The sequence below is a fragment of the Muntiacus reevesi genome, chromosome 1 (assembly GCF_963930625.1).
Source record: "Muntiacus reevesi chromosome 1, mMunRee1.1, whole genome shotgun sequence".
NCBI lineage: Eukaryota > Metazoa > Chordata > Mammalia > Artiodactyla > Cervidae > Muntiacus > Muntiacus reevesi.
In genome coordinates, this window is record NC_089249.1 from 115,518,500 (window position 1) to 115,590,588 (window position 72,089).

At 39.7% G+C, this 72,089-nt stretch overlaps 1 protein-coding gene and 1 pseudogene across 2 annotated transcripts; both read left to right on the forward strand.

Annotated features, from left to right (window-relative positions):
- The first annotated feature begins 9,897 nt into the window (after positions 1-9,897).
- On the forward strand, positions 9,898-27,456 carry LOC136149301 (guanylate-binding protein 6-like; annotated as a pseudogene).
- Positions 27,457-31,877: 4,421 nt separating this feature from the next.
- LOC136149288 (guanylate-binding protein 2-like) lies at positions 31,878-53,706 on the forward strand. Of its 2 annotated transcripts, none has more exons than XM_065909448.1 (11): positions 31,878-32,076; positions 37,624-37,832; positions 38,465-38,592; positions 39,515-39,624; positions 43,988-44,184; positions 44,528-44,770; positions 47,564-47,844; positions 49,260-49,472; positions 51,530-51,632; positions 52,128-52,321; positions 53,147-53,706. In XM_065909448.1, the coding sequence occupies exons 2-11, from the start codon at positions 37,643-37,645 to the stop codon at positions 53,249-53,251; spliced, it is 1,764 nt and encodes a 587-aa protein (XP_065765520.1). In that variant the 5' UTR covers positions 31,878-32,076; positions 37,624-37,642; the 3' UTR covers positions 53,252-53,706. The 2 variants fall into 2 exon arrangements, with proteins under 2 accessions (XP_065765520.1, XP_065765528.1); XM_065909456.1 differs by having other exon boundaries at positions 37,629-37,832.
- The last annotated feature ends 18,383 nt before the right edge of the window (positions 53,707-72,089 follow it).

The following is a 72,089-nucleotide window of genomic DNA, read 5'->3' on the forward strand; positions in this document are numbered from 1 at the left end:
CTTGCTGAGATTTATGTCGGAGAGTGTTTTGCCTATGTTCTCCTCTAGGAGTTTTATAGTTTCTGGTCTTACATTTAGATCTTTAATCCATTTTGAGTTTATTTTTGTGTATGGTGTTAGAAAGTGTTCTAGTTTCATTCTTTTACAAGTGGTTGACCAGTTTTCCCAGCACCACTTGTTAAAGAGGTTGTCTTTTTTCCATTGTATATCCTTGCCTCCTTTGTTAAAGATGAGGTGTCCATAGGTTCGTGGATTTATCTCTGGGCTTTCTATTCTGTTCCATTGATCTATATTTCTGTCTTTGTGCCAGTACCATACTGTCTTGATGACTGTGGCTTTGTAGTAGAGTTTGAAGTCAGGCAGGTTGATTCCTCCAGTTCCATTCTTCTTTCTCAAGATTACTTTGGCTATTCGTGGTTTTCTATATTTCCATACAAATTGTGAAATTATTTGTTCTAGTTCTGTGAAAAATACCGTTGGTAGCTTGATAGGGATTGCATTGAATCTATAGATTGCTTTGGGTAGAATAGCCATTTTGACAATATTGATTCTTCCAATCCATGAACACGGTGTGTTTCTCCATCTGTTTGTGTCCTCTTTGATTTCTTTCATCAGTGTTTTATAGTTTTCTATGTACAGGTCTTTTGTTTCTTTAGGTAGGTAAACGCCTAAGTATTTTATTCTTTTTGTTGCAATGGTGAATGGTATTGTTTCCTTAATTTCTCTTTCTGTTTTTTCATTGTTAGTATATAGGAATGCAAGGGATTTCTGTGTGTTAATTTTATATCCTACAACTTTACTATATTCATTGATTAGCTCTAGTAATTTTCTGGAAGAGTCTTTAGGGTTTTCTATGTACAGGATCATGTCATCTGCAAACAGCGAGAGTTTCACTTCTTCTTTTCCTATCTGGATTCCTTTTACTTCTTTTTCTGCTCTGATTGCTGTGGCCAAAACTTCCAACACTATGTTGAATAGTAGTGGTGAGAGTGGGCACCCTTGTCTTGTTCCTGATTTCAGGGGAAATGCTTTCAATTTTTCACCATTGAGGGTGATGCTTGCTGTGGGTTTGTCATATATAGCTTTTATTATGTTGAGGTATGTTCCTTCTATTCCTGCTTTCTGGAGAGTTTTAATCATAAATGAGTGTTGAATTTTGTCAAAGGCTTTCTCTGCATCTATTGGGATAATCATATGGTTTTTATCTTTCAATTTGTTAATGTGGTGTATTACGTTGATTGACTTGCGGATATTAAAGAATCCTTGCATTCCTGGGATAAAGCCCACTTGGTCATGGTGTATGATTTTTTTAATATGTTGTTGGATTCTGTTTGCTAGAATTTTGTTAAGGATTTTTGCATCTATGTTCATCAGTGATATTGGCCTGTAGTTTTCTTTTTTTGTGGCATCTTTGTCTGGTTTTGGAATTAGGGTGATGGTGGCCTCATAGAATGAGTTTGGAAGTTTACCTTCTTCTGCAATTTTTTGGAAGAGTTTGAGTAAGATAGGTGTTAGCTCTTCTCTAAATTTTTGGTAGAATTCAGCTGTGAAGCCATCTGGTCCTGGGCTCTTGTTTCCTGGAAGATTTTTGATTACAGTTTCGATTTCCTTGCTTGTGATGGGTCTGTTAAGATCTTCTATTTCTTCCTGGTTCAGTTTTGGAAAGTTATACTTTTCTAAGAATTTGTCATTTCATCCAAGTTGTCCATTTTATTGGCATAGAGCTGCTGGTAGTAGTCTCTTATGATCCTTTGTATTTCAGTGTTGTCTGTTGTGATCTCACCCTTTTCATTTCTTATTTTGTTAATTTGGTTCCTCTCTCTTTGTTTCTTAATGGGTCTTGCTAATGGTTTGTCAATTTTGTTTATTTTTTCAAAAAACCAGATTTTAGCTTTGTTGATTTTTGCTATGGTCTCTTTAGTTTCTTTTGCATTTATTTCTGCCCTAATTTTTAAGATTTCTTTTCTTCTGCTGACCCTGGGGTTCTTCATTTCTTCCTTCTCTAGTTGCTTTAGGTGTAAAGTTAGGTTATTTATTTGGCTTTTTTCTTGTTTCTTGAGGTAAGCCTGTAATGCTATGAACCTTCCCCTTAGCACTGCTTTTACAGTGTCCCATAAGTTTTGGGTTGTTGTGTTTTCATTTTCATTCATTTCTATATATATTTTGATTTCTTTTTTGATTTCTTCTATGATTTGTTGGTTATTCAGAAGCGTGTTATTTAGCCTCCATATGTTTGAATTTTTAACAATTTTTTTCCTGTAATTGAGATCTAATCTTACTGCACTGTGGTCAGAAAAGATGACTGGAATGATTTCAACTTTTCTGAATTTTCCAAGACCAGATTTATTGCCCAGGATGTGATCTATTCTGGAGAAGGTTCCATGTGCACTTGAGAAAAAGGTGAAATTGATTGTTTTGGGGTGAAATGTCCTATAGATATCAATTAGGCCTAACTGGTCCATTGTATCATTTAAGGTTTGTGTTTCCTTGTTGATTTTCTGTTTAGTTGATCTATCCATAGTAGTGAGTGGGGTATTAAAGTCTCCCACTATTATTGTTTTACTATTAATTTCCTCTTTCATACTCATTAGCATTTGCCATACATATTGCGGTGCTCCTATGTTGGGTGCATATATATTTATAATTGTTATATCCTCTTCTTGGATTGATCATTTGATTATTATGTAGTGTCCTTCCTTGTCTCTTTTCACATCCTTTATTTGAAAGTCTATTTTATCTGATATGAGTATTGCGACTCCTGCTTTCTTTTGATCTCCATTTGCGTGAAATATTTTTTTCCAGCCCTTTACTTTTAGTCTCTATGTGTCTCTGGTTTTGAGGTGGGTCTCTTGTAGACAGCATATATAGGGCTCTTGTTTTTGTATCCATTCAGCCAATCTTTGTCTTTTGGTTGGGGCATTCAACCTATTTACATTTAAGGTAATTATTGATAGGTGTGGTCGCGTTGCCATTTACTTTGTTGTTTCGGGGTTCACATTTATACAACCTTTCTGCATTTCCTGTCTAGAGAAGACACTTTAGCATTTTTTGAAGAGCTGGTTTGGTGGTGCTGAATTCTCTCAGCTTTTGCTTGTCTGTAAAGCTTTTGAATTCTCCTTCATATCTGAATGAGATCCTTCCTTGGTACAGTAATCTAGGTTGTAGATTATTCTCTTTCATTACTTTCATTATGTCCTGCCATTCCCTTCTGGCCTGGAGGGTTTCTATTGATAGATCAGCTGTTATTTTTATGGGAATCCCCTTGTGTGTTATCTGTTGTTTCTCCCTTGCTGCTTTTAGTATTTGTTCTTTGTGTTTGATCTTTGTTAATTTGATTAATATGTGTCTTGGGGTGTTTTGCCTTGGGTTTATCCTGTTTGGGACTCTCTGGGTTTCTTGGACTTGGGTGGCTATTTCCTTCTCCATTTTAGGGAAGTTTTCAGCTGTTATCTCCTCGAGTATTTTCTCATGCCCTTTCTTTTTGTCTTCTTCTTCTGGGACTCCTATGATTCAAATGTTGGGGCGTTTCACATTGTCCCAGAGGTCCCTGAGGTTGTCCTCATTTCTTTTGATCCTTTTTTCTTTTTTCCTCTCTGTTTCATTTATTTCCACCATTCTATCTTCTACCTCACTTATCCTATCTTCTGTCTCCGTTATTCTACTCTTGGTTCCCTCCAGAGTGTTTTTGATCTCATTCATTGCATTATTCACTTTTACTTGACTCTCTTTTATTTCTTCTAGGTCTTTATTAAACATTTCTTGCATCTTTTCAATCTTTGTCTCCAGGCTATTTATCTGTAACTCCATTTTGTCTTCAAGATTTTGGATCATTTTTATTATCATTATTCTAAATTCTTTTCAGAGAGATTCCCTATCTCCTCCTCTTTTGTTTGACTTGGTGGGCACTTGTCATGTTCCTTTACCTGTTGGGTATTTCTCTGCCTTTTCATCTTGTTTAGATTGCTGTGTCTGGAATGGGCTTTCTGTATTCTGGAGGTCTGTGGTTCCTTTTTATTGTGGAGTTTTTACCCGGTGGGTGGGGTTGGACGGTTGGCTTGTCAAGGTTTCCTGGTTAGGGAAGCTTGTGTCAGGGTTCTGGTGCGTGGAACTTGATTTCTTCTCTTTGAAGAGCAATGGAGTGCCCAGTAATGAGTTTTGAGACGGGTCTATGTGTTAGGTGTGACTTTGGGCAGTCTGTATGTTGACTTTCAGGGCTATGTTCCTGCATTGCTGGGGAATTTGCATGGTATGTCTTGCTCTATAACTTGTTGGCTCTTGGGTGGTGGTTGGTTTCAGTGTAGGTATGGAGGCTTTTGGACAGTCTCTTATTACTTAAAGTTCCATGTAGTCAGGAGTTTTCTGGTGTTTTCAGGTTTTGGGCTTAAATCTCCTGCCTCTGGATTTCAGTTTTATTGTTCCTGTAGTCTCAGGACTTCTCCAACTATACAGCACTGGTAATAAAACTTCTAGGTTACTGGCGAAAAGATTCTCCCCCGTTAGGGAATCCCAGAGAGGTTCACAGAGTTACATGAAGAAGAGGACAGGGAGGAGGAAAATAGAGATGAGCAGGAGGCGAAAAAGGGGGACTCAAGAGGAGAGAGACAGATCTATGCAGTCGTCTCTTCCTAGAGTGTTCTCCGTAGCCAAGACACCCACAAAGATTCACAGAATTGGATTGGGAAGAGAAGGGGAAAGGAGGAAATAGAGGTGTTCTGAGGTAGAAAACAGAGAGTCAAGATTGGGAGAGAATAATCAACACACTCCTGAATAAAAATGGAAACTGAATATTGGATTCTTAAATGTTCACAGTTTATATCATATACTGAAGAACAAAAATTAAAAATCTAGAGTAGAGGTTAGACTCTTAAAAATATATTAAAAACAAAAACAAAAACACCCCCCCCAAAAATTTTAGAAATATATATGAGGTTTGGTTTAAAAAAAGGACTTCTCTTCCTTTTTTCCGTTTCCTCTTTGTAAGGTTATAGTGTATTGAAAATGAATAATTAAGGAACAGTAGAGGAGTACTAGAGGACTTTAAAAGAAATAAGAGAAAAAGAAAAATAGAAAATAGAAGAGAAGAAGGAAAAAAAAAAAGAAGAAGAGAAAAAAAAAAGAGGAAAAAATAATTTTCCCTAACTAAAAAAATCGTAAGAATTTATAAAAATGAAAGTTAAGGAGTAATGGGGGAGTAATAGGGAATTTTAAAGGAAAATAAAAGAGAAAAAATAAAAAAGAAGAAGTAAAATTTAAAAAAATCTTTTTTTTTTTCTTTCCCTTACTTAAAAAAAAAAAAAAATTAAAAATATATCTAGGAATTTCTCTGGAGCTGATCCGGTCAGTGTGGGTTTGGCTCAGTTTCAGATAGCTCCCCGTTCCAGCTTACACGTCTTGATATCTACAAGCCCCTTGCGGTGTGGTCAGTGTTTCCTACAGGGATTTTAATCTGTTGCACCAGTTCCTTCTGAAGCGGTTCCCTTTGTTTATTTGGCTTCTGTTTGCCTGTCTCTTCAGGGCCTCATTTCCGCCCTGACTTAGGCGGGCGGAGGTGGACTCTTATTCAGGTAGCTAGTTCCGACGAGCTGCAGGGTGGGGCTGGCGCTGAGGGGCGGGGCCGGCGCTGCTCAGGCTCTGGCTGCTCTATATGGAGCACGCACTGCGCGCGGTTCCAGCCCTCGGGTGTTCCGCCAAAGGTCGGAACAGAAAGCTGCGCCTGCTCCCTGTGCCCTCCCTGTCAGAGCGGTCCAGGCAGCCAGGGGTTTGACGCTTGACAGGCGCACTCTCCCCGGGTGTGAGCGCCCACTCCCTTCCGCGGTCCCAGTCTCAGATTCCTCCGGCGCCAGTCCGGTGCGTGCGCCTTCTGCCCTCCGCGTCCCCAGCTCCAGTCCCTGCCCGCAATGGTCGGGTGCCTGTGCCCTGTGTCTCGCCGCGACCCTCCCGGCGGATGTCGACCATCCAGAATTTCGGTCCCTTTGTTCTGCGAACGGCCGGCAGTGTATTCGGGCCAGTTAATTTTCTCTCTCTTTTGCTCTCCCACAGTTCAAGCTGGGAACTCACAGAAGCTCCCTCCGATTGTCTTCAGGGCACTCAGGCCCGGACCCTACCCCAAGTAATGCCGCCCGCTCCTCTCCGTTCAGCCCCCACTTGCTGGTGGCGGATGCAGGTGTCTGGGGTACTTTTCTGCTGGGAGTTGCTTTTAGGCTCCTAATCTGTGGGCTTCATTTATTGTTTCTCTCCCAGTCAGGTTGCCCTCCGAGATTCAAACACTTCCCCCAGGCCCGCCAGTGCGAGGGTTTCCCGGTGTCTGGGAACGTCCTCTATTAAGACCCTTCCCGGGACGGATCTCCGTCCTTAGCTCTTTTGTCTCACTTTTTATCTTTTATATTTTGTCCTACCTCCTTTCGAAGACAATGGGCTGCTTTTCTGGGCGCCTGATGACGTCAGCTAGCGATCAGAAGTTGTTTTGTGAAGTTTGCTCTGTGTTCAGTTATTCTTTTGATGAATATCTAGGAGAGAAAGTGGTCTCCCCGTCCTACTCCTCCGCCATCTTGGCTCCTCCTCCCAAAAATTGTAATCTTGAAGGACGGAGAATACAAACGCAGGGTTTTGAAAATATATTTGAAAATGAGAGATCAACAACTTAAAATAATTACATATACATATAGCCTTTCATTGGAGAAGGCAATGGCAACCCACTCCAGTACTCTTGCCTGGAAAATCCCATGGACAGAGGAGCCTGGTAGGCTGCAGTCTGTGGGGTCGCTAAGAGTCGGGCATGCCTGAGCGACTTCACTTTCACTTTTCACTTTCATACATTGGAGAAGGAAATGGCAACCCACTCCAGTGTTCTTGCCTGGAGAATCCCAGGGAAGGGGGAGCCTAGTGGGGTCACACAGAGTCAGACACGACTGAAGCGAGTTAGCAGCAGCATAGCCTTTAATTGAAAAAAGAAACTTCCTGGTAACTGCAAATCAAAAATCTATAATAGATGTACACACATAACTCAAGGAATCTAATCACAACATTATAGTTAGTCATCAAATCATAAAAGAAGAGAGCAAAAGATGAAGAAAGAGGAAAAGAAGAGCTACAAAAACGTTTCCAAAACAAGTTACCAAGTGTCCATAAGAACATACATATTGATCATTGTCTTGAGTGTACATATCCAAAATGCTCCAACCAAAAGATATAGAGTGGCCGAATGGATACAAAAACAAGACCTGTGTATATGCTGCCTCCAAGAGGCTCACTTCAGATCTATGGACACATACAGTTTGAAAGTGAGCAGATGGAAAAAGATATTTCAGGCTAATAGTAATAAAATGAAAGCTAGAATAGCACCCTTCCCAAGGCCTCTTCCAGCCAGGTAGGTCCTTTGCCCTGGGCCACATCCAATTGTCAGGGTCTTTCCCAGCTGCAGGGGTCCCCAGGCCTGAGCTGTACCTCCTGTGTGCCCACTCCGACCAAGGCTGAGCACCATCACCTTCCAAGGCTTCCTCCAGCTGCACCAGCCCTTATGGGGTACCTGTGGAAACCTGCATCACTGACAGCCTGCATAAGCACATGTGATCAGAAGCAGCTCCAGGAGTAAACACTGGTGAGAAGAGCACACACAGAGGTGGGCTGACACAACAGGGCCAGAGAGCTGCCTAGAGGCCTTGGCGGCCTGCCTGGGAGGCAGAGATATGCTGTAGCTCACCATGGGGGCAAGGACCCTGAGAGAGGAGGCACCAGGGAATTTTTTTATTTTTATTTTTTAAATATTTTATATTATTATTAATATTGTTTTAGTTTTTTGTCTTATTTTTTACTTTTTCTTTACCTTTTTAAATTGTTTATTTAATTGGAGGCTAATTACTTTACAATATTCTAGTGGTTTTTGCCATACATTGACATGAATCAGCCATGGGTGTACATGTGTTCCCTAATCTGACTCTCCTTCCCACCTCCCTCCCCATCCCATCCCTCAGGGTCATCCCAGTGCACCAGTCCTGACCATCCTGTCTCATGCATGGAACCTGGACTGGTGATCTATTTCACATATGATAATATACATGTTTCAATGCTATTCTCTCAAATCATCCCAACCTCGCCCTCTCCCACAGAGTCCAAAAGACCGTTCTATACATCTGTGTCTCTTTTGCTCTCTTGCATATAGGGTCATTATTATCATCTTTCTAAGTTCCATATATATGTGTTAGTATACTATTGTATTGGTGTTTTTCTTTCTGACTTGTATTTATCTTGCCATTGTGGGCTTCCCTAGTAGCTCAGCTGGTAAAGAATCTGCCTGCAATGCAAGAGCCCCAGTTCGATCCCCGGGTTGGGAAGGTCTCCTGAAGAAGATACAGGCTACCCACTCCAGGTTTCTTGGGCTTCCCTGGTGGCTCAGATGTAAAGAATCCACCTGCAATGCAGGAGACCTGGGTTCAGTCCCCGGGTTGGGGAGATTCCCTGGAGAAGGGAACAGCTTCCCTCTCCAGTATACTTGCCTGGAAAATGCTATGGACAGAGAAGTCTGGCAGGTTACAGTCCTTGGGGTCACAAAGAGTTGGACATGACTGAGAGACTTTCACTCACTTTCACTTCCTTCTTTTTTTTTTTTTTTACTATTGTGGATTTCCTTTCTTTGAATACTGCTGTTTCATTTTTATTGCTATTTTTTTCTAATGTAGGTTTTTATTTTTTTTTAATTTTAGCTTAGCATTTATTATTTGTTATTACTCTTTTCTTTACTATTACTGTCTTTTGCTTTTTGCTTTTTTCCATTCAGTCTGGCTTGCAGAAGCTTGACTCTCAAGCTAAGTGTTGGGCTTGAGCTCTTGCAGTATGAGTGCTGAGTCCAATCCACTGGATTAACAGAGAATTTCAGGTCCCAAAGTATATTAATTGGTGTGAGGTCTCCTGGACATCTTCATCTTGGCACCAAGACCAATAGACGAAAAGATATAGCATATTAAGTGTTGTAAGAATCAATATTGGTCAAATGATTGTGCTACTCAAGACAATACACAGATCCAATACAATCCCTATCAAGTTACCAAAGGTATTTTTCACAGAAATAGAACTAAAACATCTTAAAATTGGGAAAGAGATGCAAAATTAGTAAACGGAGATCTATTGTACTCAATACACTAAATATGAGCCATCAGAAAGAGAAGGAAACAATTCCATTTACGATTCCATCAAAGACAGTAAACAAGAGTAATCTTACCTAAGGAGGCAAAAGATATGTACTCTGAAAACTCTAAGACATTGATCAAGGAAATGAGAGATGACACCAACAAATGGAGAGATATACCATGTTTATGGATTGGAAGAATCGGTATCATAAAAAGGGCCATGATAACCAAGACAATCTACAGAGTAGTGCCATCCCTATCCAAACACCAGTAGCATTTTTCACAGACCTAGAACAAAAAGTTTTTCATTCTGTATGAAAACACAAAAGACCTCCAAAAGCCAATTGGGGAGGAAGACAGGGTGGGATTGTGAACTTGTGTGAAGAAAAGGATGCGTTGCTCACTCCTCATCTGGTATTCGTACCTCAAAGTAGAAAACAAAAAGAAAGAAAAAAGATCTAACAACTAACCTCTCCAAGAAAGGTCATGTGGTTTAGACTTGATTTCCTCTCTTTTTATCAACCCAGTCCATAACAGGATGGGTGTAACATCCTGCTCCATTTTCAGCTTCTAAAAAGAAGCATTTTTCCTGGAACCAAACACAGGAGAGGCTCCAGAAACAAGCAAAGAAAGCTGAGAAGTTGTTCCCTGGCTGCAGAATACACACAAAGCAAATACACTCCTAAAATTTACTTATAAACACATTTTGGTTGACTAGGAAGAGCAATAAATCCCCCAGCACAGAGCCCACCTTCAGGAAGGGAGGCAAGGGGCCATGGAAGGAGCAAAGGATGAGCAACCTGCAAGGAGCTTTCCTCCTGCAACTCAGCATCTCAGTTTGGACCTGAGGCAGCTGGGAGGCAACAGCCTGTGCACCGTGTCCTGGATGCATGCTCCTCCTCCAGCATCCATCCAAGAGTGCAGAAAGGAGCCCACCATGGAATTAGGAGGTGTGCATCCTAACTCTTCTGAGGAAAAGGGACTGAAGTCTTTCCTAGGGCTGCACGACCCAACACCGACCTCTTTGCAGAGGCACTGGCTGAGGTCGCTTCCCCCTGCCCCTATCTCCCAGACTCTGACTGCATCCTGACTCTTCCTTGCTGAGCATTGGAAAAAACACAGAGAGAAAAGAAGGCCCTTAACATATAGACTACTTATATCTTAAAACACATAGACAGGATTATTTTTGTATTAAAAATATTTAATATTCCATGAGGGAAGAATGGGAGGAAGGGATAGTTAAGAAGTTTGAGACCAACATGTACTCACTGCAATATTTAAAATGGCTAACCAATGAGGTCCTACTGTATAGCACATGGAACTCTCCTCAATGCTATGAGGCAGCATAGATTGGAGAGAAGTTTGTGGGAGAATGGATACATGTATATGTATGACAGAGTTCCTTTGTTGTCCACCTGAAACTATCACAACATTGTTAATCAGTTGTATTCCAATATAAAATAAAATGTTTTAAAAAACATTTAGCATCGCAAATACTACCCAACTCTATTATACAGAATGATTCAATTTCCTTCTCACTAATCAACTGTAAATAATAAGTTAAGGTCTAATTGTGTTGGTTTATCATCCACCATTTTTAATACCTTGCCTAATCAGTTCCTGCCTCAGAATAACTTGTGGTATTAGCTGAAAATACAATTGCTGTACTTTTAACTATCACTTTAGATAATTTTCCTGAATAATAACCTTTGAAAAACATTGGACACCTTCTACCATCTAATAACACTATTTCATTCTACTTGGGTAGTTTTGAAGTTTCTGGTTTAGGTACCTCAGTGTACTTTGAATGAAAAAAAAATTGTAAACACTAGAGCTCCTATACAAAGCTTTATCAGTATTTATCAGTATTTATGAGAAAGAGAATCTACAATTCTTCTTGTTTATAGCTGCTCACCTTAAAAAGGCAGTTATTTTTCAAGTAAAAGTGAGTTTATTCAGGAATAGCAAAGGAAGTCTCATTCCAGAATAGCAAGCTATAGAAAAGCTGTGGGCAAATCTAACAAAGAAAGAACATTATTTGATGGAGAAAAGGAAGGAGTTGGGAAAGATTATTTTCAAAACAAGACCATTGGTAAAAAATCAGAGTTCACGGTGATGACTCGTCCTCATTGCCTGAGTTGCTGGGGAGTCAATTCTTCTAGGGGATGAGATGTACATCTTTTTCTGTTGGGGGACTGTCACTGATGACTTCCTTGTTGAAGATTTTTCCCTTGGGGTCTGTAATGACAGTTCTTCTTATAACTGACCTCCAAACGTATTATATGAGAGCTCTTCTTTCTGGCCAGCTGACTCAATATGAGTGGCATCCTTTTATTAATTCTCACATGAACAAAGAAATAAAAGATCATTTTATTCTTCCAACTCTGACCCCAATCCGCTCTGGATTTAAAAAAAAAAAAAAAAAGATAAATTTTATAGAGAATTTATGTTAAAAAAAATTCATGCATTTTTTTTTTTTTTGACTAAAGGATTTTTAGATACCTTACAATTCTTGGCAATTTGCAGCTTACATAAAGCACTGATACATTATAATACATTGTCTAACTTGTTCACTTGAGACAGTACATTAATGAAGGAAAAGGTTTTTTTTTAATTTCAGAGAGTCTATATATTATCAACTTTAAAGTAATGAATCAGGTAGGAATTATTGTTTTTCCTACAACATTGATAAGAAAATGGTGGTTTATGGAGTTAAGTTCATTTTCAGGGTCTCAACAGAAAATAAGTGACATGAGCCCTCAGGTTTGAACTCTGGAAGCTCAACCCCAAAACCTGTACTTGGACTTTGCCGGGCAGCTCTGAGTGCCTCCAGCCTGAATCTTCCCCCATCACTGTCCTCCCTCTCAGCTGTTACCACTGGATCTCCCCAGGCTGCTCATCTTCCTCTTGGGCTGTGTCCTCCCACTTGCTTGTAATTAGAGAGGGAAATGTTACTGTTTCAGGCCAAAGCCTCCACTTTCATTCAGAAATGACCCTCCCTGTCTTCAGAGACACTCAATTGTAAAGCAATACTTATATAGAATTTGCTAGGCACTAGCAAAGTTTTAAGAGTATTGTATAGAGAATGAACTTATGTATGCCAGCAGGGAAGGATATGGGGGAGAGATATTTAGGGAGTTTGGGAAGGACATATACACACTGCTGCATTTAAAATGGTTAACCAAGAAGGACCTACTGTATAGCACACAGAACTGTGCTCAGCGTTATGTGGCAGCCTGGATGGGAGGGGACTTTGGGGGAGAATGGATACATGTATATATATGGCAGAGTGCCTTTGCTGTCTGTCTGAAACTATCACAACATTGTTAACAGCTTAAAAAAAGAGAGAGAGAGAGACAGACAGAGAGAGAGTATTGTAAACATCATGAGATATTTAACCCATCTAATGACTCCAATGACAGATGGATCTTTACTCTTCATGTCACCATTTTACAGAAGAAAAACCTGAGGTCCACAGAAATTAATCTTCCCAGTCATCACACGGCTACTTAAGTATGATAACATGTGGTGGTCTTGTCTTCAGTGTTGTCTTTCAGGAAATGAATTAAGGTCTCTGACTGCTGTCTGTCTTTTAAGATCATGAAACACTCAATCACGTTGATGAAAAAATTTATAGGAGAGCTTGGCCCAGAAGGGAGACTCTGACATATCTAGGTAGACCTTAGAATATAGGTTGCTTGCCTCTCTTCCCTCTCAGTTCAAAAAATAAAAGTTTTGTAATTTCAGATAATAAAAGACTTTTTACATGTATAGCTTTGTTAGGTACTTTATATTGCTATGGTCCTGTTACGTTTGAAAGAAAATGGCTATCTTTATCTCAATTTCTTTCTCTCACAGTCACTTCTCCTCCAGCCTGTTCCTGCTCCCACCGATTCCCTGCATCTGTTCTCACTGAGAACACTGATCACATTCATTTTTGCTATATCAGCAAGTTCTTGCTATATCCCAAGTTCTTCCCATACATTTACTCTATGTAAATTCAACCCCCAATATACTAAACACCATTCCCTGCTCACTTCTTTCTTAGCATTTATCATTCTCTGATAAACATATATGTATTTAGTTTTTTCATGTTCTATATTTTCTGTCTCCTCCACTAGAAGAGAGCTCCACAAGGCAGGGATTTGTCTCCATTTTGTTCACTGTTTGCTTCTGAGCGTCTGGGACAGTGTCCAGCACAAGGTAGGTTCTCAATAAATATTTGTGCAATTACTGAGTGACCAAATAATTCAGGAACTCCAGAAATGGTGGCTGGACACTCCTCATCCCCTTCATGTCCCTTCTGCCCCTAATATCCCTCAAAAGCTTGTGTTCTCAAGGCTCCATCATCAGAGCTTTGTGTTCTCATTCTATTCACTGCATGCCTCCCATGGACAGGTTGCTTTAGGGTTCATTAAGGATCGATGAGGTAATATATATAATTTACCTGTACAGGCCTTAGTACACTAGGCTGAATACTTATCTTTCAGAAACATACAAAGAATAGAGAATTGATGTTCAGTTTCCACAAGCAGAAGGCTGATGTGGACCGTGAGAGATGACTTCTGGATCTTGTGTTTTACTGAGTTGTTCCTCTGTGTTACAGTTTCCAGTGGCATCTGGATCCATTGTAATAGATCCCTTCTGTTTGGTGGAAAACTAGAAAAGTCAACTGTCAGTAAATCCCAGTAAGGAGAGATAAGAAAGCGTTCCTCAGTGATCAATGCAAAGAAATAGAGGAAAACAACAGAATGGGAAAGACAAGAGATCGTTTCAAGAAAATTAAAGATACCAAGGGAATATTTCATGCAAAGATGGGTTTGATAAAGGACAGAAAGGGTATGGACCTAACAGAAGCAGAAGACATTAAGAAGAGGTGGCAAGAATACACAGAACTGTACAAAAAATATCTTCACGAACCAGATAATCACGATGGTGTGGTCATTCACCTAGAGCCAGATGTCCTGGAATGCAAAGTCAAGTGGGCCTTAGGAAGCATCACTACGAAGAAAGCTAGTGGATGTGATGGAATTCCAGTTGAGCTATTTCAAATTCTAAAAGATGATACTATGAAAGTGCTGCACTCAATATGTCAGCAAATTTGGAAAACTGAGCAGTGGCCACAGGACTGGAAAAGGTCACTTTTCATTCCAATCCCAAAAGAAAGGCAATCTCAAAGAATGCTCAAACTACTGCACAATTGCACTCATATCACAACCTAATAAAGTAATGCTCAATATTCTCCAAGCCAGTCTTCAGCAATACCTGAACCGTGAACTTCCAGATGTTCAAGCTGCTCTTAGAAAGAGCAGAGGAACCAGAGATCAAATTGCTAACACTGCTGGGTGATCAAAAAGCAAGAGAGTTCCAGAAAAACATGTATGTCTGCTTTATTGACTATGCCAAAGCCTTTGACTGTGTGGATCACAATAAACTGTGGAAAATTCTGAAAGAGATGGGAACACCATAACACCTGATCTGCCTCTTGAGAAACCTGTATGCAGGTCAGGAAGCAACAGTTAGAACTGGACATGAAACAACACACTAGTTCCAAATAGGAAAAGGAGTATGTCAAGACTGTATATTGTTACCCTGCTTATCTAACTCATATGCAGAGTACATCATGAGAAACGCTGGGCTGGAAGAAGCACAAGCTGGAATCAAGATTGCTGGGAGAAATATCAATAACCTCAGATATGCAGATGACACCACCATTATGGCAGAAGGTGAAGAAGAACTAAAAAGCCTCTTGATGACAGTGAGAGAGGAGAGTGAAATAGTTGGCTTAAAACTTAACCTTCAGAAAACTAAGATCATGTCATCTGGTCCCATCACTTCATGGAAAATAGATGGGGAGACAGTGGAAACAGTGTCAGACTTTATTTTACTGGGCTCCAAAATCACTGCAGATGGTGATTGCAGCCATGAAATTAAAAGATGCTTACTCCTTGGAAGGAAAGATATGACTAACCTAGATAGCATATTAAAAAGCAGAAACATTACTTTGCCAACAAAGGTTCATCCAGTCAAGGCTATGTTTTTTGCAGTGGTCATGTAGGATGTGAGAGTTGGACTGTGAAGAGAGCTAAGCACCAAAGAATTGATGATTTTGATCTGTGGTGTTGGAGAAGACTCTTGAGAGTCCCTTGGACTGCAAGGAGATCCAACCAGTCCATCCTGAAGGAAATCAGTCCTGGGTGTTCATTGGAAGGATTGATGTTGAAGCTGAAACTCCAAAATTTTGGCCACCTCATGTGAAGAGTTGACTCATTGGAAAAGACCCTGATGCTGAAAGGGATTGGGGGCAGGAGGAGAAGAGGGCGACAGAAGATGAGATGGCTGGATGTCATCATCGACTCGATGAACATGAGCTTGATTAAACTCCAGGAATTGGTGATGGACAGGGAGGCCTGGCATACTGGGATTCATGGGGTCACAAATAGTCAACACGACTGAGTGACTGAACTATATTTAACTGGTCTGAATCCCAGTCACTGGGCTAAAGGTTTACTGAGCATGGTCCCGCCTACTAGAAAAAGAACCAGTTTTCCTCCTCAGTCAGTCTCTCCCATCAGGAAGCTTCCATAAGCCCCTTGTTCTTCTCCATCAGCAGACAGACAGAATGAAAACCACAGTCACAGAAAACTAACCAATCTGATCACATGGACCACAGCCTTGGCTAACCAATGACTATGAGCCATGCCTTGTAGGGTGACCCAAGACAGACAGGTCACGGTGGAGACTTCTGAAAAAACGTGGTGCCCTGGAGAAGGGAATGGCAAACCGCTTCAGTATTCTTGCTTTGAAAATCCCATGAACAGTATGAAAAGGCAAAAAGATAGGACACTGAAAGATGAACTCCCCAGGTCTGTAGGTACCCAATATGGTAATGGAGATCAGTGGAGAAATAACTCCAGAAAGAATGAAGGGACAGAGTCAAAGCAAAAACAACACCCAGTTGTGGATGTGACTGTTGATGGCTGTATAGTCTGATGCTGTAAAGAGCAATATTGCATAGGAACCTGGAACACTAGGTCCATCAGTCAAGTTAAATTGGAAGTGGTAAAGATTGAATTGGAGATGGCAAGACTGATTATCAATGTTTTAGGAATCAGTGAACTAAAATGGACTGGAATGGGTGAATAACTAAGATGACCATTATATCTACTAGTGTGGACAAGAATCCTTTAGAACAAATGGAGTAGCCCTCATAGTCGTGGAAGGAGTCTGAAATGCAGTACTTGGATGCAATCTCAAAAATGACAGAATGATCTCTGTTCGTTTCCAAGGCAAATCATCCATAACACGGTAATCCAAGTCTATACCCTGACAAGTAATGTTGAAGAAGCTTAAGTTGAATGGTTCTATGAAGACCTACAAGAACTTCTAAAACTAACTCCCCACTAACAATGAGAAAACAGAAAGAGAAATTAAGGAAACAATTCCATTCACCATTGCAATGAAAAGAATATAATACTTAGGAATAAATCTACCTAAAGAAACAAAAGGCCTATATATAGAAAACTATAAAGCTGATGAAAGAAATGAAAGACGACACAAATAGATGGAGAAATATACCATGTTCATGGATTGGAAGAATTAATATAGTGAAAATGAGTATACTACCCAAAGCAATCTATAGATTCAATGCACTCCCTATAAAACTATCAACGGTATTTATCAGAGAACTAAAACAAATAATTTCAGAATTTGTATGGAAACACAAAAAATTTCAAAAAGCCAAAGCAATCTTGAGAGAGAAGAAAGGGACCGGAGGAAGCAACCTGCCTGACTTCAGTCTCTACTAAAAAGCCACAGCCATCAAGACAGTGTGGTACAGGCACAAAGGCAGAAATATAGATAAATGGAAGAAAATAGAAAGCCAGAGATAAATCCATGTAACTATGGACACCTTATCTTTGACAAATGAGGCAAGAATATATCATGGAGAAAAGACAATCTCTTTAACAAGTGGTGCTGGGAAAACTGGTTGACCACTTGTAAAAGAATGAAACTAGGACACTTTCTAACCCCATATGCAAAAATAAACTCAAAATGGATTAAAGACCTAAATGTAAGACCAGAAACTATAAAACTCCTAGAGGAGAACATAGGTAAAACACTCTCCGACATAAACCACAGTAAGATCCTCTATGACACACCTCCAAGAATATTGGAAATAAAAGCAAAAGTAAACAAATCGTACCTAATTAAAATTAAAAGCTTCTGCACAACAAAGGAAACTATAAGCAAGGTGAAAAGACAGCCTTCAGAATGGGAGAAAATAATAGCAAATGAAGCAACGGATACAAGATTAATCTAAAAAATATACAAGCAACTCCTGCAGCTCAATTCCAGAAAAATAAAAGACCCAATCAAAAAGTGGGCCAAAGAACTAAACAGACATTTCTCCAAAGAAGACATACACTCTTTTACAAGTGGTTGACCAGTTTTACCAGCACCACTTGTTAAAGAGATTGTCTTGTTTCCATTGTATATCCTTGCCTCCTTTGTCAAAGATAAGGTGTTCATAGGTTCGTGGATTTATCTCTGGGCTTTCTATTCTGTTCCATTGATCTATATTTCTGTCTTTGTGCCAGTACCATACTGTCTTGATGACTGTGGCTTTGTAGTAGAGTCTGAAGTCAGGCAGGTTGATTCCTCCAGTTCCATTCTTCTTTCTCAAGATTACTTTGGCTATTCGAGGTTTTTTGTATTTCCATACAAATTGTGAAATTATTTGTTCTAGTTCTGTGAAAAATACCGTTGGTAACTTGATAGGGATTGCATTGAATCTATAGAACACTTTCTAACACCATACACAAAAATAAACTCAAAATGGATTAAAGATCTAAATGTAAGACCAGAAGCTATAAAATTCCTAGGGGAGAAGATAGGCAAAACACTCTCTGGCATGAATCACAGCAAGATCTTCTATGACCCACCTCCCAGAATATTGGAAATAAAAGCAAAAATAAACAAATGGGACCTAATGAAAATTAAATGCTTCTGCACAACAAAGGAAACTATAAGTAAGGTGAAAAGACAGCCCTCAGACTGGGAGAAAATAATAGCAAATGAGGAAATAGACAAAGGATTAATCTCAAAAATATACAAGCAACTCCTGAAGCTCAATTCCAGAAAAATAAATGACCCAATCAAAAAATGGGCCAAAGAACTAAACAGACATTTCTCCAAAGAAGACATACAGATGGCTAACAAACACATGAAAAGATGCTCATCATCACTCATTATCAGAGAAATGCAAATCAAAACCACAATGAGGTACCATTACATGCCAGTCAGGATGGCTGCTATCAAAAAGTCTACAAGCAATAAATGCTGGAGAGGGTGTGGAGAAAAGGGAACCTTCTTACACTGTTGGTGGGAATGCAAACTAGTACAGCCACAATGGAAAACAGTGTGGAGATTTCTTAAAAAACTGGAAATACAACTACCATATGACCCAGCAATACCACTTCTTTGCATACACACTGAGGAATCCAGATCTGAAAGAGACACGTGCACCCCAATGTTCATCGCAGCACTGTTTATAATAGCCAGGACATGGAAGCAGCCTAGATGCCCATCAGCAGATGAATGGATAAGGAAGCTGTGGTACATATACACCATGGAATATTACTCAGCCATTAGAAAGAATTCATTTGAATCAGTTCTAATGAGATGGATGAAACTGGAGCCCATTATACAGAGTGAAGTAAGCCAGAAAGATAAAGAACATTACAGTATACTAACGCATATATACGGAATTTAGAAAGATGGTAACGATGGCCCTATATGCAGGGCAGAAGAAGAGATGCAGAAGTACAGAACAGACTTTTGAACTCTGTGGGAGAAGGTGAGAGTGGGATGTTTCGAAAGGACAGTATGTATATTATCTGTGGTGAAACAGACCACCAGCTCAGGTGGGATGCATGAGTCAAGTGCTCAGGCCTGGTGGGCTGGGAAGACCCAGAGGAATCGGGTGGAGAGGGAGGTGGGATGGGGGACCGGGATGGGGAATACGTGTAACTCTATGGCTGATTCATATCAATGTATGACAAAACCCACTGAAAAAGAAAAAAAAAAAACCTTAAGAAAAAAAAAAAAAAAAGAAGACATACAGATGGCTAACAAACACATGAAAAGACGCTCCACATCACTCATTATCAGAGAAATGCAAATCAAAACCACAATGAGGTACCATTACATTTCAGTCAGAATGGCTGCTATCCAAAAGTCTACAAGTAATAAATGCTGGAAGGGTGTGGAGAAAAGGGAACACTCTTACACTGTCCGTGGGAATGGGAACTAATACAGTCACTATGCAGAACAGTGTGGGGATTCCTTTAAAAAACTGGCCATAGAACTGCTATATGACCCAGCAATCCCACTTCTGGGCATACACACTGAGGAAACCAGAATGGAACGAGACACGTGTACCCCAATGTTCATCGCAGCACTGTTTATAACAGCCAGGACATGGAAACAACCTAGATGTCCATCAGTAGACAAATGGATAAGAAAGCTGTGGTACATATACACAATGGAATATTACTCAGCCATTAAAAAGAATACATTTGAATCAGTTCTAATGAGGTGGATGAAACTGGAGGGTATTATGCAGAGTGAATTAAGTCAGAAAGAAAAACACCAATACAGTATACTAATGCATATATATGGAATTTAGAAAGAAGGTAACGATAACCCTCTATGCGAGACAGCAAAAGAGACATAGATGTATTGAACAGTCTTTTGGACTCTGTAGGAGAAGGGGAGGGTGGGATGATATGGGAGAATGACATTGAAACATGTAAATTATCATATATGAAAAGAATCACCAGGTTAGTTTTGATGCATGCTACAGGATGTTCGGGGATGGTGCACTGGGATGACCAAGAGGGATGGGATGGGGAGGGAGGTGGGAGGGGGGTTCAGGATGGGGAACACATGAAACCCCATAGCAGATTGAACTCAATGTATGGCAAAACCAATACCACATTGAAAAGTAAAATAAATAAGTTAATTTAAAAAAACCTAACACCAAGATAAAGGTCCTTTTCATTATAGGGACTGGCATGCAAAAGTAGGAAGTCAAGAGATACCTGGAGTAACAGGCATGTTTGGCCTTGGAGTACAGAATGAAGTGGGGCAAAGGCTAAATAGAGTTTTGCCAAGAGAATGCACTGGTCATAGCAAACACCCTCTTCCGACAACACAAGAGGAGACTGTTCATGTGTAGACATGGACATCACCAAATGGTCAACACCAAAATCAGATCAATTATATTCTTTGCAGCCAAAGGTGGAGAAGCTCTATATAGTCAGCAACAGCAAGACTGGGAGCTGACTGTGGCTCAGATCATGAACTCCTTATTACCAAATTCAGACTTCAATTGAAGAAAGTAGGGAAAACCATAGACCATTCAGTTATGACCTAAATCAAATCCCTTACAATAATACAGTGAAATTGACAAATAAATTCAAGGGATTAGATCTGATAGAGAGAGTGCCTGAATAACTATGATGGAGCTTCATGACATTGTACAGGAGGCAGTGATCAAGACCATCTCCATGGGAAAAAAAAAAAATGCAAAAAGGCAAAATGAACAAAGAGCTGAGAAAAGAAAAGATGCGAAAGGTAAAGGAGAAAAGGAAAGATATACCCATCTGAATGCAGAGAATAGCAAGGAGAGATAAGAAAGCATTCCTCAGTGATCAATGCAAAGAAATAGAAGAAAACAACAGAATGGGAAAGACTAGAGATCTCTTCAAGAAAACTAGAGATATCAAGGGAAATTTTCACACAAAGATGGACTCAATAAAGGAAAGAAATGGTATGGACCTAACAGAAGGAGAAGATATTAAGAAGAGGTGGCAAGAATACACAGAAGAACTATACAAAAAATAACCACGATGGTGTGGTCACTCCCCTAGAGTCAGATGTCCTGGAATGCAAAGTCAAGTTGACCTTAGGAAGCACCACTATGAACAAAGCTAGTGGAGGTGATGGAATTTCAGTTGAGCTGTTTCAAATCCAAAAAGATGATGTTGCAAAAGTGCTGCACTCAAGATGCCAGCAAATTTGGAAAACTGAGCAGTGGCCACAGGACTGGAAAAAGTCAATTTTCATTCCAATCCCAAAGAAAGGCAATGTCAAAGGATGCTCAAAACTGCCGCACAATTGCACTCATTCACACCCTAATAAAGTAATGCTCAAAATTCTCCAGTCAAGCTTCAATAATACATGAACCATGAACTTCCAGATGTTCAAGTTGGATTTTGCAAAGGCAGAGGAACCAGAGATCAAATTGTCAACATCCACTGGATCATTGAAAAAGCAAGAGGGTGACAGAAAATCTATTTCTGCTTTATTGACTATGCCAAAGCCTTTGACTCTGTGCATCATGACAAACTGGAAAATTCTGAAAGAGATGGGAACACCAGACCACCTGACCTGCCTCTTGAGAAATTTGTATGCAGGTCAGGAGCAACAGTTAGCACTGGACAGGGAACAACAGACTGGTTGCAAATGGGGAAAGGAGTATGTCAAGGCTGTATATTGTCACCCTGCTTATTTAACTTATGCAGAGTACATCTTGAGAAACACTGGGCTAGATGAAGCACTAGCTGGAATCATGATTGCCGGGAGAAATATCAGTAACCTCGGATATGCAGATGACACCACCCTTATGGCAGAAAGCAAAGAAGAACTAAAAAGCCTCTTGATGAAAGTGAAAGAGAAGAGTAAAAAAGTTGGCTTAAAACTCAACATTCAGAAAACTAAGATCATGGCATCTAGTCCCATCACTTCATGACAAATAGATTGGGAAACAGTGACAGATTTGATCTCTGGGGGCTCTGAAGTCACTGCAGATGGTGACTGCAGCCATGAAATTGAAAGACCTTTACTCCTTGGAAGAAAAATTGTCAACAACCTAGACAGCATATTAAAAAGCAGAGACATTACTTTGCCAACAAAGGTCTGTCTAATCAAAGCTATGGTTTTCCAGTGGTCATGTATGGATGTGAGAGGTGGACTATAAAGAAAGCTGAGCACAGAAAGATTGATGCTTTTGAACTCTGGTGTTGGAGAAGACTCTTGAGAGTCCCTTGGACTGCAAGGAGACCAACCAGTCCATCCCAAAGGAAATCATTCTTGAATATTCATTGGAAGGACTGATGCTGAAGCTGAAACTCCAGTTATTTGGCCACCTGATGTGAAGAATTGAGTCATTTGAAAAGACGCTGATGCTGGGAAAGATTGAAGGCAGGAGGAGAAGGGGATGAGATGAGGATGGCATCACCAACTCAATGGACATGAGTTTGAGTAAACTACGGGAGTTCAGGATGGATAGGAAGGCCTGACATGCTGCAGTCCATGGGGTATCAAAGAGTTGGACATGACTGAGTGACTGAGCTGAACCCCAGTCATATCACAGAAAGAACAAAAACCAAACAAACTAAACTTGTGCCCAGTTAGATGGACTATCAAGACAGGTCACTGATCTCTGTCCTTGTGATGACTTCTTTATCGGTTCTTTACCTCAAATACCTGACAGTGATGAACTCTAGTAACACCTTGTCTTTTCTCCTTGGTGAAACTGGGAGCTCAGGTTGCTCTGTATTAATCAGCAAGAAGTCAAATGCCATCAAGATGTAGAGGGGTACAGATCATCTCAGGTGTTATACCCACACTAAGCAGAACACACAGGACATGGCAGCTGATTGGCCTGAGCCATGCTGAACCATGCTCCCCTAGGTATTTGATCATATCCATTTCTATTCTCAGTTGAATGGAGCATTGCCTATGGCAGACAGTCAAAATCTTGGAGTATGGATAAGATACATTGCCTGCAGCTTCTTCAACATATACCTCACATCCTCTCCCACTGTGGGTTTAAACCTTTAGAAAGAGGGGAAAGCAATTCTCACAGGTCTTGTTGAATTTCCTGCTGTTACATGCCCACCTCAGTCAATGAACAAAGAATTCATCCTTTTTTCAAGAGAAGAACAGAAATGAGGAAAATACAGAGAGGAAGGGGAGGAAAAATATCTGACAACAGCTGATGTATAGTCCAGGTGGGAGAAGTACACAGATAATTCACTTAAAGGGTAACTTAAAGGCGGGGTGCAGGGGAGGGACAAGTTCAAGGGCACAAGCAGAGGGATTCAATGAAGGATATGGAGCAGTCAGAAGGTGGCAGGAACAAGGACCAGATAGCTTTTATAATTCGTGTAGAGTGAAAAGGCAAGCAATGTGTCAATTCCAGAATTATCAAAGATCAGAGATAATGGATGATGCTGAATGAAACATGCGACCAAGGTAGAGGATCAGAGACACTGGGGCACTGTGGTTGATGAGGGTGGAAGCAAGGGGAACAGGAGCCTGACGTCTAGTCTCCTGCTAGTGCTTCTCACTGGTAAATATCCATCAGAAAGGATGGAGAATATGGGGGATCTTCAGTGTCAGATAAATATAGAAAGTTTAATGCAGTTTGCATTATTTCTAGAATGTGACACAGTTAGAGCCACTAATGGTAGGAGGTGAATAGGGGAAGCAAAGTGTTCCTTGAGAAGGTTCTGAACATGTATAGAGGTTGGATTTTCTGTCCTTGTTAAAATGGAAGTATCTTCCTCCCAGGCAGGCATTCATCTGCACACAAGTTCACCCAAAGCAACCCCTGGGCAGCCTGGACTATTGCTCTTACTCTTACTGGGTGTTGCATTCTTGTCTTTCTGTGCAGTTTTCCCTCTGGGCTCCACAGTCATCTGAAACCAAGGGCATCTGGATATTGTGTGTGTACCATCCCTCCAAGGAGAACCACATCCTGGTCCTTCTGAACACTGAGGGTCTGGGCAATGTGGAGAAGGTAACACAGGGACTTTTCTTTACTCTTGAGACTCCACTTACATTTCAATTTCACACCTCGATTTGATTTTAATGAGATGTTCCTATAAACTGCAAATGCTATTATGAATGATGAGGCCAAATTCTCTTTCCTTGAACTAATTCTTTGATAAAATATATACTTTAGTTGATAAGAATAAACTTTATTATTTTTAACACTGGGGTGAAATATACAGTGAAAGTCTCTCAGTCCTGTCCAACTCTTTGCAACCCCATGGACTATACTGTCCATGGAATTCTCTAGGCCAGAATAATGGAGTGTGTAGCTTTTCCCTTCTCCAGGGGATCTTCCCAACCCAGAGATCCAACCCAGGCCTCCTGAATTTCAGGCAGATTCTTTACCAGCTGATCCACACTGGAAGCCCAAGAATACTGAAGTGGGTAGCCTGTCCCTTTTCCAGAGGATCTTCCTGACCCAGAAATCGAACCGGGGTCTCCTACATTGCAGGTGGATTCTTTAGCAACTGAGCTATCAGGGGAGAAGTTAATAAATATTTATTGGACATTTGAATTCTGGGGATGAAGTGTAACAGATATCTCAGTGAGTTAAAGACCCAGAGCAGAGTTGGGGAGACAAATCTTCAATGTTCTCAGTACAGGGAACCAAGAGGAAAAGAATGTGAGAATCTATCCCAGTTACTCAGGCTCCTGAAAACTTCCTTATGAAAGCTATAACCCATTCAATCAATGGGATCTAGTCTTTGAAGTATGTGGAGTTAATGAGTTGATGGTGGTGTAGGTAGGAACCATCAACATAGGATTTCTCTGAATAATGTATTTTTCAAATCTCCAGAAAAGTTTCAGCTATCCCAGGAACATTTTAGGTTCTGAAGATGAAATCTTCACTGACTTATCTAGAAGCATGAGCTACTTTAACCAAGAACTTTGTAAATGGGATGATTTTAGAAACTTTGTCTTTACAGTGTTAGTTTTAATCAAACATTTCTATTTATAGCAATCTGCATCTATATAAGAAAATAGTAGCATTGAATCTTTGGCCTTCATCATTGTAGAAAAGAGCTGGTACATAAATTCAGAAATTCTAAATTTAAAAATCCAGATTTAATGTATTCAATAATCACATTAGTGTCAACCCATGTTGTTCTACGGATTCATAATAGACTGTAATTTTCATGACCCTCTTTTTTTTTATCTAACTGCATTTTTCAAAGAACCAAAGCACACTGAACTGCACACTGATAGCAGAACTACTTGCTGCTCATATTGGTATCAAGTATCTTGACAGTATGTATGCTGATGATTTAGTAGCTAAGTTGTGTCCAACTCTTGCAACCACATGGACTGTAGCCTTTCAGGCTCCTCTGTCCATGGGATTCTCCAGGCAAGAATACTGGAGTGAGTTGATATTTCTTTCTCCAGGGGAATCTCCCCAACCCAGGAAACAAAACTGGGTCTCCTGAATTGCAGATTCTTTACAGACTGAGCTACGAGGGAAGCCCTGAGAGCACGCGCGCGTGCGTGTGTGTGTGTGTGTATAGTGTGTGTGTGCATATATATATATACATATATATATATATATTCAATTCCAAAGTTACTAATGACTTGCCCTGAATTTTCTTTTCAGCCTCATCATCTACTACCATACAGGTAATCACTACTTCAGTCAAATAAAATAACGATGTAATACCTTTACATGACCACACTTTCTGGCAATTATGATTGGCTTCTGTGGGTCCTTCCACCTGCATGATTTCTATAACTCCAGAAATCCATCTTCTGTCAATTGTTTAAATTCCAGCTCTTTATTTCTTAAAGCCATCATATTACAGTCAGACACAAGCACTACTGCTCTGAATGCACAGAGTATTTTTTCTGGTTTGGGCATTTGGGTTTTCCTGGTATCTCAGACAGTAAAGAATCTGATGCAATGCAGGAGACCAGGTTCAATCCCTGAGTCCAGAAGATTTCCTGGAGAAGAGAATGGTTACCCATTCCAGTATTCTTGCCTGGAGAATTCCATGGACAGAGAAGCCTCCCAGGCTACAGTCCATGGGGTAGCATAGAGTAGAACATGACTAAGCAACTAACACTTACTTGCTTACCTTTGCCATTTATAATATAACATTTGATTCCATGTCTGGCAGCTTATCATCTTGGATGCATGTAATTGTCTCCAATAAGATTATGTTCCCAGGTATACCTGCACTTCTTCAATGCCCTCTCTCTAAGGCAAGGAGTATAATATGAAAGTTTATATCTAAGCAAGCAAACCAGTGTCTCCTGTTAGATTGACAGTTAGTAGCTGATTAATTTAACTGAATATCATTTGTGTTCTTAATATACACCATGATATATTAGGAAAACTTTGGAAAGGCAATCAACACCCACTTACTGTCCCACAACTTCTATGTTCCAGGCACTGTACTAAACATTTTAAGCACACATAGGGAGAAGGCAATGGCACCCCACTCCAGTACTCTTGTCTGGAGAGCCCCATGAATGGAGTAGCCTGGTGGGTTGCAGTCCATGGGGTTGCTACAAGTCGGACATGACTGAGTGACTTCAACTTCACTTTTCACTCTCATGCATTGGAGGAGGAAATGGCAACCCAGTCCAGTATTCTTGCCTGGAGAATCCCAAGGATGGGGGAGGCTGGTGGCTGCCATCTATGGGGTCACACAGAGTCGGACACTCCTGAAGCGACATAGCAGCAGCAGCAGTAGCAGGGCATCATTCACTTCTGTTAGGAGCTGATCACAGTCAAGTGCTTAGAGGGGTCAATATCTTCACCAGAAAGGTTTGCATTTTCATTGTCTTGAAAATTTGTTGTTGGTCTCACTACTGAGTTACAGTACAGCCGTCATAGTAAATGAACAACTGAATGAGAGCATAAGGAGCAGCATCCTTACGCTGTAATGTACTCTCTAGGGGGCTCCAAGAATGACTCGAGGATCTTTGTCCTGGCCGTGCTCCTGAGCAGCAGCTTTGTCTACAACAGGATGAACACCATCAACCACCAGGCCCTGGAACAGCTGCAGTATACTTAGAAGTGAAAGAGTATATTCCATTGAATTCCTAAGAATAGCAACTGACAATGTGTCTTCTTTTCCATGACTCTATTCTATTGGCAGATGAGATAGTAAAATGGGGCAAAAGGGAATATTCATAAAACTTGTTTTGGGGTGAGATCTGGAGAATGTGTTGGAGAGTGCTATTTATTCCTTACCTAAGATCCCAGCTATGTGACTGAATTAACAGAGCTGATCAGAACCAAATCATCTCCCAGCTTCGAAGAAGTAGAGGACTCAACTGAATTTGTGAGTTTCTTTCCAGACTTAATCTGGACTGTGCAGGATTTCATGCTGGAGCTGGAATTAGACCGGAATCCCATCAGTGAATATGAGGATCCGGAGAATGCCTTGAAGTTGATTCCAGGTATCAACTTGCAGGGGCAAGGTGGTAGAAAGCTCAGTAGGAAGTGGGATCAAGAGCCCTGATATTCAGCACTTGATGTCAATCTTGATTTGGGGCTGGATTGAGGCCATGCTAACGGTGCTTGGTGAATGAAATGTAGGTGTGGCTCCATCATTGCTGTTACTTGGAAACCCCAGTGACCAGAGCGTAGGCTCACAGAGAAAGCTTAGAATCCAATATATAGAAATGGGTACCAAGAAAAAGAAAGGTTGACATATTTGTATTATATATTGAGTGCTTCTCCTCTCCTGTTTGAGTAAGATAATCTATCACATTGGAAATTGGTAAATACAGAATCATAAGGTAAACAAAAGGGCTAATTTTTGACAAAAATTATCTTCACGAATCAGATAATCATGATGGTGTGATCACTCACCTAGAGCCAGACATCCTGGCATGTGAAGTAAAGTGGGCCTTAGAAAGCATCACTGCGAACAAAGCTAGTGGAGGTTATGGAATTCCAGTTGAGCTACTTCAAATCCTAAAAGATGATGCTGTGAAAGTGCTGCACTCACTACACCAACAAATTTGGAAAACTGAGCAGTGGCCACAGGACTGGAAAAGGTTAGTTTCATGCTAATCTCAAAGAAAGGCAATCCCAAAGAATGCTCAAACTACCATACAATTGCACTCATCTCACACGCTAGTAAAGTAATGCTCAAAATTCTCCAAGCCAGACTTCAGCAATACGTGAACCGTGAACTTCCAGATGTTCAAGCTGGTTTTTAGAAAAGGCAGACGAACCAGAGATCAAATTGCCAACCTCCGCTGCATTATCAAAAAAGCAGGAGGGTGACAGAAAAACATCTATGTCTGCTTTATTGACTATGCCAAAGACTTCGACTGTGTGGATCACAATAAACTGGAAAATTCTGAAAGATGGGAACACCAGACCACCTGGCCTGCCTCTTGAGAAACATGTATACAGGTAAGGAAGCAACAATTAGAACTGAACATGGAACAACAGACTGGTTCCAAATAGGAAAATGAATACCTCAAGACTGTATATTGTCACCCTGCTTATTTAACTTATATGCAGAGTACATCATGAGAAACGCTGGGCTGGAAAAAGCACAAGCTGGAATCAAGATTGCTGGGAGAAATATCAATAACCTCAGATATGCAGATGACACCACCCTTATGGCAGAAACCAAAGAAGAACTAAAAAGCCTCTTGATAAAAGTGAAAGAGGAGACTGAAAAAGTTGGCTTAAAGCTCAACATTCAGAAAACTAAGATCATGGCATCTGGTCGTATCACTTCATGGAAAATAGAGGTGGAAACAGTGGCTGACTTTCTTTTTGGGGGCTCCAAAATCACTGCAGATGGTGATTGCAGCCGTGACATTAAAAGACACTTACTCCTTGGAAGGAAAGTTATGACCAACATAGATAGCATATTAAAAAGCAGAGACACTACTTTGCCAACAAAAGTCCATCTAGTCAAGACTATAATTTTTCCAGTGGTCATGTATGGATGTGACAGTTGGACTATGAAGAATGCTGAGTGCCAAAACATTGACGCTTTTGAACTGTGGTGTTGGAGAAGCCTCTTGAGAGTCCCTTGGACTGCAAGGAGATCCAACCAGTCCATCCTAAAGGAGATCAGTCCTGGGTGTTCATTGGAAGGACTGATGCTGAAGCTGAAACTCCAATACTTTGGCCACCTCATGCGAAGAGTTGACTCAATTGAAAAGACCCTGATGCTGGGAGGGATTGGGGGCAGGAGAAGAAGGGGATGACAGAGGATGAGATGGCTGGATGGCATCACTGACTCGATAGACATGAATTTGTGTGAACTCCGGGAGTTGGTGATGGACAGGGAAGACTGGCATGCTGTGATTCATGGTGTCGCAAAGAGTCAGGCACAATTGAGGGAATCAACTGAACTGAACTGATCCTCAAATACTTGAAACTATTCTTCCATATTATTTTCTAGAGGCTATTGTTTTCCCTTTTAAATTGAATTCTACAATCTTTCTGGAATAACTTTTTGTGTATGGTATGACATGGAAGTCTTTTTCTTATTTTTCTTTGTGGATATTCATTGGCCTAGGACCATTCATTTAAAAATCGTCATTTCTGCCAGTTTTAAATGCTTACTGGCAGTGCTCAAGCTGTCATTTGAGGCATAAGTCTGAGGTAATATTTTAAATGAGCATCAACCATAGCTTTAGCATTACAATTTGCTCTGTCCACACTTGCTCTTCTTATTCCCGCTGATTCTAATCTTTGCCATTTAGTAGTTTATTATTTAACTCTCTATTCAACTAAATAGGAGGTAATTTTTCAGGTGAAGATTAGTTTTATTCATTTTTATATTATATTGCTATTTATTTGTATATATTGCTAGATGGAAATTCGGAGACGTAGAATGGAATGAAGAGCAAAGAAAGGAATTCCACTGAATTCTATTAAGTTTTATTGAATATCTATTGAATATCCATAGAACATTGTACCCAACATATGAAGGGTATATTTTAAAGTACACAAGAATATTTAGGCTGACTTATTTCTTACCTTCTGACTCTTTTTCCTCATTAACTATGGGGATAATGAGTACCCCATATATAAATCATTGTTATGAGACTTAAGCTATACATTAATAGAAAGAGCATTGGCTTCAAAATCAGACACATCTAGATGGCTCCAAATTCAGGTCCAAATTTATGTTTACTAGTCTAGGACTTCTGACAATTCACAGTCTCTGAGAGTCTCAATTTTATCATCTGTAAAATGGGGACAAATCTATTACTTTGCTTATATTTCTACATTTACTCTTTCTAATACTAATACCAAATGCATGGAAAAAAGGTTGGTGCATAGTATGGATTTGATTACATTTAGGTGCCACTGTTTTTCAGTCATTGGTTGTTATATCAAAAGTGTTTGTGCATCATCTGTGTGCTGAGAACTTTGCTAGGTACTTCTAAAGACAGAGAAGAAAAATTGCTCTTCCCAGGTGCCTACAATCAGATTAACAAGTGGGACCTTGGTAGCATGAAAAGGGTAATGAAACCACTCAAAGAATTGAACTCAAACTCAGGAAATGGGTTGAACATCGATATAAGTTTATATGAATCAACAAAGAGCAGTATACAGAAACATCAGTTACTTGAAGGAGAAAAAGGATTATGTGAGAAGTAAATTATAGAACCCTTCCTCCCTCCCTCCTTTCCTCCCTCTGCTCTTTTCTATTCCTGGTAAAGCCCTAACAGAAGAACAAGAGATTTCTCAAACTTACTTGGCCATGAAATATTTTTATCAAGGAGCATTCCAGAGGCTCACTCTTCAGTAGAATGACCTTTGGGGAATCCTGGCTTAGACGTCCTGATGTAGAGCACAGAGGCCTTGAAACAGCTGGAAGGCCACGAAATGAATAAGTCAAAGCCCCAAGGAAGTCCTCAATCAAAAGGGCCCGAGGGAAAGAAAGTGAAAGTGAAAGTCACTCAGTTGTGTCTGACTCTTCATGACCCCATGGACTATAGTCCATGGACTTCTCCAGGCCAGAATACTGGAGTGGATAGCTTTTCACTTCTCTAGGGGATCTTCCCAACCCTGGGATCAAATCCAGGTCTCCTGCATTGCAGGCAGATTCTTTACCAGCTGAGCCACCAGGGAAGCCCCAAAGAGCACACGGACTACAAACTCAAGCTGCCTAATTATTATATGTAATAGGCAATAATATGTGAAGAGTTTGGCCTGGGAAGCAATTGATAAATAAGAAACATTATTATTGTTGTTGTTCACTTAGCAACAGAGAAGTATTAACTGAGGTGGTTGATAGCATGGGTTCTGGAGAAAGACTTTTGGGGTTCAATCATACTTACTACCTTGTGATTTTAACACATTATAAATCTCTCTAATATTGTGGTAAAAGTAAATAATATTGTGGTATTAGACTAAGAGGGGATAATGTATGTAAAGAAGTTGTCACTGGGTGTGAATCAAGTGTGCAAAAAATGGAATCTAACCTCATTTTTTATTACTTATTAAGCACTAAGCACCAGTACTAGGGTCAGGTATGGAGAATTAAAAAGTGTATGACACAATCATTCCCCCAGAGAACTTACAGTCCTAACTCACTGAACACAAGTAACCAGCTACATTGTGACTGAATCTAATTGGACCTAGAAAATTGTTATATTAGGTTTTCTCATCCTAATACTTTTCAAACTGTCTCCAAACAAGAAATAAACAGCATTATTTTAATTGACCCAATGGATCCTTCTCTCATTTTTCTTTTCAGCAGTCTCCAAAATGTTTTCTAATTATAAAATGTGAAGATTCCAGTTGAGAAATCATGTCACGTTCTCTCACTAGCACAATTCTTGCAGTCCCTTTGTAGCCTTAGATTCTACTTTCAGTTTCAGGGCTGTCTATTTCTTTGCAGACGTTGCCCAACAGTTTTGCTTTCTTATCATCGGGTGTCTGAGGAAAATCTGGGAAGTGCCAGGAGATTGGAGGGATAAAAATAAAGCCCAAATTGCCAGTGAGAAAGAAAAGTGAAACCAGCACAGCTAAACTCAGAAGAAAAACGAAGGGGACAAGCTCTTCTAATCTTCCAGCTGAGGCAGCTTTCTGCTCACCTCTACAGAATCTCTCCACTGGGTAAGACTGAGGCTGAGTGGGAAGAGATTTACGGGAGGCAGCACACTTTCTCTAAAGCAATCATACCTAAACAGGCTGCGCAGAGCCTGATCTGTCATGAGTTCAGATGAAAGTCTGATATTGGGCGGCAGGGTGTCCTCTAAGTGCCCACTGCTGAGCTCTGTGGTGAATTAGGTTCCAGCAGAGGCAGAGTCTAAACTGAGAGCTGGGGATGCTTCAAGATTCTGTCTTGATACTTTATTAAAGTGTCTTTCTCTTTGATAAAGCCCACTAACTAAAGCTCAGAGTTCACTTCTGTCTTTATTGCAAACTTTCCACGTGCTAGAACTTGGGGTCTACAAAAAAAGGCTACAGGTTATTGTTATTTGGGAGCTTACAAAATCTTTGTGCAGCCACTTTATCTGGTCAGTAACTGATTGATTCTCATTTTATAAAAGTGCTATGTCTCATGTTAAAAACCAGACAATCTTCTTGCCACCAGTCCTGGTGGGCCACTGTTGTTAAGAGGAAATGAGTACAGTACTATCATAGAAAAAAAAAAAGAAAGCTTTTTTTAAGTCATACCTAGAGAAATGGGAGAATCCCAGGGACTGGGGAGCCTGGTTGGCTGCCGTGTATGGGGTCGCACAGAGTCGGACATTACTGAAGTGACTTAGCAGCAGCAGCAGCAGCAGAGAAATGGGAAGCCAGATAGGTGGCAAGACTGGCATCATATAAGATTCCAGTCTTCTGCCAGAAGTCAGAAGTAATCAACTATAATAGAAGCAATCATGCTTTCTTATAGGATAAGAATAAAAACCAGCATCCCTTAGTCTGTCTTTTTTGATATCTCAAAAAGTTAATAAAAGTTTTATCATGATCACTTTCAGTTACAGGGATTGAGACATTGAAGTTAACAAGGTAAGTAGGGCATTACTAAAAGAAAAATTCAACTTCTCTTAATGCTATAAAATTATCAAATCATCAGTTCAATTCAGTTCAGTTACTCAGTTGTGTCCGACTCTTTGCAACCCCATGAATTGAAGCATGCCAGGCCTCCCTGTCCATCACCAACTCCCGGAGTTTACTCAAACTCATGCCCATCGAGTCGGTGATGCCATCCAGCCATCTCATCCTCTATTGTCCCCTTCTCCTCCTGCCCCCAATCCCTCCCAGCATCAGGGTCTTTTCCAATGAGTCAACTCTTCGCATGAGGTGGCCAAAGTATAGGAGTTTCAGCTTCAGCATCAGTCCTTCCAGTGAAAACCCAGGACTTATCTCCTTTAGGATGGACTGGTTGAATCTCTTTGCAGTCCAAGGACTCTCAAGAGTCTTCTCCAACACCACCGTTCAAAGCATCAAATCATCAAGTCCTGGTTAAAGAGGTCATGACTAAAATCATGCAAATATATATATATATAGAACAGAGTTCAGAGAGGAAACATGATTGTTTATAAGATCATGTTACATAAGAGTAGCTTCATTACCTGAGGTAATTAAAAGCAATATACCAATTAATATATGTGGAGATAATAAAGAATCAATCTTCAAACACAAGGAGGTCAAAATTTGGTAACATAATTGAGTGAAATATAGTGTCAACAAAAATTTCAGAAACGATGACCTGATTAAAATGAAGGTTTATAGGAACGCAGCATGGGAGACGAGTTCAAGAAGCACTTAAAAACTTGTGTTCCTCTTGACTACAAAGTAGAAAAGGTTTATAAAGGTCAAAACTAAGACCAGTTATTTACAATTCTGTGTTAAGTATTATAATTAAGGCAAAAAGTAAGGACCTGAATTGGCTGCTGAATTGATTTTAAATTGGTTTAAATTCCTGAAATGGTTTTAAAGTTCCACAGGGTGGGAGGAGGAGGGAACCCTGAACCATAAAGTTGCAGGTAGCAGATGTTGTCCCAAATACAGCTGATGGTGTCCTTAGATGTGATACAGGTCAGAGAAAATTCAAACTTTTCATGGTGCTAGGATGTGTCTTAGACTAAATTCTTAATGGCACTCAACTTTAGTTTTGTATGTCTGAACTATGATTACTCCATTGTAATTTCAATCTGTCATAAAGAGTGAGATTCATATTAGAGGGATCAGTCTTGGGTGAAAACACTTGACTTCAGATGCAGATCAACAGTTAAGAACCAGTGAGTCGCTAAACACGGTGGGCTGTGGCAGCTCAGGAGTGCCTCTCCCTGAGAGGAGGAAGCCACTGGGGACCCTGAGTCTCAGTCTGATCCAGAGCTTGCCCAGGAACAGACTTGGGAGAAAACAGGTCCAAGACTGGGTTAGGATGGCACATGTTTCACATTGTAGAAATGTTTGACATAATATTCCCCAGGTGCAGGCTGCCTGTTATATATGCCTGAGGTGAGACAGCTCAGGGTGTCCTGTCCAAAGATCAAAATTTGAAGGTGAAAAGCTTTGAAAGGAAATTTTGTAATGAAGTCAGAAGATGTGAGGCACAAGGAAAAAAATCCCCATGTTATGGAAATGTGATATAAACTGAGCCAGTGAAAATGCAGGCTGGTATACCCTTCTTCTGGAAAAGAATTTGGCAATAAGCAACAAAAGTATATACTCTTACCTTTTGACAGAGCAACCTCATTCCCAGGAATCTATTCTGAAGAAACAGCTGCAACAATATGAAAGCAGGGTTATTCATTGCAGCACTGTAATTGAAAAACACTAGAAGCATTCTAAGTGCCCACACATAGGAGTGGTTCAGTCAACTATGGTATATACATTTAAAGGTGTAGGCTTCCCTAGTGGCTCAGAGGGTAAAGTGTCTGCCTGCAATGTGGGAGACCTGGGTTCAATTCCCAGGTCGTGAAGATCCCCTGGAGAAGGAAATGGGAACCCACCCCAGTACTCTTGCCTAGAAAATCCAAAGGACGGAGAAGCTGGTAGGCTGCAGTCCATGGGGTCGCAAAGAGTCAGACACAACTGAGAGACTTCATTTTGTTTCACTTTCACGTTTTTGGAAAGCTCTGACTCTTAGAACTGCATAATGTTTTACATACTCAAAAAATAGTCACATACTACAATTAACCAAGATGTGAAATAAGTGAAAATGTTAGTCACTCAGTCATGTCCGACGCCTTGTAACCTTATGGACTGTAGATTGCCAGACTGGTCTGTCCATGGAAGACTCCAAGCAAGAAAACTGGAGTGGGTAACCATTTCTTTCTCTGGGCAATCTTCTCAACCCAGGGACTGAACCCAGGTCTCTCGCAGGGCAGGCGGATTCTGAGCTACTGCAGAAGCCCAACCAAGATGTGGGGGAGTCCTAAATGAAGCACAAATAGTAACAAATGAAACTGACTGCGTTACAAATGAGTAAACTAACAGCTCAAGAAGATGAGGAAGGAAAGAACTAATCTAAGAATTCCAGAACACAGTGTTTTGACTATATATATTAGGTTAGAGACAAAAATAACTGTATCTTAATAATACACTTTAATTAGTTAATCTATCTATCACCAAGATATAGATTAGCAATTTTGAAACTATTTTATACTTGTACTAGGACTGAGCACATAAGCAAATTTATGATAATAATAGTTGTGGCTTTCATAGTCAGAGTATGGAGTTGAAAGGTAAAGCTTGAGTAATTCCTGTTGTGTTGAACTGCAATGAGAAACATGAGCAGTATATAACACAGGGAGTCCAGCCTGGCACTCAGTGAGAACCTAGAGGGGTGGGATGCTGGGGTGAGAGAGAGACTCAAGAGGGAGGCTCAAGTATATATATATATATATATATATATATATATATATATATATATATATACTTATGCATGATTCATGCTGTTATATGGCAGAAACCAACACAACATTGTAAAGTAATTATCCTCCAATTAAAAACATCAGCAGGAATTAAAGTTGTATACAGAAAGAAGTAAATATAGATGTATCTACATGTGCTAGTATTCATATATGTATTTCTTTATTTGGTCCACTGAGGGGACCTAGAAGTAAGGTACACACCTAGTGTTATATCCTGGCATCAAAGTTCTGTTATCCAAAGAAAGGAATCAGAGTTTCTGGGAGAAACGGTCAAATATAGAACTGACTCAGGCAAAGTATAAGATGGACCAGCAATACCTTGTGGTGCCACAAAGTAAAAAAGTGCTTAGAATATGATGGAAGCATGGCCAAACCATCCCGGAGCCAGACTGAAGAAGCTCTCAAAGAACAAATCTGGGGCAAATTAAGCAGTAAGTACATAACAATTTGCTTGTTGTTGGTTAGTCACGAAGTTGTGTCTGACTTCTTGTGATCCCGTGGACTATAGCCCACCAGGTTCCTCTGTCCATGGGAATTTCCAGGCGAGAATACTGGAGTAGGTTACGCTTTCCTTCTCCCAGATCTTTCCAACCCAGGGTTCAAACCTGCCTTTCCTGCTTGGCAGGCGGATTCTTTACTGCTGAGCCACAAGGGAATGATAGTAAAGTACTAAGCTCCACAGAATAAAATAAAATAAATATCTATGAGTCTACACTGATACAAATAAATGATTATATGAGGGAAGAAAATAGAGAAGGGACAGCTCTTGTTTGAAGTAGAATCTCAGCTAATGTTGAAGGAATGGTGAAGTACAAATGACCTGCAGTCAAGCAGCACAGTAATAACTGTTACAAGCAAGAATCATTATTAGTGGATGTTAAAATCAGCACTGAAAAAAACGATATGAAACTTTGAGGAGAATATATCTGCAGTCTCAAAAATATCTCCCACCATGTTAACTTTTGTAATTACAAGGAGGTAATTGTGACTTTACAGTGGAGAAATCTGGCAGACAACACCTAAAGTAAGTGAGCAAAGTTAACATCACAGCACCAGAGTATGTTCTATAGACATCACACAACCTTTGATATGATACACTGAGACTGACAGAACATCACAACCATGGTATTCTTGCCAAGAAGAGAAAAACATAACCTCAATATAATTATGAGGAACCATAAGAAAAACCCAAACATAGAGATATTTTGCAAGGTGATAGGCAAATACTCTTCTAAAATGACAGTGTCATGAAAGACAAAATAAAGATGAAGAATGGCCAATGATGAGAGAAGCCTAAGCAAAGGTAACAGGTGAATGCGACAAAGGATCCTGAATTGCAGCCTGGGTCAGAAAAGGACACTAGGAACAAAGGGAAAGCTAGGACAAAAACAACTGGGCAAAAGGAAAACTGATGACGTGGGGGAAAGTGTGTAGTTTAGTTAATAGTACTGTTTCAATATGAAAATCCTGTTTCAATCATTGTCTGTGGTTACATAAGATATTAATAATAGGGTAGCTGGGGAAATGGCATATGGAAGTTCTCTGTATCCAATGTATGATTTTGTATAAGGGTAAGCTCCTTCAAAATAAAGTTATTTTTAAAGAGAACCAGTGGGCTAGTCTATAGGACAAGCTTAAAGAGGCCACGGGGCTTTTTAAAACATGCAAGGAACAAAGTTCAAAAAGAAAACCAAATTTTGGTCGTAACTGTAAAGCTCTCACTCAGCTCACTGACTAAATGTTGGTTTCCATGCCATCTTTTCCCTTGAAGATCAGGAGACACCCTGGACATGGCCTCAGAGATCCACATGCCAGTCCCAGAGTGCCTCATTGAGAACATCAATGGGCGACTGGTGGTTAATCCAGTAACTGCGAAGATCCTGTCTGCCATCAGGCAGCCCGTTGTGGTGGTGGCTATCGTGGGCCTCTGCCGCACGGGCAAGTCCTACCTGATGAACAAGCTGGCTGGGAAGAAAAAGGGTGAGTGACACGGACAGAGCCCAACCAAGTCCCTTCTGTCCAACCATACTCCCAGCACGCAGCACAGCGATGTGAGGAGAGGAAGTGAGAGGCCTGGGAGGAATGGGTTTCTAACATTCATTCTGTGCTGGAGGATAAGAGTCGACTCTTTCTTCCCACTTTGCCTTAACTTCCTCTTTAAAGAATAAACGTGCCTTTCTGATAGGAGTACACTAGTTATAAATAAAACTAATATAGATAATAATAAACAATAAAACATTTACTAAACTGTATGTGAATTAACATCAAGCTTATACTGGAGAAGGAAACAGCAGCCCACTCCAGTACTCTTGCCTGGAAAATCCCGTGGACGGAGAAGCCTGGTAGGCTACTGTCCATGGGGTCGCAGAGTCAGACACGACTGAGCGACTTCACTTCATTTCACTTCATTACACTGATCTCTAAGATAATACAAATATTTCAGTTTGTACTGAATGTTCTAAATTCTCTTTTTCTCATAATTAAGATCAATATTGATTATTCTTTCATTTATTTTTTTAAACCGTGATTTTATTAACTAAAGTCTCGATTTCCAGATCCTATCCACCTACTATTAAAAATCCATCCTCTCTTTTCCCCACGCCCTCTTACAGGCTTCTCTGTTGGCTCCACGGTGCAGTCACATACAAAGGGCATCTGGATGTGGTGTATGCCTCATCCCAAGAAGCCAGATCTTACTCTGGTTCTGCTTGATACTGAGGGCCTGGGGGATGTGGAGAAGGTAAAGAAACAAATCTTCTAATCCTGTTTATGTCAAATCAGTAGCCCTTCTTGCACTATCACTTCCCACCCATTGAATTGTGCTTCAAATGTATACTATTAATGCATTATATTTTTATTTTATTTTATTTACTGGTTTGTGCTCAAGATTTGACCTCAAATACAATTTGAAGCAATCCAAAGTGAGCTTTACGTGAGAGCACTAAATGCTAAGTATGAGAATAATGGGCTAATTTAAGAATTGTTGCATATCTTGGCCACACATGTAAGCATTGAGAGTGGTCAGTAAGGCCCACTGATATTTTTTGTAACCCCAAAAATAATGACTAATGACTTTTAAAGTCATTTTCCTTTCATATTGTAGGTAAACATTCTGATAAACTACTGATGGTGCATCTAAACCTAACTAGAAAGTTTATAAATATGTCTGACTTGTCAGAGTGGGAATCCAGAAAGATGGTGGAAATAGTGTTATCCACAGCTGTACAATTAGTGAGAGAAGCAGAGTATAAGACTTGATAACAGCAGCTTTGTTCATAAAGGATCATACATCACTACTCTTAGAAGTCTTAGAAAACTCTTGTTAAAGGGGTACATTTTAACTACTGTCTAAAAAGTGCTTCATCATGACATGTCATGGGAACAGAAGATCATAATCTCAGTTCAGGAGATAGGTTTGAATTCTTTTACCTGATCAAGTGCTTACTTGCTTTACACTTTCATATGCAGTTATATAAATTTTGTTTAAATTTCACTACACCATTGATTTTATGTTTTTAAAATCATGTACAGATGGATAAAACTTTGCATAGGGAAATGATTAATGTGTTTCCAAGTAGAGACAGTTGGGTTCAGAGTCTGTCCATCTGAACTGGAATCATGTGCTCTTAGTTACTTGGTGTGGTTTCTCCAATGACTTCTAGGGAGACAACCAGAATGACTCCTGGATCTTTGCCCTGGTAGTTCTTCTGAGCAGCACCTTTGTATACAACAGCATAGGAACCATCAATCAGCCAGCCATGGACCAACTATAGTATCCTTCTTGTGGATAGACAACGTGAAATCCGGAAAAGAACAGCTTAACTTTGTCACCAGTTACAGTGGTGGTCCACTGCAGAAGAATTCAGGAGTCCCCTTCTTAATGAACCCCATTATGCTTATGCTCACCATCCTGTTTACCTCAGTCACCACCAGAAGCCCAAGCCTTTCTGATCACACATCATCCTCAGACACTTAGCTGCACAAGGTTCTGTATGCCTCCTATCTGAGTTCATATTTTGGGGTCACAATCTCCTTAGGGGCTTCCTGTGTGTAATCTGAAGCTGACCGCAGTCCCTAGACAGCATGTGTGTGTGTGTGTGCGTGTGTGTGTGTGTGCTAAGTCGATTCAGTCATATCTGATTGTTTGTGACCCTATGGACTGTAGCCCACCAGGCTCCTCTGTTGAAGGGATTCTCCAGGCCATAATTCTGGAGTGGATTGCCATGCCCTCCTCCAGAGGATCTTACTAACCCAGGGATCAAACCCATTTCTCTTAAATCTTCTGCATTAGCAGGAGGGTTCTTTACCACTGGTACCACCTGAGAAACTCACCCAGACAGTAAGGAGAGACAAAAGGAGATGACAGATCACTTGAGATTGGCAGGTGGCAGGTTTAATAAGCAGAAGGATTTACTTAGTTATCCTTTCTTAGGTGACTGGAAGACTAACATATTTCCACACCCACCCACCAAATTTGTCTTTTTTAGATGCCTACACTGGACCCAGTGAGCAAACAGTCCAGATGGTCTTAGCACCACATTACTATCTCAAGGAGGCTATGTCCTTGTGCAGCTTCCAGCATGGGGAAGTCAAGTGCTGTGCACATTCCAAAGATGGAGAAGTGGGTGATCATACTTCCATTGCCTGGGTCCACCTCAGGGGACAAAACTGCAGTTGTATTTGATGACCTTCCCCTACAATAGCCATTGCCAAACCCTCGGTATCCTCTAAAACTCATGTTCTCATTCAGCTTCTTCTTGGCCTTTAAGTGTGGTAGCTCTGATTCTTGGGCTTCTATTCTTCCTTTCTTAGCCCCTAGGCCATCTCATCCAGCCTCGGACTTTCACTAGCACATTTATTTCAGTTACCATGACATTTGCATAAGCAATCATGACCACATCCTCAGGTACAAAATTGTGTATCTACTTGCTTACAAGTCTCCATTTGGATGTGTAAGAAACATCTCAAACTTAACATGCAAAAAAACCCACAAAGTTTTAAATATTTAAGTGACTGTAATTAATTGAATATTTATTATCATGCTTCTGACACGATTAAAGTAGAAATATACGGGGGATTCTTTTTTAAAAAATTTTCTTTCCTGGTACTCAGCTGGTAAAGAAACTGCCTGTAAAGCAGAAGACCCTGGTTCGATTCCTAGTTTGGGAAGATCCTCTGGAGAATGGATAGGTGACCCATTCCAGTATTCTTGGGCTTCCCTAATGGCTTAGCTGATAAAGAACCTGCCTGCAATGTGGGAGACCTGGGATCAATCCCTGCCTTGGGAAGATCCACTGGAGAAGGGAAAGGCTACCCACTCCAGTATTCTGGCCTAGAGAATTCCATGGACTGTATAGTCCATGGGTTCACAAAGAGTCAGACACAACTGAGTGACTTTCACTTCACTCTGACACTAATGAAACAGAAATGTATGGGGATTCTTATTTTAAAAAATTAATTAATTTATTTTCATTGGAGGATAATTACTTTACCATGTTGTGATGATTTTTGCCATACATTGACATTAATCAGCCATGATTAGACATGTGTCTCCCCATCCCAAACCTCCTCTCCCTCCTCCCACCCCACCCCACCCCTCTGGGTTATCCCAGAGCACTGACTTTGGTTGCCCTGCTTCATGCATCGAATTGCACTGGCCATCTATTTTACATATGGTAATATACATGTTTCAATGCTATTCTCTCAAACCATCCCACCCTTGCCTTCTCCCAGACTCCAAAAGTCTGTTCTTTACATCTGTTTCTCTTTTGTTGCCCTTCATATAGGATCATCATTACTGTCTTTCTAAATTCCACATATATGCATTAATATACAGTATTTGTGTTTCTCTTTCTGACTACTTCATTCTGTATAATAGGCTCCAGTTTTATTCACCTCATGAGAACTGACTCAAATGTGTTCCTTTTTATAGCTGAGTAATATTCCATTGAGTATATGTACCACAACTTCCTTATCCATTCGTCTGCCAATGGACATCTAGGTTGCTTCCATGTCCTAGTTATTGTAAATAGTGCTGCAATGAACATTGGGGTACATGTGTCTCTTTCAATTTGGGTTTCCTCGGGGTATATGCCCAACAGTGAGATCGCTGGGTCATATGGCACTTCTATTCCCAGTTTTTTGAGGAAACTCCACACTGTTCTCCATAGTGGCTGTACCAGTTTGCATTCCCACCAACAGTGTAAAAGGGTTCCCTTTTCTCCACACCCTCTCTAGCATTTATTGTTTGTAGACATTTTGATGATGGCCATTCTGACTGGCTTGAGATAATAACGTCATTGTGGTTTCGATTTGCGATTGTCTAATAATGAGTGATGTAGAGCATCTTTTCATGTGCTTATTAACCATCTGTATGTCTTCTTTGGAGAAATCTCTGTTTAATTCTTTTGCCCACTTTTTGATTGGGTTGTTTGCTTTTTTGGTATTGAGCTTCATGAGCTTCTTGAATATTTTGGAGATTAATTTTTTGTCAGTTGTTTCATTTGCTATTATTTTCTCCCATTCTGAAGGCTGTCTTTTCAATTACTATAGTTTCCTTTGTTGTACAAAAATTTTTAAGTTTAATGAAGTCCCATTTGTTTATTTTTGGTTTTATTTCCATTACTCTGGGAGGTGGGTAACAGAGGATCTTGCTGTGATTTATGTCTTCGAGTGTTCTGCCTATGTTTTCTTCTAAGAGTTTTATAGTTTCTGGTCTCACACTTACATCTTTAATCCATTTCAAGTTTATTTTTGTGTATGGTGTTAGAAAGTGTTCTAATTTCATTCTCTTACATGTGGTTGACCAGTTTTCCCAGCACTTAAAGAGACTGTCTTTTCTCCATTGAATATTTTTGCTTCCTTTGTCAAAGATAAGGTGTCCATATGTGTGTGGGATTATCTCTGGAAAAGTCTTAAATTTTTGACCAAAAGCACTCCTTCAACCTCACAGTAAATTTCCATAGCACTCATAGAGAGTTTTGGATCAAAAGCTTAGTATTCATCCTAGGCAATTCCTTTCTTTATTTCCTACAAACTATTGCTCACAGTCTGGTCAGCTCCCCTGTCATAGGTGTTTGCCCAGGCTGGCTAATTCCAACCACTTCTTCAATGTTAATTTCAGTTTAAGTTTCCATCTTCTCACCTCCGTGTTATTTTCCTAACTGCCTAACCTTCTCTTTCTCTTCTCTCTTGCCTCTCACAGGTAAAACACCTGCCAGTTTTTGTTGTAAAAACAAACATCAGGTCATATTCCCCTCTCAATTTAAAGCTTCTCAGTGCCTTCCCATTAAATTTAGATTAAAATTCAAACACTTTCTATGGCCTACAGTGTCTACATATTCTGGTCCCTAGCTATTCCAGGACTTCTGCCCTAGCCACGCGGGCCTCCCCGCTATATGTTAGAAACACTCAATGGTTTCCCCTCTGAGGTTTTGCCGGAGCTATTTCCTCTGCCAGTGAGATTTCTCTGGTGGATTAGTACATGGCAGCTTCTCTCAGTTCATTTAGATTTCTGCACAATGATCACCTCAGAATGAACTTACCTGAACTACCACATAAACCAGCACCATGCACAGATACACACAGTTATTCTCTAAAGTTTAGCTGAGGTTCACTTTTCTTCAAGGCAACTACTATCAATATCTCAGGTTTATTATATTTTTGTTTACTTGTTTATCATCCGGTCCCCCTCAGAATGTGTGTGTGTGTGTGTATGTGTGCGCGTGTTCCTCAGTCGTGTCCGACTCTTTGTGACCCCATATGCTATAGCCAGCCAGGCTCCTCTGGCCATGGAATTCTCTAGGCAAGAATACTGGAGAGGGTTGCCATTCCATTCTCCAGGGAATCTTCCTAACGCAGGGATCGTACCTGGATCTCCTGCAGTACAGGCAGATTCTTTGCTTTCTGAACCACCAGGGAAGCACTCACTAGAATGTAGATGGTAGCCTTTTCTCACTCATCGCAATGTTATTTGTTCCTAGGAAAGTTCCTGATTTATAGTAATTGTTCAATAAATGTTTGTGGAATTAATGAATGAGCTAATTAAGAAAAATTATTTTAGATAAGCTTTGGCGAACAGTATAGCATAAAAGGTGCTACTCCTTTTCTGCACTTTTCCTATGTTAGCATCCCAGCTATGTGACAGAGCTGACAGATCGAATCAGGGCAAAATCCTCACCTGATAAATATGAGGTCCAAGACTCAGCCAACTTTGTGAGCTTTTTTCCAGAATTTGTGTGGACTCTGAGAGATTTCTCCCTGGAGGTGGAAGCAGATGGACAGCCCATCACTGCTGATGAGTACCTGGAAAATTCACTGAAGCTAAAGCAAGGTTACTGGGACTCATGGTTGGCAAACAATAAAAGAGAAAACAGTATCAGAATGACTATCTCAATGTAGATGCTGAAAATTATAATTTTATTACTTTGTTATCCTGGCTGTTCTATTAGAGGAGATAAAATGTTTCTTTGATAAATCAGTGTGATCTAATTTTAAGTTACTTCCTTCTTGGAGAAGGAAAGAAATTTCATTTCTCTACTCCTTTAATTATTGGGTCTGATCCATGATTAGTTCATTTTTACCTCTTTATATAGGACTTGTGCAAATTGCAAAGTTGAAGGGTATATATTTGAAGTAGCTTGAAGTTGTAACACCTCTGATTTTCATTCCTCTAGGAAATGATAAGAAAACTAAAAACTTTAATGAACCTCGGTTATGTATCCGAAAGTTTTTCCCGGAGAAGAAGTGCTTCATCTTTGGTTACCCTGCCAATTTTAATTACCTTATCAGCCTGGAGCAGCTACAAGAGGAAGATCTGAACCCTAAATTCAGAGAACAAGTTGCAGACTTCTGCTGCTACATCCTCAGCCATTCCAAGGCCAAGACTCTCTCAGGCGGTATCACAGTCAATGGGCCTCGTGAGTCCCCCTTCCTCTTTCCTTACCCAGACTCTCCTACTGCCCATTGTAGACAACAGAAGTGGAAGGCACGAGGATTACTTCTGACAAATACAGAGTTTAATGATGCCAAAGAAAACACACCACAAGGGACACCACATTGTGAATTTTACATATGAACTAAAACTATTTCTGGTAGTATATAATATTCACATTAGCCAGATGAATAAAGAAAAAGAACTAGAATCTAATCCTGGTGTAGTAAACTTCTCCACGAACTTCTCAACTCCCTTTTAATGCAATTTCCTTCCAGGAGAGGCTTATTATTGACAAAGTCAGGAAAAGGCAAATATTCCATGTATGTGAGGCTTTGCCACTTACCTTAACACTATTCTCTTGTTAATCAATGCAAAAATGTGTGACCTGATTAAGAGTGCCTGCCATGCACCAAGCACTGGGCATAATCCTCATTCCAACAGGATGGGAACAAAAGGTATTTAAACAATCTATTTAACCCTAATGATTAAACAGTGATAAGACAATAAATTACAATAACAAGCTACTTTGGATTCAAAGACAGAGAATATTTGTCTCTGAAATTGACATGTAAGATGAGAACTTAAAATTGAGTAGGAGTTTATCAGAAGAATAGTCCGAGTAGTTTTCAGACAAAGATAAGATGATGTGAGAAGGCCTGAGACAGAGAAGAACTCTGCAACTACAAGAATGTAAAGAAAAGAGTGTGATCTGAACAAGAGTAGAGTGAATAAGAGTGGTGTCATGGTGGAAAAGCACACTGGGGACCATACCTGAAAGAACTAGTGGGTGACTTCAAGGAGGTTAAAGTCTGAACCCAATAAAAAGATCTTGAGGAATGACAGGCAAAGAGGTAAAGATATGTAATTTATGTTTCATAGAGTCCTTCAGAATATTTTATAGATAATGTGTTGGAGGGATGTACATGAAGCAACAAGAAGATGAATGATATTTGCAATATTTTATAATAAATAGCGATTATGTAGGCTAAGATAGTGGCAATAGAGACTGTCAAAATTAACAGAATCCTCACATATTTTGAATGTCAAATCCATAAGTTTTGATGATGGGAGGCATGTGGGTGTGTGGAAGAAATATAAGGCAGTGTTAAGCTTGACTCCAGAATTCTGAGCTTAAGCAACTACTTGAACAGATGTTATTTAGTGAAAGAAATATCTGGAGGAGGAATAGTTTTCCAGAACGGATGAAGTTGTTTAGATCTGGAACATTTAGTATTAATTTTCCTTCCTGCCAATGCAGGAGACATAAGAGACTTGAGTTCAACCCCTGGGTTGGAAAGATCCCCTGGTGGAGGAATGGCAACCCACACCAGTATTCTTGCCTAGAGAATCCCATGGACAGAGGACCCTGGCAGGCTACAGTCCATAGGGTCACAAAGAGTCGGATATGACTGAAGTGACTTAGCATACAAGCCTATAAGTGATATCATATGATATTTGTCTTTCACTGTCTGATTATTTCATTTAGTATGATGATCTCTAGGTCCATTTGTGTTGCTGCAAATCACATTATTTCATTTTTATGGCTGAGTAACATTCCATTGTATATATGTACCATATTGTCTTTATCCTTTCATTGTTGATGGACATTTGGTTGCTTCTGTGTCCTGACTGGGGCTTCCCTGGTGGCTCAGTGGTAAAGAATCCACCTGCAATGTGGGAGACCTAGGTTTGATCTCTGAGTCAGGAAGATTCCCCTGGAGGAGGGTACAGCAACCCACTCCAGTATCACGTCTGGAGAATCCCATGGACACAGGGGTCTTGTGAGCTACAATCCATAGTCACAGAGTTGGATACAACTAAAGTGACTGAGCATGCATGTGTGTTCTGACTATTATAGGTAGTGCTGCTATTAATATTGGTGTGCATGTGTCTTTTCAAGTGATAGTTTTATCTGGATATATGCCCAAGATTAGGATTGCAGGGTCATAAGAGGACTTTATTTTTCACTATTTAGGAAACTTCCATAATGCTCATAGTGACTGCATCAATTTACATTCCCACCAACAGTGTACAAGGGTCCCCTTTTCTTCACACCCTCTCCAGCATTTGCTGTTTGTAGACCTTTGAACAATGGCATTCTGACCAGTATGAGGTGATAGCTTATTGTAGTCAAGAACTAGTAGTTGTAGGGCCACAAACCACTCCAGTTTCCCAAGGCTGGGATTTCCTGGTATGTAAGACTTCCAGTGTTAAAACCAGAATTCCCTGGCAAACTTGGATGAATTGATCACACTGCATGGAGCTCTGATGAAAGAATATCTAGGAAGACCCTCTTATTTAGGCCAGACCCAGAACTAGTGATATACATCACATGTACACATACATTTACACACACACATGCTTGTTTACATTAAAATGTCTCCTTGACATTTAAATTACTTAGAATTGAGAAGGGAAGGGGAACTCATTTAAAAAAGAAAGGGAGATTCAGGAAGGCTAAGAAAAGATTAAGACTTACCATCTTGTCTGCAAAATATCCTTACTTTATCCTATTCATTCCAATAGCTTCCACTTGGGTGAAGGAAGGAGGAAAGGGAAGTTTTAAACTCTTCTGAACCTAGAGTATAACAAAATGTCCCATCACAATTTTTCTTAAAAATTCTTAAAACTACTGATTGTAACACCTGAAAAGCATAAAAAGTGCACTCTCAGTTGACTCAGAATGATTAAATTTGCATGCTCAGGACCAAACTAACACAGCTTGTTCCTCTGTCTCACCAACACTTAGTCATTGATTTTTAAATTCCCTTCATAGGTCTAAAGAGCCTGGTGCAGACCTATGTCGATGCCATCAGCAGTGGGGATCTGCCCTGCATGGAGAATGCAGTCCTGGCCTTGGCCGAGACCGAGAATTTGGCCGCAGTGCAAAAGGCCATTGCCCACTATGACCAGCAGATGGGCCAGAAGCTGAAGTTGCCCACGGAAACCCTCCAGGAACTGCTGGACCTGCACAGGGCCAGTGAGAAAGAGGCCATTGAAGTCTTCATGAAGAACTCTTTCAAGGATGAGGACCAAGTATTTCAGAAAAAATTGGCAGTATGTTTCCTATTCTAGTTAATGAGAGGATGAAAAATCTGGGCCTTTCTCTTCTTTGTTTTTAATTGGAAGATAATTGCTTTACAATATTGTATTGGTTTCTTCCATACAACAATGTGAATAAGCCTTTCTTGCTACAAGTAGTCCTCCCAGATCCAGGGATAGCAGCCCTCAGTTGTATGTACTCATTTGCACTCTTTACTAAAAGAGTAGACTGTTCTTAGCCTTAGTCCTGGAGACTATGGTACCATAACTGACTATGGTTATTAAAAATATCCTCATCTATTAATCTCTACCCTATAGATGCCATATTTTAATCAAACAAGTAAACTGTAAGACTGTATTTAATTAAGATTATTATAATTTTTTTTTATTTAAAGTTAGTCAAAGACACAGTGCTTTCATATTCCCTGCTAATAATATAGGAGGATTTGCTTCTTTGCGAAAACCCTAAAGACCTATTGTGTTTAATGTAAAGCAACAATGAAATATTCAGAAAAACAAGAAAGAGAAACCAATCATTAGAATGTTATTTGAGGACTCAAGTCTGAATTCTTCCAAATTAAGCAAGGATTGTTGTATGACAAATAATCATTTGACAGATGACAATCCCTTCCCTGAGTTGTAGGGCAGAATTTTACAAGTCATACCTTCCTGCTTTCAAAGGTTCTGATGAAACTAAATAGTGAAGGTCAGCAGACTATGGATGTTTTTCTAGACCAAAGAAATATGCAAGTTCTCTTCTATAGTTGAATGTAGGTAAAAGTGCTGTTCTGTAGGCTTTCTCCATACAGACATTAACTGCGGTACAATCTCCATTACCTTCATTAGCCTTATATTGAGAAAATATGCCAAAGTACTATTATTTTAAAGAATGTACCACTAATCATTGACCCTTTTGACCACTTACAGAGAAGTCACTGGGCTTACTTAAAACTTTATACCACTGCATATAATCCTGACAGGTAATCTATGAGATGGATACAATTTCCTGTGTTTTACCAACAAAGAAATCTCATTTCATGAAGGTTGAGTGTCACTAAGTCACAAATTGGTGGAACCAGGAACTTCCTGTAGGCCTGTCATACTGGACAGTTGTGTGGTGAACTATTCCTAAATTAGGGACTTAAAAAGAGAAGTTTCAATTTGAGCAGTGTTTATGCTTTGAGAATCATTCTCTGAATCTAAAAAAAAAAAACCATGGGGAAAAAAGCTTCAGATAAACAAAAAGGGAAATAGATGTATTTTTTAAACCAGCATTCTATCTAAGAGTTTTCTAGCATCTCCCATCATTGTGAGGGGTGTGTTATATTTATGTGCCACATTTGCTGCAGGAGAAGCATTTCCCAGTAATCCACCTTGGTTCATCCTCATCATGGCTCATGGTGCCATTTGTGCTATTTTTCACCTCACAGGACAAGTTAGAAGCAAAGCGAGATGACTTTTGTAAACAGAACATGAAAGCATCCTCAGATTACTGCATGGCTTTAATTCAGGACATTTTTCATCCTCTATATGAAGATGTGAAGAAGGGAACATTTTCTAAACCAGGAGGTTATTATTTATTTATTAAGAAGATGAAGGAGCTGAAGGATAAGTACCACCAGGTTCCTAGAAAGGGGGTACAGGTAAGCTACCTACTGATCACTATTTCTGGGGTTTCACTGAAGTGACTCTTTCAAACTACAGTGGGAACAACAAAATGCGATGGGTAAATGGTGCCTATGGCTTTCACTGACTATTCACTGATTTATTCAGTAGGACAGACTACCATGGGATGAATAGCAGATTCATCCCATGGTAGTGCTTCTGGGAAGCACAGATGGAGCCCTCAAAAAGTTTTGCAGAATGTATTCAATAATTTAGTCATTCAGTCATCCAACAATTCTTTACTCAGGTCTAACTATACATATATATATATATATATATATATATATATACACACACACATATATATGTTTATATATATAGCTATATATAAACAAGCAAGTTGTTTCAAAGTATTCATTAGTAATCAGTGAAGTATAGCTTATAGCAAATCTAATAATAATAACAGTTAACACATATAGACCTTATTTTGTGTCAGGAAACAAATGGGCTTAACTCATTCAATCCTCACAAGAGCACTATGAAGTACATGATATCAGTGTCCTCATTTTATCAATCAGAAAAGTAAGGGAAGTAAAATAACTCACCTAAGATGTACAGGTAATAAGTGGTACAGCTGAAACGGAAATGCTAATAGGAAACTCTGAGCTTGTAACTATGCTTCTATGGCAGTATACTCAGATTATATCAGTTAGAATTAGGTTTGGGCACATATAATTTACAAACAAAATAAGAGTGTCTTAGGAACACAAAAGTTTCTTTCTCTCTTATATACAAGAAGTAAGGGAGAGGCGGTCCAGGCTGCTATGACAATTCCACAATCATGCTGTTCCCAGACTCCTTCCTGCTCTGCTCCAACACCTTAGCACCCAGCCTCCATCTGCAAAGTCAATTCATGGTCTAAGATGGCTGTTGGAGTTTCACCCATTCCTTCCATATTACAGATAGGGAAAACAGAAGACTGAAAAGTCTCTGGGTCAACTCTCTTTAAGGTGATCTGCAAAAAGCCCAATATAACACTACTGCATAAGTGGTATTAGCCAAATTTTAATCATATGGCCACCTACAGCTACCAAGGAGGTTGACTTAAAGAATGCAATGTTTTATCTTGGCCCATGATGTGCCCCGGTGGGGGAAAAAATAGGTTCTATTACTAAGAACAAGGGGAGAAAAATATTAGGGTGACTCTAGAAGCTGCTATCGCAGAGACATAAATTGCCCTGAAGAAAAATAAAGTAGGGTACAGGCTTAGGAAAGAAAAGAAACATGGTCCTATTTTATACGTAGGATTTTAGAGAGGGCCTCTCTGGTGAGGTGCTGTTTCAACAATCTTCAAGGAAGTCAGGAAGTAAGCCAAGCAAGCATCTAAAAGAAGATAGTTTCAAACAACAGAAAATCTCAGAAGGATGAATTGGTTTATGTCCAACAAATGTGGCAAGAGGGCAATGAGCAAAGAAAGAGGTGGCAGGAGGTGAGGTCAGAGAGATGCTCAAGGCCAGAGGATAATCAGGTAGTATCCTGGAGGGCCCTGAGAGCAGTTTTAATTTTACTTGAAAAGAGCTGGAAAATCAGCAGATTTGGTGCATCAGAGTAAAGTAATCTTTCTTAATTAGTTACAACGCTAGCTGCTCTCAGGACATCAGACTGTAGGGGACCAAGAGTAGAAGGAAGCAGGGAGACCAATTATGAAGCTAATACCATGGTCCAGGCAAGAAGTGATAATATCCTGGACCAGTGTGTTTGAGAGGAATAGGTTGCAACTGATGGGCTCTTGCTCATTTTATTTTGAAGCCAAAGCAAATTCCATTAGCTGATGTAAAGAACAGCCATAAGGTTTGTAATCCATACAATTAAAAGATCAGCTTTACTGATTACATTTCTAACATTGGGGTGACTGAGAATGAGGCAAATTTGAGGGTGGATCTAGAGTTGGGGTTTAAGCCAGTTTGGTTTGAAATAGTATTCATTAATAAATTCTAAAATGGGTAAAATGAAATTAAATTGAAACATGTACTGCTAGGTTTTCCTTTAACCCATAGTCCCTATTTCCTGATTCTAACTTGGTCTACATCAATAGAAAGAAGAGACACTCAGGACATATTTGGATTCCAAAGAGAATACGGCTGATACACTTCTACAGACTGATCAGTTGCTGACAGAAAAGGAAAAAGAGATAGAAGGTGAGAACAGCTGAAAACACTCTAGATAGTTAGAAAGCCCTAGAGGTGTTAATGTTAGCCACATTTGTCCACCTGAAATATCACTATAGTGCAAAAAATAGCAAGTATATTTCATGTTTTTAGAGGATTCTTTACTTAACTAAAATTTATGTTAATCTGTCTTATGATTTAATCTTGTTGTTTAGTAATTAATGTGCGTCCAACTCTCTTGCAACCCCATGGACAGTAGCCTGCCAGGCTCCTCTGTCCATGGGATTCTCCAGGCAAGAACACTGGAGTGGGTTGCCATGCCTTCCTTCAGGGGATCTTCTCCACCAAGGGATCAAACTCGCATCTCCTGCTTTGGCAGGCAGATTCTGATTGCTCAGTGCAAAAATAAATGCAAGAGACTTTCTTTATGAGATAAGCAAACAAGTAAACGGGTGAAAGAAGAAATAAAGCTATAAAAAAATAAATTAAGATTCTCATATTTCTCTGCTTATTTTTCTTCTTAAGTGGAACGTATTAAGTCTGAAGCTGCAGAAGCTGCAAACAAAATGTTAGAGGAAATGCAAAAGAAGAATCAACAGATGATGCAAGAAAAAGAAGCGAGTTATCAGGAACATATGAAGCAACTGACTGAGAAGAGGGAAATGGAGAGGGCCCAGTTAATAGCAGACCAAGAGAGGGTTATAGCCCTTAAACTTCAGGTATTCAATTGTAACATCTCCATTCTATCTTCCACTGTGCTGAATCAAAAGCTCTTAGGGCATTATATCAGTTTAAGGACTGTTCTAACCCAAACACTAGTAGGCGTTTCATTCCCTTACTGTTTCTACACCTAACCATCTCTGGTTATTGAAGTCTATCTTGTTGTTTAGTTGCTAAGTTGTCCCCGACCCCTTTGTGATCCCATGGACTGTAGCCTACCAGACTCCTCCGCCCATGGAATTTTCCAGACGAGGATACTGGAGTGGGTTGCCATTTCCCTCTCCAGGGGATCTTCCCGACTCTCCTGCATTTCAGGCAGATTCTCTACCATCTGAGCCACTACCCAGGCTGCTGGTATCATCATGATCTCCAGGCTGTTCTCCAAACCTATGCTGAGTTGGGATGTCTACCCTGTAATATAGTATGGACCAGTGTAGGCTTTATCTCCTCAACTTACTTCTGTTATCTCTGCTATCTTCCTTGCCTTCTCAGATATATATTTGGGAGCTCGTGTGATATAAAGTTGAGATAGAAAAGGACAGTTTTTCTTTAAAGACTGTTTTATCAAGTTGAAGGAAGGAAAAAATTAATTCTAGGGGTCACTAATATTTTAGAAACCATAAGAGAAGAATATTTATGAAGCTAAATAAAACCCAGAAAAATTTTGAGAGTAGACTCAAGAAAGAAAGATAAAATGGAAATTAAAGGAGGAAAAGATTTCAAAAAGAAGTTTCACAACCCAGGAGGGATTAATATAGGTATAATTTAGCAAATGTGGGAAATGTTTTAAGTAGTTTGTGTTCAGTCTCCACTTTTCCTTTTAGGAACAGAGACGACTTCTCCAGGAGGGATTCAAAAAGGAGAGCATGAAACTTCATGAAGAGATTGAAGCCCTCAAGAGGAGGCTAGGAATATGTAATTTTCTCTAAAAACCTAAGGACCTAATTTCCTAACCAACTTCTATCTGTTAAGAACAAGTTGAATGAGCACCTTCAAGATGTCAAACAATTGCCACTAAACTTGAAGTCATAAGATGCATTTTCATTGAGGCTTAAAGTTTGCAAAGATGAAATAAAATGTGAAGGCAGTGTTTAACCTATAGAAGAATTCAATTCATGATTAAATATAGTATAAATGACTAGTATGATACCTCAGGAGAACCTATGTTTCAAATCATGCATATTGATTCTAGAGAGACTTTTAATTGTGTAATTGGGATACATTTACATCCAATTTGGGGATATCAGAGGTGTTCTATTCTGTGTAGACTGTTTCTCCACACATAAACCACCCCTCTAGATATCCTCAGCTCCATGGTCTTACTCAAGGATTTACTTTGGTACTGTGATGGAGTTGGAGTGTTGTGTACACAGGAAAAGTCTGATGGGAGTGTACAAAGTCATGGAGCCCAGTTATGCATCACTCCAGCCAAGCAATCACTAGGTCATATGACGGCTTCCAATAAGGGACACCTGGAACAATTAACTTCAGAGTGCAGACAGTGTACAGTTCTCCATTGGGTGGAGGCTGCATTGCTGGGGTCACTGATGGGATTCCTGAACACTGGTAGGGGAATTACTTGCACTTGTGTGAAATGGATATATGAGTGCATGTTCAACCTTCTTTGTCTAGAGAATCCCTCTAGATGATTACTGCCCCTTTTCTAGGCCACACGACATCTCTCTATTTTGCTCTTCTTTTCTTAGTCCCCCTCACCCACAGTTCCAAGAAGAACTTCTACAATCACAAAAAGGAAACTTTAGCTCATAATTCCTTTCTATTCCTCTGAGAATCATAGCTATAATTCTTCAAAACCTTACCTAACTCCATTTTTCAGTGATCAAGACCATACCCACGCAAAAGAAATGCAAAAAGACAAAATGGTTGTCAGAGGAGGCCTTACATATAGCTGAGAAAAGAAGAGAAGTGAAAGGCAAAGGAGAAAAGGAAAGATATACCCATTTGAATGCAGAGTTCCAAAGAATAGCAAGGAGAAATAAGAAAGACTTCCTTGGTGATCAATGCAAAGAAATAGAGGAAAATAAAAGAATGGGAAAAACTAGCGATCTCTTCAAGAAAATTAGAGCTACCAAGGGAATATTTCATGCCAAGATAGGCAGAATAAAGGACAGAAATTGTATGGACCTAACAGAAGCTGAAGATATTTTAAAAAGGTGATAAGAATACACAGAAGAACAATATCTTCATGATGCAAATAACCATGATATTGTGATCACTCACCTAGAGCCAGACATCCTGAAGTCTGCAGTCAAGTGATCCTTAGGAAACATCACCATGAACAAAGCTAGTGGATGTGATGGAATTCCAGTTGAGCTATTTCAAACCCTAAAAGGTAATGCTGTGAAAGTGCTGCACTCAATATGCCACCAAGTTTGGATAACTCAGCAAGGCTAAATTTGGATAAAATGGGACTGGAAAAGGTCAGTTTTCATTTCAATCCCAAAGAAAGGCAATGCCAAAGAATGTTCTAGCTACCACACAGTTGCACTCATCTCACATGCTAGTAAAGCAATGCTCAAAATTCTCCAAGCCAGGCTTCAACAATAGGTGAACTGTGAACTTCAGATGTTCAAACTGGTTTTAGAAAAGGCAGAGGAACCAGAGATCAAAATGCCAACGTCCACTGAATCATCAAAAAAGCAACAGAGTTCCAGAAAAATATCTACTTCTGCTTTATTGACTATGCTAAAGCCTTTGACTGTATGGATCACCACAAACTGTGGAAAATTTTTCAAGAGATGGGAATACCAGGCCACCCGACCTGCCTCTTGAGAAATCTGTATGTAGGTCAGGAAGCCACAGTTAGAACGGGACATGGAACAACAGATTGGTTCCAAATCGAGAAAGGACTTTCTCAAGGCTGTATATTGTCACCCTGCTTATTTAACTTATATGCAGAGCACATCATGTGAAATGCAGACTGGAAGAAGCACAGGCTGGAATCAAGATTGCTGGAAGAAATATCAATAACCTCAGATACGCAGATGACACCACCCTTATGACAGAAAGCAAAGAGGAATTAAAGAGCCTCTTGATGAAAATGAAAGAAGACAGTGAAAAAGTTGGCTTAAAACCCAAAATTCAGAAAACTAAGATCATAGCATCCAGTCCAATCACTTCTGACAAATAGATGGGGAAACAAAGGATACAGTGACAGACTTTAATTTTGGAGGGGCTCCAAAATCACTGCAGGTGGTGACTGCAGTAATGAAATTAAAAGACAATTGCTCTTTGGAAGAAAAGCTGTGATCAATCTAGACAGCACATTAAAAAGCAGAGATATTCCTTTGCCAATAAAAGTCCATCTAGTCAAAGCTATGACTTTTCTGTTAGTCATGTATGGATGTGAGAGCTGGACTGTAAAGAAAGCTGAGTGCCAAAGAATTGATGTTTTAGAACTGTGGTGTTAGAGAAGACTCTTGAGAGTCCCCTGGACTGCAAGGAGATCAAACCAGTCAATCCGAAAGGAAATCAGTCCTGAATATTCATTGGAAGGACTGATGTTGAACCTGAAACTCCTATACTTTGGCCACCTGATAACAAGAAGTGACTCATTGGGAAAGACCCTGATGTTGCGAAAGGTTGAAGGCAGGAGAAAGATAAGATGGTTGGATGGCATCACCCACTCGATGGACATGAGTTTGAGCAAGCTCCAGCAATTGGTGATGGACAGGGAAGCCTGGCATGCTGCAGTCCATGGTGTTGCAAAGAGTTGGACACGACTGAGAGACTGAACTGAACTGAACTGAACTGATGTTATCTACCATCATCTATATATACTATATAAGATATATACTATAATCTATATATACCCTATATGATATACCATAATCTCCATCCCTTTAGTCTACCTTTGTCTTTATATTTAAAGTGGGTTCCTTGTACACAACAGATAATTGAGTCCTGTGTTTTTAATCCACTCTGGCAGTCTCTGTCTTTTAATTGGTGTATTTAGGCCATTGATATTGAAATTGATTACTGATAGAGTAGGATTAATATCCACCTTACTTGATACTTTTTGCTATTCATTGCCCATAATTTTGTCACTATTTTATCTTTCAGTCCTTTTCTAACTTTTGGTTTTAATTATATATTTTATATGATTCCATTTTCTATCCTTTCTTAGCATAGTAATTATACCTCTTAAAAATATTTTTTAAACTGTTAACCCTAGAGATTGCAATATGCATTTCTAAACAATCCAAGTTCAGCGTCAATTAACACTATACCACATCGCCAATAGCACAAGCACCTTAAAATAACAAAATATCCCTAATTCTTCTCTCTGGTCTTTTGTATCATTGCTATAATTCATTTCACTCATACATACACTACAATCTTCAAATACATTGGTGCTATTATTGTTTTAATAAATTGTTGTATGTTAGATCAACTTAGAATAAGAAAAACATATTTTTATTTTATTGCCATTTATTCCTCCTTCAATGCTCTTCTATTCTTTATGTAGATCCAAATTTCTGATATATCATTTTCCTCCTCTGATGAACTTTAAACATTTCTTACTAATCAGGGTTCCTGGTGACAGATTCCCTCAATTTTTGTTTGTCTGAGGAAGTACTTATTTATTCTTCACTCAGAAGAATAATTTCAGTAGATACAGAATTCTAATTTGGTGTTACTATATCTTTTGAGATTTTAATTATTTCACTCCATTTTCTTCTTGCTTGTATGCTTTCAAAGAAGTCTGATATAATTATTAACCTAGTGCCTCTGTGAGTAAAATAAAATCCCTGGCTTATTTCAAGATTTTCTTTTGGCCTTTGGTTTTCTGTAGTTGAATATGATATGCTTTTCAATCTGAAAAGTTTCTATTGACACACCTCCAAATTCACTGAGTTCATCGCAATCATGTTCAGTCTACTGATGAACCCACCAAAGACATTCTTCATTCTGTCACCATGTTTTTAGTTTCTTGTATTTCCTTAAAACTGTGGGAGTTTCCATTTCTCTCCATATATTACTCACCTGTTCATTCACGTTTTCCTCTTTCTCTATTAGATTTCTTAGCATATTAATCACAATAATTTTAAATTTAGCTGTCTGATAATTTGTAAATTTCTGCCATGTCTGAGTCTGGCTTTGATACTTGATTTGTCTCTTCAGACTGCTTTTAGGTCTTTTAGCATGTCTAGTAATTTTTTGTTGAAAGCTGGCATAGTTTAATTTTTTGAGGGACCTGAGGTTAATACGTCAGTAGTGTGAGGTTTTATGTTAACTGTCTACAGGTTAGATTGTGCTTACCACTAGTTTTGGCTGCTGTGTCAGGAAATAAAAATTCCTTACTGTTAATGTTTTTGTCTCTGCTATCTTTTGGTTTCCCTAGAAGAGTTGTCCCCAAACATTTCAGAACCAGGGACTGGTCTTATGGAAGATAATGGGAGTGGAGGTAGAGGATAGTTCAAGTGGTAATACTAGTGATGGGGCGTAGCACATGAAGCTTCCCTTTCTTGCCCTGCAGCTCACTTCCTAGTGTGCAGTCAAGTTCCTAACAGGCCATGGACTAGTACCAGTTTGCAGCACGGGGTGGGGGGTGTTGGGGACCCCTGCCCGCCCTAGAGAACTTTTCTACTACCATCTAAATCAATTCAGTTCAGTTCAGTCGCTCAGTCGTGTCCGACTCTTTGAGACCCCATGAAGATGAAAGTGAAAGAGAAGAGTGCAAAAGTTGGCTTAAAGCTCAACTTTCAGAAAACTAAGATCATGGCATCAAGTCCCATCACTTCATGGGAAATAGATGGGGAAACAGTGGAAACAGTGTCAGACTTTATTTTTCTGGGCTCCCAAATCACTGCAGATGGTGACTGCAGCCACGAAATTAAAAGAAGCTTACTCCTTGGAAGGAAAGTTATGACCAACCTAGAGAGCATATTAAAAAGCAGAGACATTAGTTTGCCAGCAAAGGTCTGTCTAGTTAAGGCTATGATTTTTCCAGTGGTCGTGTATAGATGTGAGAGTTGGACTGTGAAGAAACCTGAGCACCGAAAAATTGATGCTTTTGAGCTGTGGCGTTGGAGAAGACTCTTGAGAGTCCCTTGGACTGCAAGGAGATCCAACCAGTCCATCCTAAATGAGATCAGTCCTGGGTGTTCATTGGAAGGACTGATGCTGAAGCTGAAACTCCAATACTTTGGCCACCGCATGCGAAGAGTTGACTTATTGGAAAAGACCCTGATGCTGGGAGGGATTGAGGGCAGGAGGAGAAGGGGCTTGGATGAGATGGCTGGATGGCATCACCGACTTGATGGACACTAGTTTGAGTGAACTCCAGGAGTTGGTGATGGACAGGGCAGCCTCGTGTGCATATGTCTCCCCAAATATCACATGTTGAAAAACTTACGCCCAATGTGCTGGTTTTTGGTGGTGGGACTTTAGGAAGCGATTAGTTCATGAGCGCAGAACAATCACTAATGAGTGTAATGCTTACATAAACTCATACCATCTACCATGCTCATACCATACCCTTGCTATGGTAGTTATATTTTTAGTCTTTTGAGGAACTTTCATACTGTTTTCCATAGTGGTTCCATCAATTTACATTCCCACCAACAGGGTACATACAAATGCTACATTTTAAAAGTCTTTTGCATTCACTTTAAAGGCATTGGTATTCTGTAGATAGTTCTGGTTGACATTTTTCACTCAACATTTTAATAGAGATGTTATTCCACCTTCTCTTGCTTATATAATTTCTAACAATGTTTCTTTCCAAACCTAGTTTTTGTACTTCTGTGTGTAATGCTTCTTTTTTCACTTCTTGTCTTTAAGATTTTCTCTTCATAATTGGCTTTTATTACTAGTCTGTGGGGTGCAAGGCCATATTTATCTTGTATTTCTTTTTTTTTTTTTGGCATTCTGTGAACCTTTGATTGGCCATTTGCCTGTTTTATTAATTTTGGGAAATTTTCTCTCCTGCCTCTCTCTTTACTTCTTCTATTTTTATTTTTCCAATTATGTGCACAAGAAACCTTTTGTCATTGTACTGGGGGGTATCCTAAACTATTGAAGGCTCAAAATATTTTTTTCTCTCTATTTCTGTGTTTCCATGTGGTTAATGACTATCAATCTATCTCAGATTGTTTGGTTCTTTCCACGAATTTGTTCACATCTTCTCTGTTAATTCCTTTAAAAGAATTCTTAGTCACTGATATTGTACTTTACTTTTATAGGATTTCCACTTAACTATTAATATCATGCAGTCTTTAAAAATTTTTAATGTGTTCGTGTGTGTTATTCTTTCCATTAGCTCTTTCAACATAGTAATAGTGATTCAAAGGCCCTGATTGTTCCACACTAGGTTTATTTCTGATGTTGTTTCTATTCTTTGTCTTATCTCATTATGATGCATAGTTTTAACTTGGGTTTGTTTGTTTGTTTTTGTTTGTTTCTTGTTCTTGCTTGACTCCTTTTTTATCATATGTTTAGCACTGTAAAAAACAAATAAGTGGATATTGAGATAATAAAATGTATATTTGACAAATAGCACAACCTCTATTTTGGTTAGGATGATTGTGGGGGGCATTTATTCAGTGCAGTAATTCATCTGTGCTGAGTTTTGTTGTTGATACACTACATCAAGTCTACCACAAGCTTCACACTCCTCCAGTGGAATTCTACTATTTGTAGTGGAAGACCTGAAGCACCAGAAGATTCTTTTAGTTTTCCTGTTCCATCCTCAACCTTTAGCAGGCCCTGCATACTTGTCATGTGGGCAGTCTTTGTGTTCTTGACCTATTCCAGTGGTAGACTGCTGTTTTTGTTTTTTTGTTTTTGTTTATTTACTCATTGCAAGGCTTTGTTGAATGCCTGCAAACACTTAGGTTGTCCAGGTAAATCGGTTGAACCTCAAACCTTGAAAAGCTGAGTCAGTCTGCCCAACAAAGGTTATTGCATATCTCCTGCCCTGCATCTACTATTTCTTATGATACCTGATGGAGGCCAATGGAAGATTTTATATGAGTATGTGTGAATTTCTTTTATGTCAAAGTTTATTGGGAATTCTGACCATTGTGCCATGTGCAGGAAGTTCATTAAAAATTTTGTTATTCTATCTGTAATCAGATAAAAGATAACTTGTTTATGTGTCTCATCTTAAAAGGGATTGCAACTCTTTGAAATTTTATCTTCTTGCTTTGTGACCTCACTTGGGATGGTTTTTTAAAAGCATGGTTTTATAGATTATTTGGACCTTTTTTTCTTTTCAGATTGGAGGGACCAATGTTCTCTTGAGACATTTTGGATTTTTAGTAGTTTGGAACATGGATCTCTTTTCTCTTGATTAGTCACTCTAGCTTTACCAATTTCATTAACTACCAAGTTTACAAACAGTTTGGTTGCTTTGACTCTCTTATGATATGTTGGTTTTCTACTTCACTGTTTTGTTTTTATTTTGGTTTCTTCTGCTTTTTCCGCATTTGGATCACTTGAAGAGATTGATATTTAGCTTGCTTTCTACTTTAATTCTTTACTTGTTTATAGCTTTGAGGATATGAATTTCACTGAAATTAGTGATTTAACTGCATCTTGAAGTCTGATATATAGTATTATCAGTATTGCTCATTGAAAAATATTATATTTTTCAAAATAAAATTTTCTGTGATCTCTAGATTATTTAGAATTATAATAAAAAATATAAGAATCTTCAGTTATCTTTTTGTCACTGATTTATAACATTGAAAAGTGAAAGTGTTAGTTGCTCAGTCATGTCCAGTTATTTGCAGCCCCATGGACTGTAGCCTGCCAGGCTCCTCTGTCCATAGGATTCTCCAGGCAAGAATAGTGGAATAGGTAGCCATTCCCTTCTCCAGGGGATCTTCCCATCCCAGGGATTGAACCTGGGTCTCCTGCATTTCAGGCAGATTCTTTACCATCTGAGCCACCAGGGACTATTTCTTTAACATAGCATTATGGTAAATTGGTATACTCTGCTCGAATTTAATTTGTTAACCGGAAAAAATATGGTTTCTACAGTGTTTGATCACAATTATCAACATATTAAATATCTATTTGTTCAACTTGCTACTTATCCTCTTCAAATCTTTGGGCTTCCCTGGTGGCTCAGATGTTAAAGAATTTGCCTACAATGCAGGAGATATGGGTTTGACCCCTGGGTCAGGAAGATTCCCCTGGAGAAGAAAGTGGCAACCCACACTGGTATTCTTGCCTGGAGAATTCCATAGACAGAGGAGCCTGATGGGTTATAGTCCAGGGAGCTGCAAGGAGTCAGACACAACTGAGCAATTAACACTTCACTTTACTTCAAGTCTTCAACACCATTACTGATTTTGTGTGTTTGTTCTGTTAATTATTTACTCAAGTGGGATAAGTGGGTCCTTAAAATTGTGACTTTCCCTATTCTTTCAGTTCTGCCATTTCTCAATTTGTTGGAAGCCATATTATAAAGTGAAAGTGAAAGTTGCTCAGTTGTGTCCGACTTTGCGTGACCCATGGACTGTATAGTCCATGGAATTCTCCAGGCCAGAATCCTGGAGTGGGTAGCCTTATCCCTCTCCAGGGGATCTTCCCAACCCAGGAATTGAACGCAGGTCTCCCACACTGCAGGTGGATTCTTTACCAATGGAGCCACAAGGTACATACAAATACAACAATATTATGTCTTCTATAAAGCTGAAATTTTCTTCAATTTTCTGCATGCCTATAGACAGGCATTTTTGCTCTGAGTCTATTTTTATATGCTGCTATATATATTACTCACACACACTATAATCTGTTTTCATATGACACTTGTAGATACTTTGATAATAGTATATAACATGTTCCAGAGCCAAACATATGTAAATGGCCTTACAGTCTTCATCTAGAAACACACATCTTTTTACCATCACTGACAACAACAAAAAGTTGATGAAAACACAAAAGAGGAGATCCAGAGAGACAGAACAAGACCAAGAGAAAGAGAGGGAAAAAAAGAAATATCTTGGATCCAGGTAACTGAGAAATTATTAACTTTATCGGTTTTAGGTCATATGTCTAATCTCCCCCTAAACCAACCCTGGGGGCTAAGGAATTACAGGGCCACAGTAATTTTCCCAGCTTGGATTCAAGTCTTAAATCTACCCGGTGTAGTCTCAGAATTCTAGAAAAATCTGTCCCTGACATTTTCACATACACCTTTAGAGTTACAACTTGCTCTGCAGCTCCAAATATGGAATCATTCTATTTTACAAAGTAAGCATATGGCAATCTGACTAAGGATTTTTATACTTTTCTAGCTGATTTTGCAGCTAGAGAAGTCTGCATAGGGAATATGTGCCAAAGCGCTTGCTCCTGGGGAGTCTTGGCCATAGAACTTTGAGACTACATTCTGCCTGTCCTTCCTTTCTCCTCATTGCCATCTGAAATACAGATGGGATAGCCAAACCCTGATTCACAGGGTTAAAAACCTGTGACAGAAACTGGTGACTAAGTGAAATTCTTGAGCTCCTTTTACAGAACAGAAGATAAGGGAACAGGTTGTTTGAAAACTCCTATTGTAACACAACAAAACTGGCTGATATCAGAATATAGCTCATCAGAATCTGTGCAGAAGAGACCTGCTTGTCCCATAGGCGACCCACTGTCATCACAGCCCAAAAGTCACCAACCTGTTTCACACCAAATCCTCTGTGTTTGCACATGTCTCATGAAGAAGCATGTAACCAAGATAAATTTGCACAGAACACCAATTATCTCATGTTTCCTTACCACCAGTCACCATTCTCTAAGGCCTAAGACCATTCTGCTTCTTGCTCCTGTTAATATTCTAAGCACCTGTCCTCCTGGGATGCAGACCTGAGACTTGTTCTCTTGCCTCCTTATTGGGTTGCCTCTGCGGCAAACCTTGGTGTCTCAGTGTTTTGGCTTGTAGCTCCTTGGGCAAAAAAATCTGGTTCCCTAACAGAAGCAGTCAAGCTTTTAACTTGTAGGTTAGTACAACATCTTAAGATATAGAAATGAATGGATAAATCTGAATCAACCCCCAAACTCCAAAGATGGATCCACCTTAGTAAAAGAACAGGAAAAAAAAAAAGTGAATATTTCTGGGCTCTAAAATCAAGGATTAAATACACAGGCTCCTCTATCCATGGAATTCTCTAGGCAAGAACACTGGACTGGGTTGTGATTTCATTCTCCATGAAGAAAGAAATCACTGAGTTAAAAAGAAAATACTTTTTTAAAAAGGAAAGAGAAAAACAAATGAATTAAAGACTTTTCAATTGAAGAAAGATTAATAAACAAGCCCCTTCTTTCATAAAAACACCCCTGAGATACAGGCTGTTGAACTCTCATCCTACCATTATTTGGATCCCATTCACTGTGGGGTCAGGAATGCCTAAGTCACCTGTGGAGGAGGGACAAAGTTGGGTTTACCCAGCCAGGCAGGGAGGAACCTTGTCTTCCTGGCTTTCCTGGAATGCACCCAGGTTACTGCCTCCAGGAAAGGAAAAAAAGATACAAGTCCTTCTGTCGTTTCAATTTCGATTCTCATAAACCCACCCATACCGGATGATTTTTAATAACCAACTGGCTTTTCAGCTTCTGAATCTAAGAGCCGTTTCCAGAGGAGCCAGAGGCAAGAGGAGCCCTAGGGGTGATCCAGAGCAGCTGACTTGACTCCCGGCTGGGGCATCTGCTCCAAGTAAGTTTGCTCCGAAGCTTGACCTTCCAAGTACTCTTCTGTTAAATAATGACAATAAAATTCCCCAGTGCAGGCCCTATCCTGGGGGAGGGGAGGCAAGGATGGCGCCGTGGGGTCAGAGCGTAGCTCAAGCAGCTCAGAGTTGGTTGGCTTTGAGGCATGTCACCCTGACGCTCTGCTCCTCCTGGAGCATGTAGCAGTTGCTGTTGTTCAGCTGCCAAGATGGTGTCTGACTCTTTGCGACCCCATGGGCGGCAGCACCCCAGCCTCCACTACCTCCTGGAGTTTGCTCAAACTCATGTCCATTGAATCCATGATACCATCCAACCATTTCATCCTCTGTCACCCCTTCTGCTTCTGCCCTCAATCTTTCCCAGCATCAGGGTCTTTTCCCATATGTTAGTTCTTCAAATCAGATAGCCAAAATATTGGAGCTTTAGCTTCAGCAACAGTCCTTCCAATGAGTATTCAGAATTGAATTCCTTTAGGATTGACTGGTTTGATCTCCTTGTTGTCCAAGGGAACCCCCTAAGCAGGGCTGGAGCAAAATGTCTGGAATGGGACAAGGAGGAGAGTATGCTTCATCTTCTGAGAAAAAGGGGCTGAAGTGCTTTTTAGGACTGAGGGCCCAAACTCCCAGCCCCCTTGCAGAAGCCCTGGGTGCAGTCTCTTCCTCCAGCCCCCTCCATCATGACTGCACTCCGCTGGGCACTGGTGGTAGTCCACAGACAATTTAAATCCTAACAGATTAACAGTGGATTATTTTTTTTCTTAACATTCAATATTCTGAATACTACAGAACTGTATTATTTGAAATAATTCAGTCTCACTCTTAATAAAAAAAATACTAACTGTAAGCCTATTCATGTTTATTTACCATGCATTTTAAAAAAATACCTAGCCCATACAAATACTGCCTCTTATAACATCCAATGTTTGCTGAAAATACAGAGTGTGGGGTACTTTTAACTATCACTTTAGATAACTCTACTGAATAGTAACAATTGGAAACTGTTCATCATCTTCTGCCATCTAGTAACGCTATTTCATTCTAGTTATTTAGTTTTGAAGTTTCTTGGTTTGGAAACCTCAGGATTTTTTTAATTAAAAAAAAAATACACAGTAAACTTATAGTCTCCTACCAAAGCTTTATCAATATTCTGACTCAGAAGTGAATGCTACTATTCCTGTTGCTTAAAACTGTTCACCTTAAAAATAGTTATTTATCAAGTAAAAATGGGTTTACTCTGTAATAACAGGGGAATTGTCATTTGGGACAAGCAAGCCATAGCAAAATACATGGGGCAAATTCAACCAAGAAAAAGAGGAAGTTTCTCTCTCTTATTTTATAGAGAAAAGTAGTAAGTTGGGAAGGATTGTTTTAAAAGAAAATCCACTGGAGAAAAGTGAGCATTCAAGGTAATGACCCTTTTTCCTTGGCTGGGTTGCTGGGGTACTCCTGGGTTCTTCTAGGATATGTGAGGTATACCTTTTCCTGTTGGGGACTCTCACTGGAGAATCTCCTGTTGAAGATTTTTTCCTTGGGGTTTGTGATTGACAATTCTTCTCATAACTGATGTCCAGCACTACTGTGTGAGAGCTCTTCTTTCTGGCCTGCTGACTCCATTTGAGTGAAGTTTTCTTTTATTAATTTTCATGTGTCAGAGCAGTAAAAGGTCACTTTACTGCTCTATCTCTGCTCCCAATCCACTATAGACAAAAAAGAGAGAGAGAGAGAGAGAAGGAGAAATTTTAGAGAGGAATTCCTTTGAGCAAATTCATGTTTTTTCCTGACTGAAAAATTTTAGATAACTTATATTTCTTGGCAAATTGTAACTTACAGAATGCACCAACATGTTATAACATATTGTCCAACTTATTTACTGTTGAAGCCATACATTATGCAGGAAAAGTTTTAAAAACTTTCTGAGAACTTATATCTTATCATCTGTATAGTAATGAATCAGGCAGGAATTACCATTTCTCCTGTAACGCTGGTAAGAAAATGGAGGCTTTGCACGTAAGTCCCTTTTTCAAGGTTTCAACAGACAATAAGTGACTTGAACCCTCAGGTTTGAGCCCTGGCAGCCCAACCCCAGAACCTGGGCTTGGACATCTCGGGGCAGCTTCCAGCTCCTCCAGCCTGACTCTTCCCCCATTGCTGTTCTCGCTCAGTTGTCACTGCTTGGGCCTCCAGCCTGCTCCTCTTCCTCTTGGGCTGGGTGCTCCCACTGCTGCAACCAGGGAAGGAAGTGTCACTTTTTCAGGCCAAAGCCAACTCTCCACTTTCATTCAGAAATTACCCTCCCAGTCTTCAGAGACACACAATTGTGCAATTATATAGGGCTGACTATGTGCTTATATAACTTTAAGAGCATTATAAGCATTATGAGATATGTAATCCTCCTAATGACCCCAATACCTACATGGATCACAGCCTTGTCACAGTGAAGGGACATCACCAGATAGTCAACACTGAAATCAGACTGATTATATTCTTTGCAGCCCAGATTGGAGGAGTTCTATACAGTCAGCAAAAACAAGGCGTAGAGCTGACTGTGGCTCAGATCGTGACCTCTTTATTGAAAAAAATAAGGCTTAAATTGAAGAAAGTAGTGAAAACTGCTAGCCCATTAGGTATGACCAAAATAAAATCCCTTATGATTATACACTGGTTTGGTTTGTGACCCTATTGACTGTAGCCTGCCAGGCTCCTCTGTGCATGGGATTATTCTCCAGGCAAGAATACTAGAGTGGGTTGCCAATTCCTTCTCCAGGGGATCTTCCCAACCCAGAAATTGAACGCAGATCTCCTGCATTGCAGGCAGATTCTTTACTGACTGTGCTATGAGGAAAGCCCTGGATTATACACTGGAGGCAATAAATAGATTCAAAGGATTAGACTGATAGAATACTTGAAGAACTATGGACAGAGATTCACAACATTGTACAGGAGGCAATGACAAAAACAATCCCTTCCCCCCTAAAAAAAAGAAATGCAAGAAGGCAAAGTGGTTGTCTGAGGAGGCCTTACAATTAGCTGAGTAAAGAAAAGACATGAAAGGCAAGGGAGAAAAGAAATATAAACCCAACTGAATGCAGAGTTTCAGAGAATAACAAGGAGAAATAATAAGGCCTTCTTAAGTGAACAATGCAAAGAAATGGAAGAAAACAACAGAATGGTAAAGACTAGAGACCTCTTCAAGAAAATTGGAGGTATTGAGAGAACCATTTCATGCAAAGATGGGCACAATTAAGGATAGAAACAGTAAGGTCATAACAGAAGCAGAAGAGATTAAGAAGAGGTGGCAAGAATACACAGAAGACCTACACACAAAAAAACTTAATGTCCTAGATAACCACGATGGAGTGATCACTCACCTAGAGTCAGATATCCTGGAGTGTGAAGTCAAGTGGGCCTTAGTAAGCATTACTACAAACAAAGCTAGTGGAGGTGATGGAATTCCAGCTGAACTATTTCAAATTCTAAAGGATGGTGCTATTAAAGTGCTGTACTCAATATATCAACAAATGTGGAAACCCAGCAATGGCCCCAGGACTGGAAAAGGTCAGTTTTCATTCCAATCCAAAAGAAGGGCAATGCCAAAGAGTGTTCAAACTACTGTCCAGTGCTCATATTTCACATGCTAGCTAGGTAATGCTCAAAATCCTTCAAGCACACTTCAGCTGTACAAGAAATGAGAACTTCCAAATGTACAAACTGGATTTAGAAAAGGGAGCAGAACCAGGGATCAAATTGCCAACATCTGTTGGATCAGAGAGAAAGCAAGGGAATTCTAAAAAAAAAAAAAAAAAAAAAATCTACTTCTGCTTCATTGACTATGCTAAACCTTTGACTGTGTGGATCATAAAAATCCATGGAAAATTCTTCAAGAGACATGAATATCAGACCACCTTAAATGCCCCCTGAGAAACCTGTATGTAGTAAAGAAGCAACAGTTAGAACTGGACATGGAAAAATGGACTGGTTCAAAACTGGGAAAGGAGAATGACAAGGCTTTCTATTGACACCCTGCTTATTTATTAATGATGTGTATGCAGAGTACATCATGCAAAATGCTAGTATAGATGAATCACAAGCTGGAATCAAGATTGCCAGGAGAAATATCAATAACCTCAGATATGCAGATGATACCACTCTAATGGCAGAAATTGAAGAGGAACTAGAGTCTCTTGATGAGGGTGAAAGAGGAGAGTGTAAAAGCTGACTTAAAACTCGACATTCAGAAAACTAAGATCATGGCATCCAGTCGAAGCAGTGACAGATTTTATTTTCATGGGTTCTGAAATCAGTGCAGTTGGTGACTGCAGTCATGAAATTAAAAAAATGCTTGCTTATTGGAAGAAAAGCTATGACAACCTAGACAGCATATTAAAAAGCAGAGACGTCGCTTTGCCAACGAAGGTGTATATAGTCAAAGTAATGGTTTTTCGAGTAGTCATGTATGAATGTTAGAGTTGGACCATAAAAAAGACTGATTGCCAAAAAATTTATACTTTCAAATTGTGGTGCTGGAGAAGACTCTTGAGAGTCATTTGTACTGCAAGGAGATCAAACCAGTCAATCCTAAAAGAAATCAACCCTGAATATTCATTGGAAGGACTGATACTGAAGCTGAAGGTCCAATACTTTAGGCACCTGATGCAAAATGCTGACTAGAAAAGACCCTGATGCTGGGAAAGTCTGAGGGCAGGAGGAGAAGGAGTGATAGAGGATGAAATGATTAGATAGCATCACTGACTCAATGGACATGCTTTTGAACAAATTCCAGGTGATAGTGAAATACAAGGAAGCCTCGCATGCTTGGACAGAACTTAGCAACTGAACAAGAACGACCTTAATGACAGGTTGATCTTTACTTTTTGTGTCACCACTTTACAGAAGAGGAAATTGAGGCACAGAGAAATTAATCTTCCCAGTTATCACACAGTTCGTAAAGTTTGGCAACATGTGGACGTTGCTTAGTGTTGTCTTTGAGAAAATAAAGGGACAATCCAAGCTCTCTGACTGCCACTGCAGTCTGTCTCTTGAGATCATGAAACACCCTAACACTGTAATAAAATTATTTAAAGTACAAGCTAGCGCAGATGTGAGACTCTGACATATCTAGGCAGATCTGACAACACCCTGGTTGCTTGCTTCTCTTCTCTATCTGCTTAAGAAGTGTCCTATAATTACTGTTAATAAATTAATTCTTACATGCACAACATTGTGTAGGTACCTTAAATTCTGCTGTGTTTGTTTGAGAGAAAGCTGCATTATCTCAATTTCTTTCTCTCACAGTCCCTCCTCTTCCAGCCCGTTCCTGCTCCCACTGCTTCCCTGCATCTGTCTGTTCTCCTCAAAGGATGAGGACACTGATCACCTTCATCTTTCCTTTATTGTCAAGGTCTTCCCTGGATACTCTCTACATAAATTCATCTCCCAGTGTTCCATAGGCCATTGCTTGCTCATTTCCTTCTGATACTTTATTACCCTCTCATGTACATATAGGGCTTCCCAGGTGGCTCAGTGTTAAAGAATCTGCCTACCAATGCAGGAGACATGGGTTTGATCCCTGGGTTGGGAAGATCCCTTGAGTAGTAAGTGGTAATCCACTCCAGTCTTCTTGCCTGGAAAATCCCAAGGACAGAGAACCCTAGCAAGCTACAGTCCATGGGGTGGCAAAGAGTTGGACATGGCTGAGCATGTACAAGCCTTACATATATATCTTTTGGTTTACTTTCTGTATTATCTGTTTCCTCCACTGGAATAGAGTGCCGTGAGGAAGAGATTTGTATCCATTTTCTTCAGTTTGATACTGAGCCCTTAGAACAGTGTTCAGCACATGGTAGGTTCTCAATGAATATCTGTACATTAATGAGTGACCAAACCATTCTGACACTCCAGAAACCATCTCTGATCACTCTTCATCTCCTTCATGTCCCATCTGCCTCTACTTATCCTCAAAATGTTAGTGTTTTCAAAGTTCCATCATCAATACTTTGTTTTCTCATTCTGTTCACTGTATGGCTCATGTGGGCAAGGTTGTTTTAGAGTTCATTTAAAAATTAATAAGATATTTTCCATAATTTATCTGTACAGGCCTTGATACAGGGTGGCTAAATAATTACCTTTTAGAAACATGCAAAGCATGGAGAATTGATATACAAGTTCCACAAACAGAAGGCTGATGTGCACTGTGAGAGATGACTTCCACATCTTATAGTCTACTGAATTGTTCCTCTGGGTTACAGGTTCCCATGGCATCTGGATCTACCAAAATGGATCTCATCTGTTTGGTAAAAAACTGGAAAAATCAACTATCAGTGAATCCCAAAGCACTGAAGATTCTGGACCAGATATCTCAGCCTCTGGTGGTGGTGGCCACTGTAGGGCTGTATCGGACAGGAAAGTCCTACCTGATGACCCGCCTGGCAGGACAAAGCCACGGTGAGTGTTGTTCAGGACCATTTTCTGGGAAGCAGTGATAACACAGGCTGCTGACCATCTTCCCCTAGTGCCCTGTTAAGGAAGAGCTTAACTCCCCCCACTGAAAACAACTTTTAACTCTCACCACTGAATTTGTAACTTCAAACCTGTCTCTGTACAATCTTCCCTCTTTCATCCAGTAATGGAGAGTTCACAGGTCCATCAAAATGTCCACCTTATTTGTCCCAATCCCATCCACTGCCATCTTCTCAAGGGTTCATCTTCAAAGATTACTCCCTTCCTTTCTCCTTCGTCACTTTTGCCCTAAACCACAGGGTTGTTTCAAATAGCACACAAATGTTGTTCAACATGCTCTGTTTTTTCGAAGAGATGTAAAGAAATACAGAGAGATGAATTCCTAAAACTCCCATATCTCCATGAGGCTACCACCCATCTTTTTTTGCTTCATTTAATTTCCTATTTCCAAACTTTGGTAAATTATACCCCTGTTTCTCTACTTAATCTTTTCTATTATCTGAACTATAATACATATAGAACAGAACATAAGACATATATATATGTGTGTGTGTGTGTGTATATATATACACACACACAATAAAGTTGATAAACCTAAAGTGATCATCTGTGTAATCACTGCACAGACCAAGAAATACTTCAACACCCAAAAGCCCAATTCCTGCCCTGTCATACCTTCCCTAGATCTCACCAATGTTGTGACTTCCATGGTGCATTCTTTCATTCTTCCTTTTTAAAAATGGCTTTATATTATGTTTCTGCATTTGTTAAGCATTGCTCAAACTTCATACAAAGGGAGCTACATTGTGACAATCATGGGGCTCTTGCTTCTTTAGCTCAACTGGAAGTTTATGAGAGTCATCCAGTTTGTCATACATATCTATAATTCATGTAAATTCACCATCGTAGAGTATGCTATTGACAGAGAATAGGAAATTTTATTTCTTCAATCACTGATGATGAACATGGTATTATTTGTAGCTCCAACTTTTATGGGTTCACTGTTGTGAATATTCTTGTATCTTTATCCTGGTGCACATGTACACTAGCTACCCTTGTTTGATATACTCAGAAGTGCCGGTTCATGGAGTCCATATATTTTCAGGCTTTCAAGATAATATCAAACAGTTTTTCAAGTTTTATGTGCAATTTATGTGCATATTAGCAGTAACTGGAATCCTCCACATCATCATAAAAATTTGGTAAGACTTATTTTAGCTTTGGCTGATCTTGTGTCTGTACCGTTGCACATTATTTGCCTCACTACAAGTAAGTAGTAATTGTAGATAGACTTTTCCCTAAAGACTCTTCCTCTTTCTCTTTGCTTATAGTCTCCCACTGGCCTCAAATAAAACATTTTATATTTGTCTTGCTTTTAAAGAATTCTTGACAACTAGTCAGGGGAGAGCACTTTTTCTTTGCCAGGTTAAAATAATTAATAGGTCATGTTTATTGGTGATTAAAGATTTGAGAACTCTAAGAAATGATATCAGTCAAGATGTTTCAACAGTCAAGGTGTTTCAACAATATTCCTTTTTATTCTACTCATGATAACATCAGGTAATAAGGACGTGATTTCCATTACTAAGGAAATCCTTCACCTGGTTATGGTCTAAAGAAC

Excerpts from the sequence above, each read along its gene's own strand:
- LOC136149288 (XM_065909448.1), top strand. The coding sequence starts at position 37,643 with ATGGCCTCAGAGATCCACATGCCAGTCCCAGAGTGCCTCATTGAGAAC. Across the intron at positions 37,833-38,464 it reads GCTGGCTGGGAAGAAAAAGG|GCTTCTCTGTTGGCTCCACG; the intron begins GTGAGTGACACG and ends GCCCTCTTACAG. Across the intron at positions 38,593-39,514 it reads GCCTGGGGGATGTGGAGAAG|GGAGACAACCAGAATGACTC; the intron begins GTAAAGAAACAA and ends AATGACTTCTAG.